The 62,515-nt window shown below is 42.3% G+C and overlaps 1 protein-coding gene across 6 annotated transcripts; it reads right to left on the bottom strand.

Annotated features, from left to right (window-relative positions):
• Positions 1-5,409: 5,409 nt before the first annotated feature.
• On the bottom strand, positions 5,410-45,804 carry LOC127636708 (protein transport protein Sec31A-like). 6 transcript variants are annotated; one of them, XM_052117386.1, is made up of 29 exons: positions 45,635-45,804; positions 45,017-45,096; positions 39,480-39,603; positions 37,736-37,934; positions 37,526-37,621; positions 37,181-37,321; positions 34,931-35,073; positions 34,743-34,842; positions 34,429-34,590; positions 34,192-34,344; positions 33,868-34,098; positions 33,708-33,782; positions 33,560-33,607; positions 29,766-31,277; positions 27,570-27,768; positions 27,180-27,358; positions 26,229-26,355; positions 25,725-25,870; positions 17,727-17,900; positions 17,292-17,486; positions 16,524-16,619; positions 13,843-13,936; positions 13,183-13,491; positions 12,203-12,238; positions 11,128-11,186; positions 10,791-11,042; positions 7,066-7,185; positions 6,656-6,727; positions 5,410-5,669 (listed from the first exon to the last, which is right to left on the bottom strand). In XM_052117386.1, exons 2-29 carry the CDS (start codon positions 45,093-45,095, stop codon positions 5,490-5,492), a joined length of 5,301 nt encoding a protein of 1,766 aa, XP_051973346.1. In that variant the 5' UTR covers position 45,096; positions 45,635-45,804; the 3' UTR covers positions 5,410-5,489. The 6 variants fall into 6 exon arrangements, with proteins under 6 accessions (XP_051973346.1, XP_051973348.1, XP_051973347.1 ...); XM_052117388.1 differs by having other exon boundaries at positions 13,228-13,491; XM_052117387.1 differs by lacking the exon at positions 12,203-12,238.
• Between the last annotated feature and the right edge of the window lie 16,711 nt (positions 45,805-62,515).

Here is a 62,515-nt window from a genome sequence, read left to right as displayed (position 1 = left end):
TTTACTGTAATTTCTAGTGACTATTCCTATGGGATAGTAATCTTAAAGGAGCGTTCATACTAAAATCATCTTAACACACATATTGTTTATGTCTTGTGGCTATACTTTTGAAATAGTAAGTATTTTAACGTTTATGGATTGGCCACATTCACTTTCATTATAAATGCCTCACTGGAACCTAGATGTTTGCTTTTTTCTCCCCTTTATCTCCCAATTTAGAATACCCAATTCCCAGTACTTAGTAGGTCCTCATGTTGGCGCGGTTACTCACCTCAATCCAGGTGGTGGATTGTATAGCCGTCATTCCTCAAAACAATGATTGACCAAGTTGTTTCTAGCAAAAGCTGATTCCTTTTTGCCATTTTTGACCTAATATTGACCTGAAGACATGCTAGTTTATTGCATACAGTGGCAACTCAAAAACGAAGACAATGTTAAGCTTCATTTAATGAAACAAATAGCTTTCAACTGTGTTTGATATAATGGCAAGTGATTTTCTAGTACTGAATTAACAATTTAGCATGATTACTCAAGGATAAGTTGTTGGAGTGATGCCTGCTGGAAATGGGGCCTGTCAAGATTTGAGAAAAATGACTTTTTTCAAATTGTGATGATGCTGTTTTTACATGAGTAATTTCCTGACTTTGTGATCAGTTGAATGCTACTTTGGTGAAAAAGTACCTATTGTGAGGTACAGCAAAATCTGCAAAATCTGTACATTATTCCAAACATTTTGTTGCCATGTATGTACAACACAATTAGATTATACAGTGCCCTCCACTAATATTGGCACCCTTGGTAAAATGAGTAAAGGAGGCTGTGGAAAAAGGTCTTTATTTTTTAAACTTTTGATCTTCATTAAAAATATTCACTAAAATCTAAACTTTAATTTAAGTAAAATAATTGAAACGGGCTTCACAAAATGGGAAGTGGCTATAAGAAAATAGCTTAAGCATTGAAAATACCCATTTCTACCATCAGGGCAATAAGTTCCAATCAACTGGAGATGTTAAGAATCAGCCTGGAAGAGGACATGTGTCTATTGTCTCCATGTACAGTGAGGATGGTTCGAGTGGCCAAATATTCTCCAAGGATCATAGCTGAAGAATTACAGTTGGGTCGAAAGTCTCCAAAATTACAATCAGACGTTACCTACATCACCAAAAGTTTTTTGGGAGGGTAAAAAAAAGAAAAAAGCCTCTGCTCTCATCCAACAACAAACTCAATCATCTTCAGTTTGCCAGACACTACTGGAACTTCAAATGGGACCGGGTTCTATGGAAGATAAAACAAAAATCACGGCTTTTGGCAGCAAACACCAGAGATGGTGCACACAGAGGTAGCCATATGGAAAAGTACTGATGCAATGGCCATCCCAGTCCCCTGACCCCAACCCCATAGAAAACCTGTGAGGCGAACTGCAGAGGAGATTCCACCAATATGGACCTCTGAATTTGAAGAAGGTATGGAGGAATGGTCTCAGATACCTTACCATGTGTTCTTCAACCTCGTTAGGCATTATAGGAGAAGACTCACAGCTGTTATCTTGGTTGCACAAGGGAGGTAGCACAAAGTATTGAATAAAAGGGTGGCAATAATTGTGCCACACATATGTTTGACTAAAACATTATTATTTTTATATAAAACTTGTGTTTTGATTGCAATTCTTTGAAATCCATTAGATGATAGATTTTTGTGAATATTGTTGAAAGATCAAAAGGATAAACAATACAGAAATTTTCACAACCTTCTTGCTCATGTTAACTAAGGATGCCAGTATTAGATGACACTGTATAACAGAAAATTATCTTTTGTACAATTAGTTGAATTTCATGAAACTGATTTAACTAGATTATCTTGTACTATATTTTAATGTAAAACAAACCAAAAAAAGTAAACAAAAGTAGCACTGTGTCAAAGCATTCCAAATTCCGGACAAGCCCCCAGTTTTGTCTCCAACATAAGAATCAGCCCAACTATCTGAGAGTCAGCAGCTTCAAGAGGAACTCACATGGTCCATCCACATTGAGGCCGTTGTGAAGAAGGCTCACCAGTGCCTCTTCTTCCTGAGACAGCTGAAGAAGTTTGGAATGAACCACCACGTCCTCATACGGTTCTAAAGCAGCACTGTAGAGAGCATCCTGACTGGCTGCATCACCGGCCACAACTTGCAAAGGGTGGTGCGAACTGCCAATCACATCATCAGAGGTGAGCTTCCCTCTCTCCAGGACATATATAACAGGCGGTGTGTGAAAAAAAGCTCGGAGGATCTTTAGAGACTCCAGCCACCCGAGCCATGGGCTGCTCTCACTGCTACCATCAGGCAGGCGGCATCGCAGCATCAGGATCCGCACCAGCTGACTACCGGTACATGACAGCTTCTTCCCCCAAGCAATCAGACTTTTCAACACTTGATCTCTCACGATCAATATACATCAGCACTGCACTTTATTAATTTTATATCTCACACTGGACTGTCATAATTATATTCTCCACAATACAACTACAGTATATATTTATTTTTTTATTTTATTGTATGTGTATTCTATATTGTGTGTATTGTTTACTGTACACTGTATATAATTATTGTGTTGTGTAAATATGTTGTTTATTGTAAATTGGTATATGTCTCGTCACTGTCATGACTGCTATGTTGCTCGGAACTGCACAAGACTTTCACCTACTGTTGCACTTGTGTACATGGTAGTGTGACAATAAAGTGATTTGATTTGAGCTATCTGAAAACATCCACTGGTCTGTTAAGCATTACAGGTTTGTAAATTAATTATTAGTGGCAAGAGTTTAATAACTGATTAGCTATCCAGCTAATCCAGTGTTATCACTCAATTTCAATATATAACACCAACCCAGATAGGGCTGAAATGATTAGACAACGTTATCGACAACGTCGACAATAAAAAATTGTAGACAATTTTCATTGTCGAATAGTCTTTTGCTGAAGCAAAACTTGCATGTCGAACGTCTTTAAAATAAACACCCTGACATTACATCTTAAATGCATTTATATTTAATGCTTTATTAAAATTAAAATAACATGGAAGCAGTTCATGTAAATAACCACAAGCTCCGAAATTGGCATTTTTCTGTGCGGTCAGCACCTCTTCTATGAGTTGCGCGAATGTCACGATCTGAGGAGACTGAAACTGCATCGGGCTGATGCACACTGTGTCGCAGGGACGCATGTCCCTCAATCGTAAAAACGCGATGGCTTGTGACTTATTGAATCATAATATGTCACTGTGCATTTCTTATCATGAAGAAAATTGGCAATACACAGCTTTGTTAATAAGCGGGAGTTTGTTTTTTGTGAGGTCTTCACCCCCATTATAAACTGCAACAAAATATTTTTCTGATTTGTTTTTGTTTTGGCTTGATTTCCAATAAAAATATGTAAAACTCAACATACATCTTTTTAGCAACTATACTGCAGAAGAAATTTTTTTTATCTGAGAATGTTGAACATAATATTAAAAACACAAATATTTTAAAATATCAAAAAATCCACCTGAGAAGCAGCATAATGAGATTGTGGAGCGGAGGGGGGCGGGTCCGGTCGGAATATCACGCACCCGGTCCCCAATCGGCCTGATGAGGCGCGCGAGGGATAAAGGCGGCCGGTGACGATGGATCTATTCTAGAGAGAGAGAATTACGGACATGTCCGTCATGTGTTTATGTTTGTGCTTTTAAGTTTACATTAAAATATTATTTATGTTGACAAGCCGGTTCTCGCCGCCTCCTTGCCCATCCTTTAACTGTTTTACAGAGATATTTAGACTTGCTTTTAGAGAATAGATCTTGAATACAAGTACATTTTGTCTTTACTGCATTTTCAGAAGTATAACAAAGTGAAAAAATACACGAATATACAAAACACACTTATATTTAAGATACATTCTCTTAAAGCAAGTCTAAATATCTTATGTCATTCTCAACTAAAATGTCTTATTTTAAGAATTTTTAAAAATGGAAAACAAGACAAAAACACTTGATAACAATATTATTTTTTTTTGTAATGAATTTCTTTACTGAATTAAACTTATAAAAAAGTATTTTCCCCCCTTTAATTCAGTGAATGTCATTTAGAGGTATTTTTAAAAGATGATTTTGTACTCTTTATTGTTATCAAGCATGTTTAACACAACCTTTTAAGTCGAGACACAAGCAGAATAATCGTTTAAGAGCTAATGATCAATCATTGCAATAAATGGCAGAATCATTCTAATAATCGTTAGATTAATCAAATATCAAAATAATCATTAGTCTCTAAACCCAGATGAGCATTTCTGAAATTTAAAATAAAACAAACATCTATTCAAAGAAACATGTAACAGTAGCCACAAATTGTTTTTTAATAAAACGGATCAAACTGCAAAACAGTCATCAGATGTACAGTACAACCTCAATTACTGAGACAGTACAGAGGGCGCAAGCCTCAAAACTTTTGTACAGCCATATGCGAAACATCTCGCTCAAAACAGACTTAATGACTGGCTGTGATTGTGTAGAGAAATAAAACAAAAATTAATAGCGATTATAAAAATAGCATTCCCTTTTTTGTAGCCTGGCTTAAGTTGTATCCTTTGGAAAAAGTATTATAAAATAATTCTGCACATCAGATCTGGTTTGTTTAGCCACTTAAAATGAGAATTAGGGTATTGTTACCATTATCAGACTAAGGAAAAAATGGTGCATGTCTTTAAGACTCTAAATTAGACATTTAGTGACATACAATAAAGACAGGCAGCATTATTATCATCATACAAACATAAGATATGTATGATATAATTCTATATGTCAAGATATATTTCTAAATTCCCAATTGTATGAGCGCCAAACTGTTCAAACAAATAGAATTTATTGCAAATGTTTTTTGCTTGTTACCACGTTGTCATATTAAACCTGCTTCTGCGGAGGCCATGCCATTCAATAATCAAAAATGTATCCAGAAATTAAAAAACTGAAATGATCATGACTGAAATTACATGATTTCATAACTGTAAACACCAGTTTTTCTAAAAATCAAACATGAAAGATAAAACAAACTTCTACAGAATAATGCACAGTGTATTTAATGCAACTATGATCTCACTCAGACTACTCTTCACTTAAAAGCATAAAACATGCATTTTGTTTTACTATATTCATTTTTTCATTAAAAGACACTTATTTTATACAGAAATAAAATTGAAGGAAGGCCCTATTGCACTCAGCTCTGTCATGATTTCAAATATATACTAACAACATAAAATTACATGATGAAGAATCTAAAGACCAAAAAACTAAAAATGGCCCTATCATTGCCATATCACAGACATGTAAAGACTGGCAAAATATATGCACAACTGGTCCTTCCTTAATGATGGCTTGAGGATTTGTGAGAATACTGGTTTGTGTGTGTGTGTGTGTGTGTGTGTGTGTGTGTGTGTGTGTGTGTGTGTGTGTGTGCATTTGAGGCTTTTCTGGATATCAAACCCCCAGTTTGCTGGCCTGCGTTAGCACCACTTTCAGGACTGGCATGAAGGCTGAGGTCTCGCTGAAGTTGCTGTTGCTAACGATGTGCGTGTGGATGTTGAGTCCGTCGGTGTAGGAGCGGCACTCAATGCTGTGGGCCATATTATGAAGACCACCTACAATAGCTGGAGAAAGCTGGAGAAAAGAAACAAAGAACATTTTTTTTATGCATTTACATTTATGCATTTGGCAGACGCTTTTATCCAAAGCGACTTACAGTGCACTTATTACAGGGACAATCCCTCCAGAGCAACCTGGAGTTAAGTGCCTTGCTCAAGGACACAATGGTGGTGGCTGTGGGGCTCGAACCAGCATCCTTCTGATTACCAGATTACCAGTTATGTGCTTAGACCACTACGCCATCACTCCCAAATGAAGATTTTTAAGTTTGTGTCTTAAAGCGACAGTTCACCCAAAAATGAAAATTCTCATCATTTACTCACCCTCATGCCATCCCAGATTACTTTTTTCTGCTGAACCCAAATGAAGATTTTTTTAGAAGAATATTTCAGCTCTGTAGATGAATGGGTACCAAACTTTGAAGCTCCAAAAAAACACATAAAAGCAGCATAAAAGTAATCCATACAACACCAGTGGTTAAATCCATATCTTCAGAAGCGATATGAAAGGTGTGGGTGAGAAACAGATAAAATATTTATTTATTTATATAAAAAAAAAATGTTTTACTATAAATTATCCTCCCTGGCCAGTAGGCGGTGATGTGCATGAAGAATGTGAATCAGCAAAAATAAAAGAATAATCATTTGAAAGTGGCGATAGCAAAAAATTACTAACATATTGATCCGTTTCTCACCCACACTTATCATATTGCTTACAAAGATGTAGATTTAACCATTGGAGTCGTATGGATTACTTTTAAGCTGCTTTTATATGCTTTTTGGAACTTCAAATTTCTGGCCACCATTCACTTGCATACTTCTAAAAATCTTTGTGTTCTGCAGAAGAAAGAAAGTCCTTCAAATCTGGGATGGCATGAGGTTGAGAAAATGATGAGAATTTTTATTTTTAGGTGAACTGTCGCTTTAAGGTGCCACATGGTTTTGTAATAGTGTACATTGGGTGAAATGAAAATGTGCGTTAGTTAACAGTAAAATACTCACAGTTTGTTCTCTTAGCTTATCATAGAGGAACTCAAGCCTCTTATGTGCATCATCCAACTTCCTCTTTGTTTGCTGTTAGGACGATGGGAAAAATAAATCAATGTGGTCATTTGAAATGCAGGTGAATTTTAAATCAATTCTAAAATACTCTAGACTGAATTTTTTAAACATTTATCAACAAACAAACACTGCATAGAGATACATTTAGTCGTATGAAAACGAAAACTAGGATTGCACAAATTTGCACATTTTGGTCAACAGCAATGAAATTAACTTTTTTTACTTGAATGCTTTTCACACAAAGTTCAAATCTAGAATTAAATGTGCTTCAAGTATAACAGGACTCAAATCATTATAATACACAGTAGAAAAGGTTAATAGTAGCGATTCATTGGCTAGCATGTACACACCGGGTCTGAGGCTGCAGCCAAACACTTCTGGATCAGTCCCTCAAATGTGGTCTTCAGAACCATGTGCTCCTCAGGGATTGGCTTCTTAGTGATCTTCTCAGTGGGTATGGACTGAAGTGGCTGAGAGACAAAATAAAGTTTAGTATGCGTAAAACACAAAATAAAAGACCACTGATGGGACAAAAATTGTTGGTATGTATTTTATATAATACAATGATGTGAAAAAGTATTTGCACCTTCCTGATTTTTTCTATTCGTGTGTATTTTTCATACTAAATAGATTTAGATCTTCAAAACGAGATATGACATAAAAGGTAACACGAGTAAACAGAACTATTTTTCAAATCTGTAGTAAATAATTTTTATTTCAGCAAAACAAAAGTTATCCAACACCTATATCACCTAGGGTTGGGCGATGTCCCCTAAATTGGCAGTTGACGATGTTGACAGTAAAACATCGCGATGGACGATGATATCGTCGGTGGGGTGGGGGGGGGATTATATAATTTCATATAATTTTCAAAAATTATATGAAAAATTATTATTTCGTTATTTTACTAACCCAACTAATGACTCGTCGGCGCTTTATCAGTAGGTTGCACGACACGTGAAGCATTTTTTTTTTAGCTTTCACTTAAGAGTTGTGCACTTTTTATTTTAATATATCTCTTTACACAAATACTATTTTCCACTTAAAAACTATAAATTTCGTTATTTTACTCACTGATGAGCAAAAGGTCGAGGCAGAAATGACCATGTACCTGCAGGAAATGGCCATTGATGGGGAAGAGGACCCGCTGACTTGGTGGAAAACGAACGACAAAAGGTTTCCGTTCATGGCAAGATTAGCACGGCAATATCTGTGCATATGTGCTACCAGTACTCCATCAGAGCGGGTCTTCAGCACAGCGGGTAGTGTAGTTACTCCAATCCGCAGCTTATTAAAACCAGATAAAGTGAATATGTTGGTATTTCTGGCCAGAAACATCGAAATTTAAACATGGTCTATGGTGAAAGATATTAGACTTCTTTACGCATTTTTAGCCATCCGTTCTGGAGCTATTCGATTTTGCATATTATTTTTTAAGCGTTCATTTGTGTAGTTCATATGACCACTTTACAATATTTCAATAACATAATTTATTTTGTAGCCTGTGCTGAAGTTAATTGTGCTGCTAATTATAAGTGAAATGTTAATGCCGAGTTTCGGTCTGAGTGTTGTTCCCGTTTTCCTGTTCTTTATTTGTTGTTCTTCTATGTTTTAATAAATGTGTGTTATTCATATTCACCTTGTTTCTTTCATTTGATTTGACATTATGGATTTATGGCCAAGGAAATTTTTCTTTAAAAGTATTAACCAGACAAAAGTTATCTGACGTTCGCTGGTCTGGGTTTATCTTAAACTGCCGCTTCAGTGTATACAAGAGCTATGTGACAATGAGCAAGATTTTCTGAGACACTACAACTACTAATACAGGACCTTCTCAAAAAATTAGCATATTGTGATAAAGTTCATTATTTTCCATAATGTAATGATAAAAATTAAACTTTCATATATTTTAGATTCATTGCACACCAACTGAAATATTTCAGGTCTTTTATTGTTTTAATACTGATGATTTTGGCATACAGCTCATGAAAACCCAAAATTCCTATCTCAAAAAATTAGCATATTTCATCCGACCAATAAAAGAAGTGCTTTTAATACAAAAAAGTCAACCTTCAAATAATTATGTTCAGTTATGCACTCAATACTTGGTCGGGAATCCTTTTGCAGAAATGACTGCTTCAATGCGGCTTGGCATGGAGGCAATCAGCCTGTGGCACTGCTGAGGTGTTATGGAGGCCCAGGATGCTTCGATAGCGGCCTTAAGCTCATCCAGAGTGTTGGGTCTTGCATCTCTCAACTTTCTCTTCACAATATCCCACAGATTCTCTATGGGGTTCAGGTCAGGAGAGTTGGCAGGCCAATTGAGCACAGTAATACCATGGTCAGTAAACCATTTACCAGTGGTTTTGGCACTGTGAGCAGCTGCCAGGTCGTGCTGAAAAATGAAATCTTCATCTCCATAAAGCTTTTCAGCAGATGGAAGCATGAAGTGCTCCAAAATCTCCTGATAGCTAGCTGCATTGACCCTGCCCTTGATAAAACACAGTGGACCAACACCAGCAGCTGACATGGCACCCCAGACCATCACTGACTGTGGGTACTTGACACTGGACTTCAGGCATTTTGGCATTTCCTTCTCCCCAGTCTTCCTCCAGACTCTGGCACCTTGATTTCGAATGACATGCAAAATTTGCTTTCATCCGAAAAAAGTACTTTGGACCACTGAGCAACAGTCCAGTGCTGCTTCTCTGTAGCCCAGGTCAGGCGCTTCTGCCGCTGTTTCTGGTGCCTGTGCACAGTGGCTCTGGATGTTTCTACTACAGACTCAGTCCACTGCTTCCGCAGGTCCCCAAGGTCTGGAATCGGTCGCTTCTCCACAATCTTCCTCAGGGTCCGGTCACCTCTTCTCGTTGTGCAGCGTTTTTTGCCACACTTTTTCCTTCCCACAGACTTCCCACTGAGGTGCCTTGATACAGCACTCTGGGAACAGCCTATTTGTTCAGAAATTTCTTTGTGTCTTACCCTCTTGCTTGAGGGTGTCAATGATGGCCTTCTGGACAGCAGTCAGGTCGGCAGTCTTACCCATGATTGCGGTTTTGAGTAATGAAACAGGCTGGGAGTTTTTAAAAGCCTCAGGAATCTTTTGCAGGTGTTTAGAGTTAATTAGTTGATTCAGATGATTAGGTTAATAGCTCGTTTAGAGACCCTTTTCATGATATGCTAATTTTTTGAGATAGGAATTTTGGGTTTTCATGAGCTGTATGCCAAAATCATCAGTATTAAAACAATAAAAGACCTGAAATATTTCAGTTGGTGTGCAATGAATCTAAAATATAGGAAAGTTTAATTTTTATCATTACATTATGGAAAATAATGAACTTTATCACAATATGCTAATTTTTTGAGAAGCACCTGTAATTAATTAATAAAGGCTATTTTCTTGTAGCCTACAACATAACATATTTTAATCTAAATGTACAGTGTAAGACATGTAAAAAAAAGACAAGAAGCTAACAATGTCAAGATCAATATTTCACGGTATTTTCACAGACTAACACGTCACGTCTCTGGCATATACTACAGTATTTAAAATAGCATATATGCATTAGTTATATTCTCAATTTAATTTACAGAGCAATCCCTGCAAAGTTTTTAGGTTAACTACAGAAGAGACTAGGATTAGTGAGTCACACTAGCAAGACTCGCAAAAGGGGGCGTGGCATCACGATGGTGGCTCTACATCGTGATGTTGGTCAGCCATCACGATGGACGATGATATCGTCCATCGGCACAACCCTAATATCACCCATGTTAAAAACCAACTGCCCCCTTAAACGTATAAATTAGCTGGTTGTGCCACCTTTAGCAGCAACAACTGCAACCAAACGCTTCAGTTAACTTGAGAGCAACCTTTCACAACAATGTGGTGGAATTTTGGCCCACTCTTCAGTTCAGCCACACTGGAGGGTTTGAACATGAACATGGATAAATACTTTTCCAAAGCAAAATATTAACATTTATGAAAATATTAGGGCTGGGAATCGATTAAATTGCACAGTTTTCTTAAACCCCTCCTTTATAGAAAAAGTGATAAATCTGTTATGTAAATTGATACCTTAATGAAGTCTCCAATCGGTGCTCCAGGCGCACCTTCCATATGCACCTGAGGCAGGTGGGGATTTTGGGTTGGTGGCCCCAGTGACTGCTGATGGCTGGGATTAAAGTGGGTGGGGGCCACAGACTGATCTGGGACCTGATGTTGAGGGTGATGGGTCTGTGTACCAGGGGCCGCCAGGGACTGAGGGTCCCCTAGAGGTGTCATTATGGGTGCTGTGATGGGGGCTGGCGGAGTGTAGTTTTCTGGAATCTGGATCCCAAAACAGACACAGTTTTCTTGAAATCAGCGTAACTTCATGTACATATTAAGCAAGATGAATTTAAATGAAACTCACCTTCTTCTTCTTGTGTACTCTGTTAAGACTGGGGGGGTCATTCCATCCGTTTTGGGGTCCTGAAGCAGAACATGGAACACATCATCTCATTTATCTCTATAGAGGACACAGCACAGCCAAACCTACCTCTTATAGGCCAATACCAGATGGATATTAAAGGAATAGTTAACAAAAATGAATTCTGTCATCATTTACTTGTCCACATGTCTTTTTCCAACCAAAAGGGGCTTTTTTTTTCTTCTTCCACAGAACACGGGGAAATGTTCACGAATATTCACACTGCTCTTTTCCATACAATACAAGTGGATTGGGACTGAGGTTGTCGAAAATCTCATTTCTGTTGTTGTTCTTTCAAATATGCCATGTCAGGATGTGTTACACAAGGTTTGAAGTCAAAGACAAGAGAATCATTACCGAGATGCCTCTTGATGTGACATGATTCAATATATGCAGGCACAAATGAGATTTGAGAACTAGGGAGAAAGGGAAGATTTCAGAGAATAACAACATACATTTTGGTCTGTTTCTCACAAAAAAACAATGATATAGCTTCAAAAGACTTGTAATACAGTGCACAAGTCGCATGGACTGCTTTTATGGTGCTTTTTTGTACATTTTGGAGCTTAATTGCCTCGGTCACCATTCCCTTTTATTGTATGGAAAAGAGCAGCTTGAAGATTCTGTTTTGGAAGGTTTGGAATGACATGTTGGTGAGTAAATGATTCCAAAATCATTGCATTTATGGGTAAACTGACCACTTAACCATTTCACTCTGAAAATAAGTTGTTTACACTTGTCCTGGTGCATTACATCATACTGATTACCACAGCTAATACATCTGATGATTGCAGCGCTCTCAATCAAAAGTACTTTAGTACTTTTAGTAATTCTTAGAGATGAACATTTGTAAATATGAACATTTATGAAATGTTTTAATCATTGCGCAAAATCACTTCTAGTAAATGCTAGACTTAAATTGGTGCCTGATTGATTTTGGCAATTATTTATTAATAATTAAAGCGGGACAATTATGGTCCACAATATTAGATTGTTGTATCTCTTTGTATGAATTCACCTTCCAAAGACCAGGCTGTGTCTTGGTTTAATCCTCCTGTGAATAAATAATAGCAAGTTCTAGACAATTTCTGGTATGCATAATGACTACAGAACCAGACTGAACAATAAAAGCACCGAGAATATTAATATATATATAAATATACACACACTAATCATGATATCTTCATTTCTTTCTATTGATGAGATTATAATTTTTGCAGGGAAAAGTTTAGGAGTTATCATGTACACTTAATTATGGGTGGGCAATTTAAGTAAAAATGTGGTTGATTATGATATATATCACAATACACACGCTTTTATAGAAAGGTGTAAATTGCAACAAAACATTTTTATATATATTTTAATAACAAATATTATTTTCCTGCCCTACATTCTTTTTTTTTTTTTAAACAAAAACAATAAATTAGGATTGTCTCTTTTTAGTTGACCAGGTTAAGCGGTGTTCACAATAAATTAAATTAAAATATTTGTGTTTTTATGTAAAATTGACCAATACTAAATATTGCTGTTTATGTACTGTAATAAATTATTGTTAAATTGATACATAAATGTTATTAATATTGATGCAGACAAACTAGGTTTTTGCTATATTTTACTTCTTGCTTTTAATAATTTGAATCAACGGCTTTTTCGTTGCAATTATAGTTTCCCTGAAGTGAAACAAAAACAGGGTAGAAAAAAAAGGGTTTTTGGTTAAAATGATAGTTTCTCTGTTAGAAACAAAAAACAAAACAAACAAACAAAAAAAAACCCTTTCATGCCATTTCAGAGCAAATATATAAATACTGAGAATATTATTCTGAATATCATCTAAAAGGCTGAAAAATATCTACATCAAGCTTTACTGCCCGGCCCACATATTTATCAGCCTGTATGTTTACAGACGAAGGTTTTTATTCGAAAGCTTTGTTTTTGCTCTGGATTAATCGATGGATCAGTCATGGCTTTATGTTTATGAGCTCGTACTGTGGTGCAGACCTGTTCTCTGTGAGGCTGGGATCAGGGCAGGATCAATCTCAGTACCTGAAGCTCTGCGCACTGCAGGAGGAAGATAGGCTGTGGGCGAGCCCGGCCCACCATGCTGGAAAGACACTCCAGAGGGAGGAGGAGGAGAGAAAGGCTGACCTCCCTGAGGAGGAGGCTGAGAGACAGCAGGGTGCATGAACTGTGGAGGATAGACGGAAGCGGCAGAGGAGGAAGGTGGAGGAGGAAGACAAGAAGCCGCAGAGGAAGAGTACTGGACAGGTTGATAGAGAGCTGGTGTGAACTGCTGAACAGGAGGGTAGTCTAGAATTTGTGTGGACACAGAACAGGCAGTTAGTCATGTATAAAGTAATTTCACATTACGGGAGCAAGTTATGAGAGTGTAAAAATGAATCCAACTAAAACAGCTCCAGTGAAAGGATCATATATTTACGTCATACTTGAGATCTTGCAGAGGGTTCATGCAAAGATTTTAAAGCAGCCATCATTTGTACCAAGAATTCATGCTTTGCTTAAGTTTTCATTTTGCTATGATCTTTAATGGTAAAATGTGTATGTCAAAGAAAGTTTAAGGTCTTATAGTTACAGAACACAAAAACGAGAAAAACTACTGTCAAGAAATGTATATAGACACTATAGGGTCTCTATACTTACTCTGGTACTGCTGGGAGTACATGAATGGAGTAGAGGAAGGTACACTCGCATTCACTGTAGACTGAAGACCAAAGGCTGGAGGTGTTGGTTCGGCCTGAGAACAGCAGACATGAGAGATATTCATTCATTCACGGTCAACAACGTCTGTCCAGTGCATGTTTACATTGGAAAGCAACTGAAAAACAGCGCAAATGGACACAACCACACGTTCATTGTAAATGGCCCCATTAGGCACATCTGGACGCCAGCCCTGATGTCTACGAGCCTAATGTAGATTATTCCGTAGGTTCCATGACATTTATGGATACAACCTCCAAGATTGTTAACAGATATGGTGGATTTTTCAATTACCAAATCATGAAACAAACAGCAATTGAGGAGGTCTGGAGCTGCAGCTCTACTGCACTGTATGACTCAGGACAGAAGACAAACATGCAGGACACAATCAGGAATGTAAAGGTTGAGTGGGGTGTGCTTCATGCTGTAATCCTCAGCCGACTGGACTTCATTAGGGGAATGGAAGAGATTTAATTAATGGTGACACTAGGAATTAATAACATAGTACTGTATATTACCACTACGGTAAAATCATGCCACAGTAGCAAGAGACAAGTGAGATTATCTGCAGGTTAAAAAAGCAGTAATGCATTTACAATGAGCTTTCCACTATTGGGCCAAAAGAGGGCATCCTAGTTCTGCCAGGGCCAGCTGTGTTCCCACTGTCACTTCCGGGGCTTCATTCTGCCTCCTCTGGGCCAAAGGCCTTTGACCTGCCGATTACCCTTAGGCTAAACAAGGCCAACTGTGGATTGAGGTAAGGTCAATGTCAAAAGGCGGAGTATCACACCAAGAACGCTGGTGTGGGAGAAAACAGATTTGAAAATAAAAAAAAAAAAAAATGCGGGCACAGTACAAATTGGTTAAAATGAACAAAGGACAAAGCGGTGCCCAAAGGAAGAACTTTCCATGGTTCGAGATCACGGACAGAGTGCTAGGACATCGTCCCGCTGTTATGGCACTTTTCCATTGCACGTTACGGTTCGACTCTGCTCGCTTTACTTTTCTGAGCTTGCTTTTCCACTGCAGTTTAGTGCCGCCTCAACGTGGGTGGGATTATAGGCTGATTGGCATAGTTGCACAGTCTCTACTGCCGTGACATCATCTTAAATGCGACACAAAACAATAAACAATAACACGACCGCTAGCTGTTAGCTACTAGCTCATTGTGCCGCATAAAGCAGTTGCTGCATGGTGATTTTACACAAGCGTAACAGTTAAATTGGCCTGGTTGTTTTAGAAGCAAGCTTTTCAGTAGCTGGTCAACTAAATAAAGTGAAGCTTTCAAGCAGAATATAGGACTTAAATGTAACAAATTGTACCATCCTCCACAGTGGCCGAGTCCAGGCCACTCTCCCTCCTCCCATTGCTCGCCGATCTATTGCCATAGATAGCGTCCATTTGAGCGAATCACTTTCACTTTCTTCTGTTTGAACCACTCCAGCTGTTGTGGTCTTGATTGTTCTGTAGTCACTTTTTTGTTTTTTTCTCTCCATTTTTCCCTCCACTGGTAGGTCCGGTGGTAGCAACAGGGGAGACACTTCCTGAAATACTTTTTCGTTCGTCGCTAACGAGAGGAACGTCTGCACCTCGTTTATTGACCACGCCGTGGTTTTGCACACAGTAATTTCTTTTTACAATTTGAAAGTCACTTGAACAAATGATACTGCTATCGCTGTTGCTAACTTTAAAATTAGCGGGTTGATGTCCCATGTCGCTAATCCAGTGACGCTGGTAGTGACGATTCTCTCTGACCAATCAGTGATCTGCAGGGTTTTGACGTCACATTTAGTATCGGCTCGGCTCGCTTGGAACCTTGACCGAGGTGGTACTAAAAAAGTATCAGCTACTATGTACTATCCACAGAGGAAATCCCCCCCAAAGATATGCAGAGTCGAGCTCTACCATGCAGTGGAAAAGCCACATTAGTGGAGAGACCAATCAGGACACCACGACAGTTACAGTTGAGGCTAGGCTGTGGGACTGCAGATCGGCTTTGGTCTCGCAGCTCGAGGTCCAAGGATATTGGCCATGGCTGGCCAGTTGATAGCCCTGGCTCGCACTGGCTCAATAATGGAAAAGTGGCTAGTGATGCAATGGTGTTGATGGGTGCCAATTATGTGAAGTAGAAAAGTGTGAATTCTGTAAATAATATCATTAAAACCGATGATTACTCCAAGAGTAATCATGTTTCATCCACCTAGAAAAGTAATCCAATTACTAAATTGACCATTTCAACAACAAGTCCAATAACACAAATTTTTGTATGGAAAAATGTATATAATCTGCACAATTGTACATTAAAAACCTCCGGTACACTTGTCCCATAGATGTCTAATGTAAGTGCATTTCCATATAGTGGGGTTTTGATTGTTTTTACAAACTGAGGGACTTCTGTGGTAAGCTTAACTTATATTGAACCCAGAAAATGTTATGCTGCAGTGCATAAAATTTCCTCAAATGATATTCTCTGGAGAGGTGCCATGTTTTTAAAGATGAACACAACAGATGTGTGAAAAGAAAATGTAATGTAAGAATATGAGAGGCTTCAATATTCAGCAGCGGTACAGTGTTGCATGTGACTGTAAGTTTGAGTAGCACAGGTCTGACTGTTTGTACTGTACCTGTGGGTCAGCAGTGGGCACAAATGGGTGAGGAACACTGGGCAGAGCTGTTGGGGTTTGGTTACTCCAGGACGTGACAGTAGTGGCAGATCTACCCTGAACACAACAAACACACACACACACACACACACACACACACACACACACACACACACACACACACACAGGTATTGGCCCATAAAGAATTAAGGCAATCTTATTGGTAGCTGGTGCTTGGCGCTCTGCCCAGTCGTGCGTGCGTGCGTCATTGCTGGCATAAATAAACTGGAGCATAGCACAATTTAGTCAAGATTTTTCAACTGAAGGGAGGAACAATTAACAACGAGGCTTAAGTAGTGCGGCAAGCTATGCAGCATCTCTTTTCAGGCGGTTTCGGTCCGCTTGTTTGGTGTGCACCAAGGTTCGTGTGACAGCGTTCACACTTGTTCAAATGAACCGCACTAACAGAGCAATTGCACCAGAATTCGTTTTAATCGAACCAAACCTGCCAAATGTGAACACACCCTAAGAGACATTTCCTTTCGGTCACTTCAACGTTGTGTGAGCTGCTGACGCTCTGGGAATCGTATACCGTAAAGCAAAAGTGAATTATTTTTTTTACTTGTTCTATTGCAGAACATGCCCACATTGTATCGGCAAAAGTTGCTGGAAATTGGCAACTCATTAAAAATTAATGACTATTAGCCGCATTTTTTGCTGCAGATCTCTGTATGTGTGAACGCCCCATAAGACTGTGTTTAATCAGCCGTTTGTGCATGTGTGTTTTACCTGTTGGTAATACTGAGGGGGTACAGCAGGAGTAGTGGACTGTGTGGGGACCTGTGGAGGTTGAGGTTGGACCGGTGTGTATGTTTGCACTGATGCTGCAGCTGGAATCGCTGGTTGTGTGTTCTGTATTACAGCTGTAGACAGCTCCTGACCCAAAGCTCTGCGCAGACGATCTCGCAACTGCTGCACAGCAACCTACAACAAATGTTAAAATGGAGAGAAATTAGACTGAACCAAATAGGACACCACAGAAACCAGTTTATCGAATTCAGACCTTGTCACAAATCTGAGTTTTATTGGAAATAAACACATGTACAGTATTATTTGCATTGACTGGAAATAATAGTTCACTATCTGGAAAACGACTTCCTCTTGTATGACTCTCAATGGAACATATGGAAAGAATATCCATAGACATAGAACATAAACTCTTACCTGTTCAGTGTTGCTGGGCAGGTAAGATATGGCAGTCTGTAAGTTGCCCTGTGATGCCAGAAGACTGGCATATTGATTCATCTTCTCTGCCAGCAGTGTGCCCACATCAGGAGAAACACCACACTGAGCCTTCTGGACAGCTCTCTGCAGGACCACTACCTTCTCCACCAGCTCCTACACACACACACACACACACACACACACACAAATGACAACAATACAATGAAATCAATTAAAAAAATAGGTGTGAGGTTGTGTCATGTACTAATGTCAATGCTGAACTGTCGAAAAACACTGAACTACTCATTGTTCTGACCTACAGCACAGAATGCAGGAACATCCATCATCCCTACTAGAGGTAGACCAATATATAGGTTTTACAGATTAATCTGTGCCGATAGCTCTATAAAGTACCTATCGGTTATCAGCAAAAATCTATGCCGAATGTTGCATAAATGTTATTTTATTTTTTTCTATTCCTCATCAATAAACCTCATCTGGTGAAATATATAGGCAATAAAAACCTTAATTTGGTAAATACTTGCATATCGAGCTTTGTAACAGAGCCAAGTCTCTGTCATTTGAAAATGAGAGTCTCTTGTGTGTTTCAGGCACATTTATATAGTTAAAAGTCCTGCATTATTAGCCAATTCTGAATTTTTCTGGTTATTATTTGGATTCTGGTTGCACAATCAACTGCTTTTGGGATTGTGTTTATTTTGGATACTTGTTGCCACTATGTCTATCCCTATTTTAAAAACCTATCGGCGATTAATCGGTTCCCTCTCGAGAGGTCTCTCCTATTGCGTAAGTAGCTTACGCTATGGGAAAACTCCGTTTCACGAGAAATATTGAAGTCTGTATGTAAAACGCATTGCAGCTGCACAGCAGACAGCAATGAGCGAGGCAGCTCGGTCATTGGCTGTGCTGCAGCAACTTGCTCGAACCAATGACGGGGAGACTCTGAACGCGCGACCAATGCTTCACGCCCGTGCGCTCAGAGCCCGCCAAGATTAGCGTGGCTAAGGCTATATATTAGGCGCCCCGTCATGAGAGTTCTTTAGATTTAATCTCCTTCAGCAAAGACCTTCTCTTCGCTGGATCCTCTGGATTATTGGAGTCTTTTCGCCCGCCGTCGACAAGCCTACAGCAGGACTGCTACGAGGATGCCGGCGCCTTCAGCCGCCTTCAAAGCCTTCTGCTACGCCATCCGGCGCGCATCACCTTATATCCTTTACTAAGCAATAACTTTTCAAGTGTTCGCCTCTGCGACGCTTTTTTGTCCTTAGTAAAGAGCAAATTCGAGGTGTTGTTTAAAATGCCTTCGACCTGCGCCTCGTGCAGAGGCCCTCTTCCTGACGGGGAACGTCACATTATCTGCGCTCGCTGCCTGGGACCTGACCACGCAGAAGCTGCTCTCACTCGAGGCGGATGCCCCGAATGTGACTCCCTGGGCCTCACCGAGCTGCGCGCTCGCTTTGCCGCCGTCGCCGTGAACGAGCCTGCTACCACCGTGCTGCCATCCCCTCTGTTCGAGCCGCGCAAGAAAAAGCGCCGCTCACGGAGTCCGCTTCACCACCACCCGAGGACTCCCTGCTGCCAGTTCTATTCACGCAGGCCGACCAGCACCCCTCCGGAGCGCTGGGTCTCGTCTCGTTCGGCGCGTCAGGGGACGACGGTGAAAAGGATGACAGCCTTTCCATTGACGCTGCATCCGACGACTGGCCGGGCTCGGACTTCGACCCCGCACCGTCGACACTAGCGGACACGAGCAGGGGCACCAGCATGGACTCAGAAATCGTCTGCATACTGTCCAAAGCCGTGGAAGACCTCGGGCTCGACTGGTCTTCTCCGGAAGAACCCGCCTGCACCTGGCTGGATGAGTGGTTCCTGCAAGGGCGCCGGCAGGCCCCTCGACAGAGACCCTCCCCTTTCTTCCCCGAAGTTCACGACGAACTCAAAGTCGTAGAAAGCCCCGCACTCTGCTCGCCTGAAGCCTTCTTTCTCTTCCTCGCTCTCCTCGGTGGACGGCGCGAGAGAAAGAGGCTACGAGGGAACCCCGCCCCTCGAGGAGGCTATGGCCAACCATCTGTGCCCACCCTCCACCGCTGGATGGAAAGCCAAAGCTTCTCATCCCTCGAAGCCCTGCAGATCTACCTCAGCTCTCGTCGGTCGCGCATATGTCGCCGCCGGCCAAGCTGCGTCAGCGCTTCATTCCATGGCTGTTCTGCAGGTCTATCAGGCCAAACTTCTCCGCACCATGGACGAATCTGGACCTGAACCTGAGGCTTTCAAGGACCTGCGCAGATGCGGCGCGCGAGCCAAGAAACTCCCCGCTAAGAACGGGAAGCTTTATGAAAGTGGCACAATCACAATGTATGCACCCCCACCCGTAAACACTGTCTATACAGTTTCAAACATTTCTCCAGCTCATGCTGCGAGCATTACGGAGATAGCGTGCGTGCCTGTAATCTCACACGCACCCCTGCACTCGGCACTCAACAAAGCTGCTCAGCGCACTCCCGCGCCTCTGAGAGCTGTAAGCTCAGTGTTAGCACAAGGCAATTCGCCGGCAGGGTCCATACGTCACTGCGACACGCCCCCAGCCAGCATTCAGCCCATATCTGTGCGAGCAAAAGCCGGGGAAAAAAATCCCCGACATGCCGAAATGGGTTTTGAACATAAGACACGGTTACTCGCTTCAATTCGCTCGCAGACCACCCCGCTTTTCAGCTGTGGTCGAGACGAAAGTGAGGAAAGATGTTTCACATGTTCTACGCACCGAGGTGCTCAAACTGATAGAGAAGAGCGCTATAGAAACTGTTCCTCCCTCTATGAGCGAGGCGGGTTTTTACAGCCGCTACATTCTCATCCCGAAAAAGGACGGTGGCCTCCGCCCCATCCTAGATCTCAGACATCTGAACAAAGCTTTAATGATTCGCTCGTTCAGAATGTTAACGACCAAACATATCCTCGCGCAAGTTCGCCCCGGGGATTGGTTTCAATCAGTGGATTTGAAAGATGCTTACTTTCACATTCCGATAGCGCCTCATCACAGGCCATTTCTGAGATTCAGCTTCGAGGGACAGTCATACCAGTACACAGTACTACCATTCGGCCTATCATTGGCCCCCCGTACATTCACGAAATGTATGGACGCAGCACTTTCCCCCCTGAGACAGCGGGGAGTGCGAATACTGAATTACCCCGACGATTGGCTAATCCTAGCACAATCAGAGAGTCAGTTAATGATGCACAGATCTTGGATTATCAGTCATCTAGAATGTCTGTGTCTGAGAATCAATTCTGCAAAGAGCGTGCTATCCCCCAACCAGAATATCTCTTTTCTGGGAATAGTGCCAGTCTCAGTGCAGATGACGGCGCGCCTCTCATCAGAGCGCGCGCTCGCTATTCGGCGCCTTGCAACATCATTCAGAGCGGGCGCGCACGCCCCCGTCAAACGATTTCAAATGATGCTCGGTCTCATGGCCTCGGCATCAGCTGTACTCCAGCTAGGATTGTTGCACATGCGTCCTCTCCAACGCTGGCTCAAGAGCCGTGTCCCCACTCACGCGTGGCGCTCGGGACACTTTTTAATCAGAGCGAATCACGGCTGTATAAAAGCCCTGACGCCCTGGAAGGCCGTCGACTGGTATCAAACCGGCGTGAGTCTGGGCGTGAACACGCGGAGAAAAATGATCACGACAGATGCCTCCAAAATAGGATGGGGGGGCCCTTTACGAGGGCAGGCCTGTCTCCGGTTTTTGGTCAAACCCGGAAAAGCGCCTACATATAAACTGTCTGGAAATGAAAGCGGTCGCCTCGGCTCTCAGAGCCCTGCTTCCGTACCTGAAAAACGAACACGTCCTGTCCGAACGGACAACATGACGGTAGTGTCGTATATAAATCGCCAGGGTGGACTCAGGTCGAGCTCCCTGCACTCTATGGCCAGGGAGCTCATCTTATGGTCACAGCACAACCTGCGCTCGCTGAGAGCAGCGCATGTGCCAGGCATCCTGAACCAGGGAGCGGACATGCTGTCCAGAGACAAGGTTCTCCCAGGAGAATGGTCTCTCCACCCCCCTGACGGTCCAGTGGTTATGGCAAACCTTGGGCGAAGCAGAGGTCGACCTCTTCGCCTCCAGGGAAAATGCGCACTGCCCTCTTTTCTTCTCAAAGAGCACGGACGCGCTCGCCCAAGTCTGGCCGAGCCGCCCCTTGTATGCTTTTCCCCCGATCGCGATGCTACCTCAGGTCATCAGTCGGTTCAGGGAGGTGAAATGTGCAGTGCTCCTGGTAGCCCCACTCTGGAAGAACCAGACGTGTTTACCAGAACTGATGCAGATGATGCAATCTGCCCCATGGCCGATTCCGTTGAGGCTGGACCTCCTCAGGCAGGCCAACGGGATTATTCTTCATCCCCGTCCCGATCTGTGGGCCCTTCATGCATGGCCTCTCAACGGGTTCCAGAGAACCTCCCCAGCGGAGTATTGAGAACCATCACTGAGGCGCGAGCGCCCTCTACGAAGCGCTTATATGCCCAAAAGTGGAAAGTGTTCAGTGACTGGTGTGATACCAAGAGCTTGAATCCCAAATCGTGCGAGATACCAAGTGTACTCGCCTTTTTGCAGGAGCTGCTGGAGGCGGGCCGCACACCCTCCACGCTCAAAGTCTATGTGGCTGCCATAGCGGCATCACACAATCCTGATAAAGGACGCTCATTAGGGAAAAACGACCTAATCATTCGTTTCCTAAGAGGCGCTAGGAGGATGAACCCTCCTCGCCCCCCCTCGGTACCGATCTGGGACCTGGCCATGGTCCTGGACGCACTCAAGAGTGCCCCGTTCGAACCTCTCCGAACCGTGCACCTTAAACAGCTCTCGCTCAAAACTGCGCTCTTGCTGGCACTCGCCTCAGTCAAGAGAGTGGGCGACCTGCACGCGCTGTCATCAAGCGCTGCTTGCCTGGAATTTGGACCTAACGACTGCAGAGTTGTCCTTAGGCCAAAGCACGGGTATATTCCTAAAGTGCTCTCCACACCCTTCAGAGTACAGGTTATATCTCTGGCAGCGCTATCGTCTTCAGCAGACGAAAGCGACGCTAATTTACTCTGCCTGGTCAGAGCGCTCAGAGTATACTTGGAACGTTCTGCCCCGTTCAGACAGACGGAACAATTATTCGTATGCTTTGGCGGCCGCACTAAAGGTCACGCAGTTTCAAAACAAAGAATATCGCGTTGGATAAAAGATGCTATAGCGCTGGCTTATGAAGCCAAGGACCTTCAATGCCCCTTAGGCGTCAGAGCTCACTCTACGAGGAGCATGGCCTCCTTGTGGGCGTGGTCGAGTGGGATACCCATTGAGGATATTTGTGCGGCGGCAGGCTGGGCCTGGCCTTCGACATTTATCAGGTTTTATAACCTACAGGTCCCCTCATTGCATTCCAACATTCTATCAGCCTGACTGTAGTATGGACTGGAGTACATATATGCTGAGCATTATCTCCTCCCTTATAAGGTCCGTCTCTGACTGACTTAGGGAGTTTTTTATGCATATCAGTAAAAAGAAAAATCAGTACATAAGATATGTGCGTGTGTTTTTACAATGAGCGCCCCACCATGGGCCACCTTGGGGCAAAGGCGCTCTGTATTATCCCATTATATAGCTCGCCGTTGGCCGGCTCGTTGAATAATCACTTTGCTTTAAGGCTCAGGCATCTGCCTTTGGCTTTATAGAGCGAAGTCAGCACGCACGGCGTTTTGCATGGTGTTCCCATAGCGTAAGCTACTTACGCAATAGGAGAGACCTCTCGAGAGGGAACGAGTATTGCGTAAGCTGCCGTGCTTGTGCTTGGTCAGTCGCTTCAGTCGATTGAACCTAAAGAACTCTCATGACGCTCATTGGTTGCGCGTTCAGAGTCGCCCCGTCATTGGTTCGAGCAAGTTGCCGCAGCACAGCCAATGACTGAGCTGCCTCGCTCATTGCTGTCTGCTGTGCAGCTGCAATGCGTTTTACATAAAGACTTCAATATTTCTCGAGAAACGGAGTTTTCCCATAGCGTAAGCTACTTACGCAATACTCGTTCCCTCCTCTCAGGGAACCGAGGTTACGTTAGTAACCGAGTCGTTATCTACCTTTGGCAAAACCTTAGTTATCAGTATCTGCAAAATCTACTATCGGTCAACCTCTAACACCTACAGTCAGGATCATACATTATTGCTGTCCTAAATGTATTAAAACGAACAGATGAGATGGTTTGTGGAATTTTTAGTTGATTTTACAGTATAGATGCACTGATACTATTTTTTCTCTCCCGAGCCTATACCTGAACTCGCAGTATCGTCCGATGCCGAAAGTCTTCAGTAGAACAGTTCTATTTACATGGATTTAGACCTCTTTTTTTGTTCACTTTAGTTGTAAAAGGGTTAGTGGTCGACCGATTTTTTTTGGATAATACCGATATCCAGAGATAACAAACATACAATTGCTAAGAATAATAATAATAATTACTCTTATTTAGCACTATATTTAGTCAATTTTACTCAAAAATTGAACTTAAAAAAAAAAAATTATGTTACAAAAATAATAATATTTGTATTATAAATGGTAGATAGCAGTTTGTCCTGATTTTTTTTAGTCATAAAATTTTAGTAATTTATTTGCACATGAAGAAACAGTAAAGGTAATAACAGTACACACAGTAGTTAAGCAACCATGGATGGCATGTGTCCATTTGCAATCACATTCTCACAAAAGGCTGAAATCAAACTCATTGTACATACACTCACATCGCAAGAGAAGCACTTTTACTTTCAGCTTACACTCATGTGACCGTTTAAATGGGCTGAATCACTTGCTTGGATTGTCATGAACTGGACATCATGATATGTGAATTAGAGGAACTTTTGATCCTGAACCTTAAGTTTTGAGCTACTTTTAGCATTAAAATGCTTCATAAATTGCTCTTAGATGAAAAAGTATGAGTGACATCCCCCTAATTTAAGAGTTGCTCTTAAATTTCCACGTTAGGAGCTACTTTTAGCATTAAGATTTTTGTAAATACGGGCCCTGGTGAATTGCTCCACCGGTTCCGTACTCAATGCATGTTATAAGCAAATCGAACTAACGAGCATCTACATATGAGATGGTTCATGTGGAGCGCTCACATTTTGCGTGCCGCTCTGAGAGCTGAAAACAGCAGCACACTATCAGCCCGCGCATGCTGTGTCTGTTTGACTACAGAGCAGCGCTCATTTCCTGAAGCACAATGCACATGCAGACTATACATTTATTTATAAACCCAGACTTTTGAGATTCACAAAGCTATCGTATGTCTTCAAGAGGCTTTAAATTAAATGCTAGAGTCACATGGACAACTTTAATGGAGCTTGAGCATAATGAACATGACTAACACACACAGTATCACATTTGGATGGGGCTCGTCTGAACTATACTAGATCCAGATCTATACTAGTTAAAAATGTCAGTATCGGAGATGATAATGATCCAGGTATTGGATTGGAGCATCTATTTAACAGGCAAACATTGCAGTCAAAATGAAATCAAAATTGACCTAATTAAGTTTCTTAATACACATTTGGGGGGTAATGACATTACAATTCCCTGATATTTCCAGATTTTCCATGACAGTTGGAACCCTAAATAACTAGCTCAGAAACAACTTTCTTTTCAACCAGCATCATGCAGCCTCTTATTTTTTTTTAACCCCTTCCCTCCAACCACATGACCCCATTTTGGTATACAGTCTAATGGCCACTTATCATCCAATCAATTCCCAATGGATGAAATCAAGTCCCACCCACGTTTATTTTTAAATGAAACACATTGCGGAAGTAACTAGCGAATCTGCATTTCATGTTGACTTGGTTATAAGTAGTCAAATCAGCACTGACTGCAACCCACACTGCAGGGTTTGCGGTGAAACTTTGATGAATGATTGTTTTGGTTTCATCATTGGTTTTGTGTAGTGTCATTTTACCTGCAGTAAAAGTGGGCTGTTAGAGTCCTGAGCTTTAGCCCAATATGCGACCAGCTGCTCTACTGCGCCTGCGCAGATGTAACAGAGACATGCCTGCGCCTGCAGTTCAGTATCTTCAGCAGATTCCAGCCTGGAGCCCAGCAGACCTGCAAAAGCAAGAATCAGACATTCCTGCTTAAAAGGTATGAAATCAAATGTGCAGAACTGTAGAATTCAAATTTCAGTTGAAAATATCTTTGGATATAGTAAAAAATATTTAATTCTATCTAGTTTTAAGATACATTAATAGCTTTACTGGCAAGACATTTATGTTAGTTGGCTAGTTCAAATTCTTACCAAGGTGCACATATCCCACTGGCCCATTGGTTTTGCTTGATGTTACATTTGTTTGCCATATTTAAGTGTGTTTTGTTAGTTTCAATAGGGACATTTACTGTAGTGTAATAAAGATGTAAATGTGACCTCTCTGTCCAGAAGAGACGCTGTAAAAGATGCTAGACTCACCGCAGAGAGAGGAGAACTCCTCTGGTTTGGCATAGGTCATGACTGCAGCTAAAGCTTCCTTCCAATTCTGAAGGTCACACGTCTCCAAAATTTCCAACCAGTCTTTCGTTAACACTGCACAAATGAGCTAAAATACATGGAGATCCTACGTTACTTTTGTAGAAAACATGGTCGGGTCTTAAAAACACAGCGTATATGCTAGTGTTCTCCAAAAGTAAACAAAATAAACAATTAAAATGTACAGCCTTTCTCCACAAAATATTGATGACATCATCTTGCATTCACAGGGCTATCCAAATTGCATCAAATCAAATGCTCTCTAGAATGAGAACGTCCCTCACCATAATTCCACCCATCTCTGACTAGCAACAGCTAGCAGTAAATCATTGCTAATTACGGTGATGAAAAAAGTACAACTTAAAAAAGGGAATTAAACGATCTTTATTATGCCCATTTCATTCAGCTGTTAGTATTAGAGCACATCTGAGAGATTGACAGGAAAATAAACATTACATTCAATTACACCATTACTTTCTATATGTTTTGTAAGAAAATATGCAGAAAAACTAAAATCATTAACTACAAAAAAGAAAATAAAATAGTTCCTTGTAATTAGAAGTCAACAAATAGTGGATTTTGCCAATACCGATAACTAAATTGGTGGAAAAGGCCGATAAAAGATTAACCGTCCAATAGATTTGATTTTTTAAAATCTTTTTTAATAGACAAAATAGTCACCAGATGAAGAGTTTTTTGCCTTTAACCAATAGTTAAAAAAAGCAACTATCGGCACCGATTAATCAGCAAATAAACTTGTAATCTGGTGCAAAATAATAACAATAAAAATGTCAAGTACAAGATTCACTTCTAATCACTCCTTTAACAAAGTGAAGTACTGAATAGTTGTGGTGGCAACATATCAGCAGTAGGTCAGTTTTATTGTGGCCTCACCTTGGATATTTTACTCTGCGTTGTGGTGAAGTATTTCTTCTGAGTCTTCGCCAGAAGCTCTGGACCACCTGCAATAGCCAGAATGATGCCATCCGCCATTCGGTTGTCATGGAGGCAGAGATTGACAGCAGCTTCATAATCCCCAGTGAGCAGTGCTTGAGTGATCAGTCCATCAATATCTGATCCAAAAGAAAACATAATATTCATTATAAATATAAAATGTATTTCGAACTCTTAATATAATGGGCCAAATGCTAAAAAAAAAAAAAATTACTAGAATTTGTACAATAGTTACGTAACATTCAGGTAATTTATGTGTGAATGCCTGCCAAAAATAGCCATAACATTTAAGAAGAACATACAATAGTAATAGCATAAGGAGAAACTTGCCCTGGCTGACTTTAAGGTTAACAACATCCAAGGCTGGGGCAGTAACATGGTCTGAGGAAGGAGATGGAGAATCTTCAGTGATGGACGTCTCCTCAACAACAGGTTCGTCGTCGTCATCATCAACAGGAATCTCATCTAGGTCAGACATCTCTGCTGCTGACAGTTCTGCTTGTTCATCTGCAGGGCTATTCTCCTCAACCTGGATGAGAAAATTGTGTTACTGACAGTAAGCAGCAGCATAACTTCCTTACGTGATATCTGGTTAATTTTGTAATATTCAATATCTGGTGAATTTTGGATCTTTCACAATTTACTGCATGCCTTTCCAAACATCCCATAGAGAATGTTTGGCAAGAACCCACAAGAACCTAAATTAGGAAGGAAACCTAAATCAAGGAATAGTTATGACCCTAGATTATCAATACAGTTTTTAAAACAGCAATCAAGAACGCTAGCCTTACCAAAGAAAACTTTGAGAAAAAAATAAAAAATAAAATAACTGAATATACGATTAGAATTAAAAAATAAACCAAATAAACCCAAGCAATGTCAAGCATTTGAAAACCCATTGAACAAATACTTTGCTATTGTAAAAGATCCATTACTTGAATCATCTAACTTAAATCACAAAAGATGTTAATCAACTGCTGACAACCTGAGGGGTTGTGTGTATTAAATTGAAGTGTGTAATTTCTGCACCACTAGCGGTAAACTTTATTGCAAAAATAAACGTTTTCAAACTGCTTTCCCAAACACCCCCACCAGATTCATTTTATTAAAAATAACGCGTTGAAAAAATGTATGAGAAATGCAAGCTTGTAGTACCACCTGTTTACTCCAGAGGGCAGTGAGTGAAACTTCAGCTGTATGGGCAACGTGCAGTTTATACAGTGAAGAAAACAACCCTTCAGCAGACAAAACACCACAAACATGCGTTACGTTCAAAACACTTGGAGTGCAAATCCAAACTAAGGGATCTCAAGATGTGTTCTAAGTATTAAACCATATTTAACTTGACACAGTGACCTAAAACTTTGTTTATGACGCAACGCACCCGAGATGCTACTCAAGCATGTCTGAAGGGTCCTTAAACAAGCCCTCATAATAAATCTCGAACTGATTGACAAATTCACTTGTGTAATGGATTGCTGTGAAATGTATGCCAATGATTGGCTTTATGTTCAATAATATGGTAGTAAACAATACATGTATTCTAAAGCCACTTTTTGTGGTGGTGGCGTAGTGGTCTAAGCACATAACTGGTAATCTGGTAATCAGAAGGACGCTGGTTCGAGCCCCACAGCCACCACCATTGTGTCCTTGAGCAAGGCACTTAACTCCAGGTTGCTCCGGGGGGATTGTCCCTGTAATAAGTGCACTGTAAGTCGCTTTGGATAAAAGCGTCTGCCAAATGCATAAATGTAAAATTTATTGTCTTATCAATGATTAACTCTTCTGCCACAAGAATGTAATTTTAATTATCTGATTGTTCTGGTATTTTGAACGCAAGCACATAATGCATGTCGGTGTTGTTCTGTCTGCTGGATGGTTGTTTTCTTCACTGTATAAACTGCGTGTTGCCACACAGCTGAAATGTCAACTACTGCCCTCTGGAGTAAACATGTGGTACTACCAGCTTGCATTTCTCAGGAATCTTCCTTATTGTGGCCCGGGTCATTAAGATTAATTGCATACATTTTTGTAACGCGTTATTTAAAAAAAAAAATATTAAATCGCACTGAATTAACGTGTTAAAACAGCCCTAATTTAACATAAAAAATTACACACTTCAGATTTAACAAGAACAAAAGTTACAACAAGGCTCATATTGCTATACTTGTTAGCAAACTACCACCAAGTGCAATAAAATCATGCATGATATACATACGTTCTCAATGTCCAAATATAGCATTAAAAACAATTACAGTACCATTGGAAGAACAATTATACCACAAGACTATGGTCTACTGTATTTTAAGGCTTGGTTAAGGTTAGTCAAATTTACTACTTTGCCAGCATTCCTGTGTGAGACTCAAAGTTTCAGAAGGAGTAGAGCTTAACATTGTTCCTTACATTTTCAGAAAGTTTTAATTTTTTTTTTGTTTTACCAAAAACAATGCATGTTTTGAGGTCATTTTCACACAGGGATGCAGCAGAACACACTAGCAGGTCTATTGCTGGGCCGGGTGTAGGTACCTCCTCCAATGCAGTCTCCATTTTAACCCTGGTTTCTTTTGGGACAGCATCACCAGAAAACTCTTGGATCTGTTGTCTTGGCTGACAATCACCGGCATTCACACGATCAGTCTCAGAAACATGGTGTGGTACCATCAGGTCAGATTCTTGTGCAGGTTGTTGGGGGTAAATTGGGGAAGCTTTCATAGACATGGCCTCTTGAAGTACGATGTCTGGTGAAGGGACAAGAGCAGCCCTTGATACTGGTTGAGGGTCAAATGGTTGCACTGCATTAGGTGCTGGTTGTTGTAGATCAACAAAAGATGTTTGTACTGATACAGGATACTGCAAATCAGCAGGTGAAGTTAGAAATGGAACTGATTCTTCCAATTCAAGTAGAGGAGCTAAAACAGACAGATGAGTTTCAAATTGTGGAGTCAATGCTGTTCCAGATGGTTGATGATCTGCTAGCACAGAAGATTGAAGGAGAACTGGTGGTGCAAATGATGGAAGAGACTCTGTTGTCACCATTGCAGTGGGAGGTAATTGTAAGTTTGAATTTTCCAGATCATACACTGACTGTTGGTGATCAGTTGGAGGCACAGGCTGATGTCCAGAAGGCAGATCAACCTGTAGTGTCATGTTAAAAGAGGAAACAAAGTCAATTGAAGGTGTCTGTTCAAAGGAGGAGGTGAGATCAGCCGGAGGTGTCTGGTCAAAGGAGGTGGTGGGATCAACCAGAGGTGTCTGGTCAAAGGAGGTGGTGGGATCAACCAGAGGTGTCTGGTCAAAGGAGGTGGTGGGATCTACCAGAGGTGTCTGGTCAAAGGAGGTGGTGGGATCTACCAGAGGTGTCTGGTCAAAGGAGGTGGTGGGATCTACCAGAGGTGTCTGGTCAAAGGAGGTGGTGGGATCTACCAGAGGTGTCTGGTCAAAGGAGGTGGTGGGATCTACCAGAGGTGTCTGGTCAAAGGAGGTGGTGGGATCAACCGGAGGTGTCTGGTCAAAGGAGGTGGTGGGATCAACAGGAGGTGTCTGGTCAAAGGAAGTGGTGGGATCTTCCAGAGGTGTCTGGTCAAAGGAGGTGGTGGGATCTACCAGAGGTGTCTGGTCATTGGAGGTTGTGGGTTCAACCTGAGATGTCTGGTCCAAGGAGGAGTCTAGATCAAATGGAGAGGTCTTATCCAAGGAGGAGGTGAGATCAACTAGAGGTGTCAGGTCAAAGGAGGTGGTGAGATCAATTGGTGAGATAAAGTCAACTAAGGGTTCTGACTCAGGTTTCACCTCAAGCTTAGGTTCTGCACTAGGGGCAAGTGTGGGCTTAAACAAAGATTTGTTCAAAGACTGAAGCTCGAAGGTTGGAGGACGTTCAGGTTCAAAACCAAGTTCAGACTGAGTGGCAGCCACCACAGCAATAGGTTTAGGTTGAACTTCAGGTACCATTTCAGGTTTAACAATAGGATTAGTGTCTGACCCAAGGACAGGGGCTGGTGTGAGGTGATGCTTGGTTACCAGAGTAGAGTTTGAGGAATACTTCACACACCACAGTTAGGATGAGATGGAATGCAAGCCGTGAAATATTAATCAAACAAAATGATTACAATGAAGAAATGGTGATGTGAGATAAGCCAACGAAACAATATGTTTTTTTAGCAGATGTAAAAAATCCAGTTTCTCCAATACTAGTCAATTGGTTACAAATAATAGGTCAGAAAATAAATGAACTGAAGATATATTCTTTGTAATTTTCACTGATGGCCAGCTTTGCTGTCATTTTTACACATTTGTAAGTAAATGTATTAAACTACCCAATAAAATAATGACCAAATCCTTTTTTACAATGTTATCATCCACTGACCACGTTAACAAAAGTAATCAGTGTTTGTAATCAAATAAAATAACTCCGCTTCTTCTTTGGCTCTATTACAATGTCAAACATACAGATGTGGCCTTTAAAAACACGTGAAAGAGAAACAGATTTCACATGGTATCATGTACCGTCACGCGGCGCAGAAAATACATTATCAGTAGGGGGAAGTCATGTCTCATTCTATGAACAAACATTGATTTCTAATGGTTTAGTCAGCCCATAATTGTTTGGGGTTTGGAATTAATGAAAACGTAAAATATATGGCTGGCAAAGTTAAAGTGTTAATGCATGTGAAATGATTTAAATATGTTTAATGCCATTAAGGCATTTACTTTCTATTAGACTTCTAAGAACTAGGAGGAACATCAGGGTGTTGAGTACACACATGCAACAGTCAGACGTGCTTCCAGATCAGTAAAGTTAAAAGTCCATCAGAGGACACAGCAGCAAAACATCGGTTACAAATGTAAGAACAGCGTACTAGGGGGGTTTGGGTAGCTCAGTGGTAAAAGATGCTGGTTCGAATTCCAGGGCATGTTGAGTGACTCCAACCAGGTCTCCTAGGCAACCAAATTGGCCCGGTTGCTAGTCACGTGGGGTAACCTTCTCGGTCACTTTAATGTGGTTAGTTCTCTGTGGGGCACATGGCGAGTTGAGCGTGGATGCTGCGGATGGCGTGATGCCTCCACATGCGCCATGTCTCCGTGGAAACGCGCTTAACAAGCCACGTGATAAGATGCACGGGTTGACCGTCTCAGACACGGAGGCAACTGGGATTCGTCCTCCGCCACTGGATTGAGGTGAATCACTACGAGACCACGAGGACTTTAAAGCACATTGGGAATTCCAAATTGGGAGAAAAAGGGGAAAAATCCCCCCCAAAAAACAGCCTAATGTACATCCAAGTGAATTTGTTATATTATTTAAAAGCAGTTGTGCATTTCTGTGTTGTGATGCAGTTTAAGAAATAAAGAATCTGTGTTTTTGTGCAAATGAGATGAGTAAAGAGCATCATTTCTGAAATCTACATCTAGCTGTCTTTATAAAAATTTATATTTCACTTAACTCCAGGTTGCTCCGGGGGATTGTCCCTGTAATAAGGGCACTGTAAGTCACTTTGGATAAAAGCATCGGCCAAATGCATAACTATAAATCTGCTCTGAACATCATGTTTGCACTTAAATTAAAAGTATAATTAGGAGAAACGGGGTGCCTGTTTTTAGAATTTCCTTTTTCCTTCTTTTACTTTTAGAAGCTCAGTTAGTACATGTATTCCACCAAGTAACTCCGAATCCTGCCAAGCTATCCAAATGTTTTTGTTCATTGAATAAGACAATATCACTCTTTGGTTACCAATCATCAAATAGAAGTGCAAATGGTGGCTGTGTTCCCATCTATAGTAAGAGTAGGCTTTCAGAAGTATCAGTTTATTACAATGTTTACTGAGACTATAGAATGAAAACAATAGTGTTGTTATGCTATTTAGGCATATTATAAATGTTCATAGCAATGAAATTAAAACTAATTGATTTTTGATTCCAGTGAATCCTCCAAAGCTTAAGTTGTAGGAAAGAACCCCCTATGAATAAAATGTAATAGTATCAATAAAAATACAACTTCCCCCTATATTTACATTATTATGTTATTTTTAAATGCTAATAATTTATCATGATAAATGATTTCAGGCAATTGCATGTTGTTAGTTTGGTTTAAAATGAAAATTTTCATCTTTCTGTATGTTGTTCATGCTGTTTTATTTTGAGTGTGAATTATTCCATGCATATTTTAAGCGCTGACAGCCAGAGAAGACCGCCAGACCAATCTTGCGCAAGATTGTGTGAAACCGTCTGAAAAAGCGCACGTTTTTAAAAGGACACCTTTGTACCGAAATGAACTCCAGTACAGTTGACAACTTCAGCATTAGCATCACTGCCAGTGCACTTACCACATTGGCCTCATCAGATTTGCAGTCTCCTTCTAATGCTGATGCAATCTGAAAAACACAAACAGAACTGGTTAAAATCTGCAATCTTAGAAAGTACACAAATAATGCTGATTCCCACTACACCTTGTGAGAAAAGTATAAAACACACCTTTATGGCCAATTCCTCCTCCTTGTACCCCAACAGTTCCAAATATTTCCCTCGTGCATCATCTTCAAAGTTGACCTAGAATAGAAATATCTATTGATTCCATGAAACTTGCAAGTGTTACAAGAACAGGATGATTTAGGAAGTGTGAGTTTTTTTTCACCTTCAGAAAAGACCACACAGTTTTCTCAAACTCATTCTGAGCAGCTTCAACCTTTGTCTGGCAGTACTCCAGAAAGTTTCCTGCAGTGAGGGTAGTCTGAAGTTGGTTTGAGCGATCCAGGAAATCCGTTTCAGTCACAACCTGACTAATGTGAACAACATGGGCGGCGGTTTGCTGGGGCTGCTGGGCCGTTGACTTGATGTTGTCCAAAGTGACTAGTTTTCCGCCAAACTGTATGAAATTATTTTGGAACAAGAACAATATGTTTAGTGTGTCTAAAATGTCAAGAAGCGAAGGTAGACTTATTGCAAACTTGCCACTTACAGCAAAAGATGCTCCGACTGGTCTACGAATCCATTTGGGGGGTTTCTTCAGAGGTGTGATGGTACTTTGGGTGGTAGTGTGTTGAGGCAGTTGCAATGGAGGTAGTGTCTTCCCCATGCCAAAAGGATCCATATTTCCAAATGAGCTACTTAACTGGACACCCAAGGAACATCATGAGTAATTGTGAAACGACCAGACTAACGAGTCAATGTGCTTACGTTCAGAGTTCAGTTGTACCTGATCAGCCTGGGCATTAATTGCGTTATCATTGCTTCCTCCCATAATGGAATAGATACTGATGTGTCCATCAAAGGCCGCAGCAGAAAGCACAGCTGGATTTCTTGGGCACCACTGGATATCGAAACACCACTGAGCACTGGTGGGCAGCTCATACAGGACCTGAAATGTACCATGTTTGAAATGAAAGAAGCAAAGGTTTTTATTAGAGAATTTAATTCATTCAAATATTGATTGGAATTGCTACATTTTTGTGTGTACATATAAAACGTCCGTATTACTTAACAGCCATCACAGTTTTCATAAACTCTCACCTCAGCTGTGTTTGGGTTCCAGCACAGTATTCTGTTATCTTTCCCACAGCTCAAGAGCAGCTCTGGATCTGCTACACTCCACGCTATGGCCAGCACACCTCTGATAACACATATGCACACATGAGGATACAGAAATACTCATGGCCAGTGAGGATTTCTGTTGATATACTGATGAAATGTCTGTCTACCTTGTGTGGTTCTCCAGCACTTTGAGAGGAGAGGTGGCAAAGCGCAGGTCCCACATTTGGATGACGGGCATTCGGTCATCTTCAGAAGCCAGAACCAACTGAGTGGCCACCTCTGGGTTCCAGGCCAGACCAGAACAATGCATCTAAACCACAACGCAAACACTCCCATTAAACATCACAAACATCTTTTTGAGCATATAAAATCTTATCTAAATCAATCAGGTAGTCCTGAAAAATCACATGCGCTGTCCCTTTGACATCACATCTCAGATACTACATAAGCAAAGTTATGGTTAGAATTAGGTTTTGGGTTAAGAGTATATTAATGAAATTACTAAAGTGTTTCCGAAAATTGGACACTATTTGCCTTAATTTGCATCTGTAGTTCCAGCTATGGACACTTGGAGGTGCAGTTTGGTGATTCGGAAAGCATACACCAATTTTGGCTGAAAGCATTCAACCTCTTTTTTTTGTGAGATCAGTCTGGATAGTAGCAGATGGTAATATGATACTTTGATATATGACTAATTGACACCCTAACCCTAATTGAAATCAACATCGAGATTTTATGTTCAAATGTATATTAATGTATAAGGGAATGTGTATATTTTAGGTCCTGTGCTTGATTACCATTTCTTTAAATTTTTTCACCATTTCTAATCATCTTTTTGCATTCATTAGTGTGACAAATACATTTTAGTACTAGAAAATATTCCAAATAGTCTCAATTAATAGGTAAAAAAAAACTGAATGCATAATAATTATAAAAGAATGAACAAAAAATATATTTTTTATATCTCCCTTTTCTCCCCAATTTTTTAATGCCCAATTCCCACTAGTTAGTTGGTTCTTGTGGTGGTGTGGTTAGTCACCTCAATCCAGGTGGTGGAGGACAGGTCTCAGTTGCCTCCGCTTCTTAGAAAGTCAATCTGCACATCTTATCACGTGGCTCAATGTGCATGACACCGAGGAGACTCACAGCACGTGGAGGTTCATGCTACTCTCTCTACGATCCACGCACAACTTACCACGCACAATTGAGAGCGAGAACCACTAATCGTGACCACGAGGAGGTTACCCCATGTGACTCTACCCTCCCTAGCAACCGGGCCAATTTGGTTGCTTAGGAGACCTGGTTGGAGTCACTCAGCACATGCCAATTCTATTGAAAACAGTTTTAGATTGCATGTCACACTGTAGGAAAACTTCACAAAAGTATTCCCAAAAGTCAACTTGTGGTGGACCGATATGAGATTTTAATGGCTGATGCCGGTGGTGATATCCAGACAGCAAATTACACGCATACAGTAAACTAATGGGACTAATTTTACAGAAAAGCCCCCAACTAAAAAGAAAAAAAATGCCTTCATTCCACTAGATGGCAGCAAGCACTAGGAAAATGTTTTGCTCTATTACTTTCCATCACAATATACAGAAAGGTAGGTGCTCTAACACAGAAAAGCACTCAGACCATAGACATCCAGTCAATTTTGGATGGCATGCATATTTCCCACTGTTTCATTGAATATCTCGGCCTCTGAATGGACTAGAAGTTCAATCTAGGGGTCACTGAAAAGCTGAGATACTGATTTATAAAATGTCATCATTAATAGTTGGTAACATATTTTGCCATTGATTTTCTTATCATACATTTTCTGATGGACTGTAGTTTTTTTCTGGACATCTGAGATTTAACATTGGATTATTTAAACAAGCAAGCTCACAGACAAGAAAGCAAAGGCTCATTTTAAAGAAAAGCAAAGGCTCATTTTAAAGAATACTGTGGTATTAGGGCAACTAAATTATCGATACAGCCACATTCCTAAGAGATCTTTCATTTGATAGATGACTTGCATTTTTAAGTGCTATGTGAAAAACATTTATATTCATACTTCTACATCACCTCTAGGTGGCGCTCATTTGTGATGCCAAGTTTTTCAGGCTTTATTTTGTTATTTTATGTAACAAATGCAGAAGTAATGGCACTCTATGAAAAGTTACGATTCTAAGCTTTAAAACGGTTCTACATGAGGGACTTCGGTACCCGGGGACTTTTTCAATTCAAGCGTAAACATATTGCTTGCTTCTGGCCACGCCCACAGAGTAGCCCATAGATTTTAAGGGGTTAGAAAAAATGACTTTGTGTTAGTGAAAAATTAGACCAAGGTATTACTTGAGTATTATTTCAAGTTATCAGTTATTTTTCAAAGTTTAATCAAGGCTGTTCAAAAGCAGAATTCTTCCACAAACCCTGTTGCTATGATCGCTGACTTTGATGATTAGGTCGTTTTTTCTCAGATCCCACACTGAGGCTTTTCCGCTGGGACTGGCCGAGGCCAAGATGTGCTGCACCTGTCTGTTCCATGCAACACAGCTGATGTCCTCTAGAGGCTAAAACAACAACAAATACAGTCAACACCAGAAACGGAAAGTTCATTAAGTGAAACTTTGAATGTTTAATACTGTTCATTCAAATCATAGTGATAGCAATTACCACCAATGACATTCAGAAAAACAGATTAAGACATAAGCACCATGCATATACACAATCTGTATCAAAACAACTTTTTTTTGAGTGGTGTATAAGACCTGTACCTGTGTTTTGGGTCCTGGTGTCATCGGGGAGCTGAAGCTGTTCAAATCCCAAATGTAAATTTCTGACTCATTTCCTCCAGATGCCACAAGGTTTGTCTAAAAAGGAAAAGTCTGGTCATTTAAATTTTTCATAACTACTATGATGGAAAAATCATAATTCTTGTACACAGTGACAGAAGTCAAGGATGAAAGCATGGTTTGTGTGATTACCTGAAATGAGTTCAAGTCAAGAGCTCTGACTGGCCCTGTGTGTTTCTCGCTCTGTGAAATGATCACTTCACTGTCACCAGCGATGATTTTAGAGGCATCATAGAGGATGATGTTTCCATTCTCCCCTCCAGCAATGAGAACTCCTGATGGCAAACCCTCGGATTCAATGCCATGAGCGCCCCACACAAGCTTGTGGTATCTGGCGACAGAAGGGTTACAGCATCAGTTTATGTTAAAGGAATAGCTCACCTAAAAATCGAATTTCTATCATTATTTACTAATCCATCCTCAAGTCGTTTCTAACCCAGGCAGTATGACTTTTTTCGTGGAACACAAAAGGAGAAGTTTAGAAGAATCTCATAGCTGCTCTTTTCCATACAAAGAAAGTGAATGGTGACAGACACTGTCAAGCTCCAAAAATGACAAAAAAGCACCATAAGTGTAGTTCATACGATTTATGTACTATATTCCAAGCATTCTGAAGTCATATGATAACTATGTGTGAGAAACAGACCAAAATGTAAGTTACTAATTTCCAAAAAATGTTGTTCTTGCTCAAATAAAAAGAAAAAAAGGGCGTCGATATAAGGGGTGGGTAAAAATATTGTCCCAAGATCGAACTTTTACTCTATGCACAACCCTCCACTAAAATGAGAGTAAGACCCTCACATATACAATTAATTTCATTCTATGTGACTAATAAATTAAATATTTGGTAACTGGCTGGTAATTGTTTAGATTTCACTCGCCAGTGAATGAATTGTGTAGTATTGTGGTGTAGAATTCTGCAGTGAGGTCCTTTTACTGTGTGCAGAGTGTAAAAGTTGTCCCGTGTAATGTTTGTCCAATGACAAGATCCACGCAACCGATTTGTCACTGAATAAGATCTATTATACACTTTGTTCTTTACAGTCGGTTTCAGCCTGTTAAGGGGCCTGGGCATCTCAGCGAGTATTGATGCTGACTACCACCCCTGGAGTCGTGAGTTTGAATCCAGGATGTGCTGAGTGACTCCAGCCAGGTCTCCTAAGCAACCAAATTGGCCTGGTTGCTAGGGAGGGTAGAGTCACATGGGGTAACCTCCTTGTGGTCACGATTAGTGGTTCTTGCTCTCAATGAGGTGCGTGGTAATTTGTGCGTGGATCATGGAGTAGCATGAACCTCCACATGCGTCAACGTGGTGTCATGCACAATGAGCGACGTGATAAGAAGTGTGGATTGACTGTCTCAGAAACAACGGAGACTTGTCCTCCACCACCTGGATTGAGGCGAGTAACCGCGCCACCATGAGGACCTACTAAGTAGTGGGATTTGGGCATAAAATAAAAATGTCAGCCTGTTCCTCTCACGGAGCTATTGAAAGGCTTCAAATAACGAACATGAGCAGTTATACAGACTACTTTTATGATAGTTTTATAATGTTTTTATCTTTTCTGGAGCTTGACAGACCTGGTTGTAATAAACTGTCTTTGTATGGAAAAGATTTGCATTAAAATTGTTCACAACTGTGAAGTGACAAGAGATGAATGAATTACAAATAAATCAATGTTTTCAAATTGCTGTATGTCACACTAAAAGATCCAATAAATAAATACATAAAGCCACAAAGATTCAAGTTGTAGGTCCATATATTTTCTAAAATACAAACCTCTGTACAACGGTACAGGGTAACATTTGTTTGGGTGTCATTTGCATGAGATGCCAGTATAAACTGTTACCATACAGTGAGATCTGATGTCAGTACCTGTGCGGAGAGGAGAAAGAACCACATGATTTCATGGCCAACGTGGGCTCAGCCAGATCCAATTCAAAGATCTCCAGTGATGCATTGGTGCTGAAAGTCGCATCGAGCTGTTGAGCCGAGGTACCTGAACACAGAAACATCCATCAATAAGTTGAATACAAAGATATTAAACCTGGTTTTCCAACTTTTTGACCAATACATTTCAATGACTTTTACATTAACTTTCCAGTCATTTGTGATTGCTGGATAAGCGTTTTTAAAATCATTTTGATACAGATCCATTTGCTTATGAACCATAATAAACTTGTTTGATAAATTCATTGAAAAGAACCAATTCAATAGAATGATTCATTTCAAGTAAAACAAATTGGACATCACTATTATTTTCAAGCTAGTTGCACTCGTATAACATTAAAAAAACATTACATAATGATTAATAGATTGTTATTAGCACATTCGAAGAGGTTGAAATGTTGAGGAAATGTTTAAATTTTTTTACATTCAAATTTGAAAGTACATGAACTATATACAATGGCAAGAATATGAATCCTTTGGAATTAGCTGGTTTTCAACATTAATTGGTCATAAAATGTGATATATTTATCAGTCACAAGTATAGACAAACACAATGTTTTTAAGCTAACAACACACAAACAATTATAATCTTTCATGTCTTTATTGAACACATCCCAATAAACGTTCACAGTGCTGTGGAAAAAGTAAGTGAACCTTTGGATTTAATAACTGGCCATTCCTCCTCTGGTAGCAATAACCTCAACCAAGCATTTCCAGTTGCTGCATATTAGACCTGCACAACGTTCAGAAGGAATTTTGGACCATTCTTCCTTATAGAACCACTTCAGATCAATCATTATTAGGATGTCTGGTGCGAACAGCTTTCTTGAGGTCATTCCACAGCATCTCTATTGGGTTAAGGTCTGGGCCCTGACTGGGCCACTCCAAAAGGTGGATTTTCTTTTTTTAAGACATTCTGTAGTGGATTAATGTTTAGGGTCATTGTCCTGCTGTATCAGCCAACTTTTACTGAGCTTCAGCTGGCACATAGCCACCCTGACAATATCCTGTAGGAGATCCTGTTAAACTTGGGAATTCATATTTCCATCGGTGATGGCAAGCGGTCCAGTCCCCGAGGCAGCAAATTATGATGCACCCTCCACTGTACTTCATCGCTGAGATGATGCTTTCATGTTGGTATGCAGGGCCCTTTTTATGGCATAAGTAATGATCAAGTTCTTCCCAAACAATAAGATTTGAAACAAATTCAAACCTTAGTTTTAGCAGACGACAAAACATTTTCCCAATAACGTTGAGGAGTGTCAAGTTGTTCTTTGGCAAACTTTTGGCACACAGCAATGTTTTTTTTGGCAAGCAGTTGCTTCATTCGTGGTGTCCTGCCATGGACACAATGGTAGTTTAATGTTTTCCGTATAGTAGATCCATGAACAGAGATGTTACCAGTTCCAATGAGTCCTACAAATCATTAGCGGTCACTCAATGGTTCTTTTTTACCTCACTGAGCATTCTGTGGTGTGCCCTTTGAGTCATCTTGGCAGGACGGCCACTTCTAGGGAGAGTAGCCACAGTACATATAAGTCTCCACATATAGACAATATGGCTGAAATGATTAGCTGACGTTATAGACAATGTTGACAAAAAACAATTGTTGACAATTTTCATTGTTGAATAGTTGTTTGATCTCATTTAAAGTAACATGAGATCACATTAAACACCAATGATCACACGCAAGAGCAGCACTGCAGTTCGCACCTGACAGGTGTGGAAGAATACAGCTCACTGTCCAGATGCACTCTGAAAGTTTAGTGATGTAGATCACAAAGTATGAGGGAATTATAATGCAAAAATACAAAATAAGTAAATACAGAAGCACTCTCGTTGTGGAATAAGTGGAGCTGCCGTTCCGCAGAAACAAAACTTCTGCTTTGAACGCCTTTAAAGGAAGTACTCCGGCGTTACATCTTTACTACGAACTCCAAAACTGGCATTTCTCTGTGTAATCAGCACCTCTTCTATGAGTTGCAAGAATTTCCTAATCTAAGGGGGAGAGATTGAAACTGCACCTGTCTGAGGCACAATTTATCGCAGCCCCAATCACCAAGACCAAGGAGATGGTGGTTGATTTTAGGAGGAAAAGGATGAGTGGGTTGAAACTGTTGAGCAATACAAGTACTTGGGTGTTTACTTGAACAACAGACTGGACTGGAGGACCAACACTGATGCGGTGTACAAGAAGGGGATGAGCAGACTCTATTTTTTGCGGAGGCTCAAATCATTCAATGTGTGTACCAAGATGTAGGAGATCTTCTACCAGTCTGTCATTGTGAGTGCCATCTACTGGGCTGTGGTATGTTTTGGGTATAGCATCAGTGCCAGAGATGCCAGCAGGATTAATAAACTCATTCGCAAGGCCGGATCTATCAATGGTCAAAAACTGGAGGTGTTTGAATCAGCAAGGAGCAGAAGGTCACTGAGCAAACCGCTTTTTATCATGGAAAATCCATCCCATCCCCTCTATGAAACACTACTAAGACAGCGTAGCTCATTTTCTAACAGACTTATTCAGCTCCGCTGTCATAATAAACATTAGAGGAAAACGTTCTTAATTTTCACCATAACACTTTATAATAGCTCACCTTTGTGTGACAGGTGAATACACTATTTTACTACCTTCTGTACATACTGTTTTTATTATTATTGGTTTTAAATGTATATATTGCACATATCTTTTATTTGATATTCAGTGTTTGTAATGTGGATCTGCAATCTGCTTTTCTTATTAATGTTATTCTTAATTTTTTCTCCCAATTTGGAATGCCCAATTCCCACTACTTTGTAGGTCCTCGCGGTGGTGCGGTTACCTCAATCCAGGCGGTTTAGGAAAAGTCTCAGTTGCCTCCGATTCGGAGACTGTCAATCCATGCATCCCATCATGTGGTTCGCTGTGCATGACACCATGAAACTCACAGTATGTGGAGGCTCATGCTATTCTCCATGACTGAGAGCAAGATCCCCTAATTACGACCACGAGGTGGTTACCCCATGTGACTCAATTTGGTTGCTTAGGAGACCTGGTATTATTGTTATTCTTAATCTGTTGGATAAGCTACTGTAACATAACAATTTCCCACATGGGATCAATAAAGTATATTAAATCTAATTGCGGGGGTGCTCGTCCCTCAAGTGTGCATGCTGAATGCAGCTAGATTATAACATGATGGCTCACGACTTATTGAATCTTAATATATGTGTCACTGTGTGTTTCTTATAGTAAAGAAATGTGTCAATATAAGAGAGAGCTTGTTTTTTGTGAGTTAAAGATGGATTGTGAACAGAAAGGTGAGAGAGGGTAGTCTTCGCCCCATTTTACACTGCAAAAAAATATGTATTTGTTTGGCCTGCTTTCCAATATAAATATCTAAAACTCCTTTAAAACAACATACATTTTCTTTAGCAGCTATACTGCAGTTTGTTATCTGAGAAAGTTGAATATAATATTAAAATATCATAAAATCCTTAAAAAATATGACATTCACCTGAGAAGCAGCATATAAGATATTTAGACTTGCTTTAGAGAATAGATCTTGAATACAATATATTATATTTTGTCTTTACTGCATTCACAGAAGTATAACCAAGTGAAAAAATACACTTATATACAAAATACACTTATATTTAAGATACATTCTCTTAAAGATCTTGTGTCACTTCTCAAGTCAATGTATCTTGTTTTAAGGATTTTTAGACAATTTTAAATGGAAAACAAGACAAAAACATTTGATAACATTAGGATTTTTTGCAGTTAATTTCTTTAATGAATGAAACTTATACAACAAAAGCTTTTTGCCCTTTAATTCAGTGAATGTCATTTAGATGTATTTTTAAAAGATGAGTTTGTACTCTATATTGTTTGTAAGCACATTTGATACAACATTTTAAGTCAGGACACAAGCTGAATAATTGGTTAAGAGCTAATGATTAATCCTTGTAACAATCGCCAAATAGTCGAATAATTGTTAGATTATCAAAATAATAGTTAGATGGTCAACTTGTCTATCTGTGGACAGATGAATATCTAAGCTCTTCAAGATAACTTTGTAACCCTTTCCATCATTATGCAAAGCAACAATTCTTTTGAAATCTCTTTTGCGAGGCATGTTCCAAGTCAGCAGATGCTTCTTAAGAATAGCAAACTCAAAATGTTTGGGTGCTTTTTATAAGTCAAAGTAGCTCTATCCCACACCTCCATTCCAGTTTCATTAATTGAATGCCAGGTTTGCAAACTCCTGACTCTAATGACTCAGTTTTTGGGGTCAGTGTTCACTTACTTTATTCCATAGTACTGTGAATGTTTAATGGTATGTGTTCAATAAAAACATGACTAATTAAATATTTTTGTGTGCTGTTGGCTTAAGCACCTTGTGTTTGTCTATTCTTGTGAATTTAATGAAGATATATTATATTAATATTAATGCAGAAAACCAGCCAATTCCAAAGGCTTTACACTGCCACTGTATATATAGTTCATGTTATATTTAAGGAATGGCCGTGTTCAACACAAGTGAAGCTGAATCAACAGAATTTGTGGGATATTCTTGATTACCATGAAAAACAATTGTAGTTACAGTAAGGCACTTACAACAGAGGTGAATGGGGCCATTACATTAACATTAATATATACACGATTTCAAAAGTATAGCCACAAGATGTACATTTTATACATGTTAACATGATAAAGTCACAAACTAACCTTATCAGTACAAAGTTATAGCCAATATCAGGATTACAGGGGTTTGTTTTCATGACTACAGTGTTGTTATTCGACACACCTTTACACCGATAAGTTATTTTGTCACACTAAATTCATGTTAACATGTATAATGTTTACATCTTGTGGCTACACTTTTAAAACAATGTGTATTTTTATGTTTATCGACTGGCCCCATTCACTTCTAGGGAGGGTAGTGTCACATGAGGTAACCTCCTCGTGGTCGTGATTAGTGGTTCTCACTCTCAATGGGGCGTGTGGTGAGTTGTGCATGGATCACAGAGAATAGCATGAGCCTCCACATGCTGTGAGTCTCCGCGGTATCATGTACAGCGAGCCACGTCATATAATGTGCGGATCGACTATCTCAGAAGCAACTGAGACTTGTCCTCCACAACCCGGATTGAGGTGAGTAACCGCACCACCACGAGGACCTAGTAAGTAGTGGGAATTGGGCATTCCAAATTGGGGATAAAAGAGGATAAAAATTAAAAGAGAAAAAAATGCTGTTAATTGAGCTTAACTTGTACTGAATCCGGAACATTCCTTTAAGCATTAGTTATACAATGTTTATTAATGACTTAATATTGTACTAAAACATAGAAACAAACATGTTTATCTCTTGACTTGATGGGTTGATACAAGTCACATTTCTCAATTCTACTGGACCAGATGATTGGAATACTTGTGCAATGTCTGGAGGCATTAGTGCAGCAAATAACCAGTTAGTTACCTGCTGCTAGATATACAGGGTGTTGCTGCACTGGACTCCATGCTTGAATGGCTGTTCGGTTGATTTCTTTTAGCTTCATCCTATGACACAAAAACACCACAGAGTTATTATTGACTCCATACATGTGTTATGAGCTATGATTACATGAACAGCTTCAAATATGTATTTGAAGACAATTAAAAATGCAGTTATATAGAGATTAACTGAGAGAACCTCCTTAAGATAAAGGCATTAATAACTCATAACCCTAATCAAACATTTTATTATGTCATTGCAGCACAGTAACCAAGTGACTCTGACATATTCAGGAAGCAGCGAGCTTGGAAAGCCAATAAATTCAATAATATCCTCATGATAAATCATTTAAGACATCATATAATACAATCACAATCTAGTTTCAGGCTGTTCTGCAGTTACTTAACAGGCAATCGATTCATTTCTTATTATAATACATTGCAATGCATTAGAAGAAACAGCGGGTAACAATCAATTTATTGAACTAAATGCGCATTTGTGATATCTATATACTTACTTTGCATTTAAAACAGATAATACTGTAGCAGAGTGGCTAATGCAGCAATCCAAAAAGGGATTTTCATAGTTTTTAAAAGTGTTTACCTTAACTTTTCGTGCTTCCACCACTCAAGCAATGTCTCGTCCACGCATAAACTCGTGTGTTAAGTGAATTAACGATATAACTTTATAAAATCCGTGTTTGTGTTGGAGGTTTGTCCCGGCTGCGGATAGACTGATTCCACGTCTCCACTGATGTACATCAACGTGGCACAGTCAAGTCCGCCCACCGCCGTGACGACTTCCGTCAACACCTCCCTCCCCCTCAGGCGACGAATTCCGGCGGAAAAACTAGACGTTTAAGTGTTTAGTTGCTATGGTGTTTGCGTGTGTCTGTGTTTGTGCTGGTCAAATCGCAATTAGTGATGCTAAGAGCAGCTTCAGAATGTTTATTTGTGGGTTGTAATGTAATTTTTTTACTTGTACGTGTGTTTTCATTTATGAAATCCTTTTGACATACATGTGGACATATTAGTACATTAACTAACATTACTGTACATTAATATCAGTGTACACTCCCTAACAAAAAAATAATGGTATAGTCAGATGGCAATGCCCCGGTACTTTGATATACAGTATATTATGGTAAATAATGAACTGAATAATAACCATATTCAGAAACCATATTTTTTCCATTGTACTTCAGGTGACCTCATAGAACACCATGCTATTCACATGGTACATGTCCCAAAACAAGGTAGAACAATAGTGCATGTTCATAGAGCATTTCATAACACCATAATTCCATAAATATGCCAACCTCACATTCACTAACATTAATGACAATGTGGTAGCGGGTGGCAACATAGCTCAACAAAGTGAAAATAAGAAGTGGAAATTGACGTCAGTTTGTAGGCAAATCCACAAGGCTAATTCGCTATTGGCTCCCTCAGGAATTTCCTATAGGTCTTTATAATGGCAGTTTTATATATATATATATATATAAAATTTATTTTAGCCCCCTTTCTCCCTAATTTTGCATGTCCAATTTCCACTATTTACTAGGTTCTCGTGGTGGCGCGGTTACTCGCCTCAATCCGGGTGGTGGAGGACAAGTCTTAGTCACTTCCGCTTCAATCCACGCATCTTATCACATCGCACGCTGTGCACGACACCGTGAACTCACAGCATATGGAGGCTCATCCTATTCTCTGCGATCCACGTACAATTTACCACGCACCCCATTGAGAGTGAGAACCATTAATCACGACCACAAGGAGCTTACCCCAAGTGACTCTACCCTCCCTAGCAACCGGGCCAATTTGGTTGCTTAGGAGACCTGGCTGGAGTCACTCAGCACACCCTGGATTGGAACTTGCGACTCTAGGGGTGGTAGTCAGCATCAATACTCGCTGAGCTACCCAGGTCCCTATTAATGGCAGTTTTAGATTTATTCTTAAAATGATGTCTGTGGTTAACTCTTGAAGATACTATGATGTTTTTTTTTTTTCTATGATTTGCTCTTGCATTAGCAAATTCAAAAAAACTAGTTTGACAGAACTGCTAAGTGCTCCATTGACTAAATTAAAACTAAATTAAACTAAGTTAGCTATTTGAGATTTCTTGTTGTAGGTATGTACCATTTCTGTGTCAAGTTACTCTGCCTACACCTTTAGAAGCTTCAACAATATTATTTCTTCTCTCAGAGTACATCTGGACTAGAGACTGTCAGCCTGCATTGCTCTATTCATTGCTAAAATAGAAAATAGAAATATAAAGTTGAACACAGGGGTTGAGACACCCCTGTATCTAGGCAACTGTGCAATGTTTTTGTCATGTGACATTATTTAAGGAAGTGCTGATCATAGCTGTCTGCAATTGAGAGGAGCGCAAAGGAAAAGTGGTGAGCGGTTTATACTTGGTGGCACTTACCACAAAATGTGTACACTTTAGTGTCTCATTACTTTTTTTAAAGCATTACAGAGGCACAAATCCAATGTTTTTAGATTTGTGAGAACTATTAGATATGTTAAAGCTACACAATGTAACTTTTGTTTGTTAAAAAATAACAAAAACCTTTTAATGAGTGAGTGCAACAAAAATCCATCTCCAAAACAATGTCTTTACCCAGATACACTTTGATAAACCTGTAATAATGATTTTTTTATTTTAATTCGCTCGTGCGTGCTGACGTCGTACACAGAGAAAATAATTACGGCTACTGTAGTGCGTGTATGGTGTGGGATTAGCGTGAAGGTGAATGTTTGTTATCACAACGAACAAGAAAAATTGACCATGGATCATTCAAAATGGCAAACCTCTGGGGAATCACTGGTTGTAAAAACAAAGAAACCCAGAATAAAGCAGAGTCTACAAGCAAAAAGGGAAAGCAACAAAGTCCGTAATAAGTCAAGTCAAGTCAAGTAAAGTCAAGTTTATTTGTGTAGCACCTTTCACAACACACATCGTTTCAAAGCAGCTTTACAGAAGATCAGCATTAATAGACGATAAAAATGTTATGTCTATAAAGTCGATGAATCATCATTGTGCAATTTAGATAAAATACGATTCTTAATCGTGTTTAAAAATAATTAAATAATAATTGTATTAATAACCCCAGTGAGCAAGCTGTAGGCGACTGTGGCAAGGAACACAAAACTCCATAAGATGTAGATTAATGGAGAAAAATAACCTTGGGAGAAACCAGACTCACTGTGGGGGCCAGTTCCCCTCTGGCTAACATTATGAATGTAATGTAAATATTACTTGTGTATAGTTAAAATCATGGTTTAAAATTATTAAACTAAGGGTTAAGGGTCAGTGTTTAAACATCGATTGTGTTTGAACTGTAAGATTAATGACCACAGTCTTTGAAGTCCATCTTGATTAATTGCAGGAGTTCACATAGATGCAATTGTCCTTGTTAATTGGCTGATGAATGCTTTTGTTGGCAATCCATCAATAGACCGAGGGTATGCAGGTTGGAGTTGGCATCAGTTCATCCTCTGAAGTCCATCATAATAGGCTGAAGTGATATATGGCTGGCACCGGCTGAATTTAGTCATCATCATTCAGCAACATGTAGCAGTGGAGTCCAACGCGAAGCAGGAATGGAGCTGGATCCAGCCAGTTCTGGTGACCTCAGGATAGGAGTCCCGAGGTTGAGACAGGGAAACAAATAAAAGATGTAATCATGGATGCCATTAAATTTATTGCAGAGTTAGAGATCATGATCACTGTTTCTGGTTTCTGGTTCCGGCAGACCCAACTAAAGCAGCCTAATTGTGGGTTGGAGGATAAATTAGATGTATGCCTGGCTAAATAGATGAGTCTTTAGTCTAGACTTAAACTGAGAGAGTGTGTCTGCATCTCGAACAGTGTTTGGGAGACTATTCCATAGTTTAGGAGCCAAATATGAAAAGGATCTACCACCTTTTGTGGATTTTGATATTCTAGGAACTAATAACAGGCCAGAATTTTGCGATCTTAATGAACGTGTTGGAATATAGCGTGGTAGAAGATCACTTAATTACTGCGGAGCTAGGCCATTCAAAGCTTTGTACGTAATTAAGAGAATTTTAAAATTAATACGGAATTTAACAGGCAGCCAATATAACGATGATAAAATGGGGCTAATATTATCATATTTCTTGGTTCTTGTTAGCACTCTGGCTGCTGCATTTTGAACCAATTGAAGTTTATTTATTGATCTTGCTGGACATCCGCCTAGTAATGCATTACAATAATCTAGTCTTGAGGTCATGAACGCATTCATTAGTTTTTCGGCATCAGCAACAGAGAGCATATGCCTTAATTTAGCAATATTTCTTAGGTGTAAGAATGCTGTTCTACAATCATTTGTAATTTGATTATCAAAGGACAGATTGGTATCAAATATAACACCTAAGTTCTTCGCTGTTGAAGATGATGTAACAGAACATCCATCTAGAGTCAAATTATATTTTAGCGGCTTGTTTTTAGAGTTTTTTGGTCCAATAATTAGAACCTCTGTTTTGTCAGAATTGAGTAGAAGGAAATTTCTGTCCATTCAATCTTTTATTTCATTGATACACTCTGCTAATTTTGAGAATTGTGAAATCTCATCAGGTTTTGAAGAAATATAAAGTTGTGTATCGTCAGCATAGCAGTGGAAACTTATTCCACGATTCCTGATAATATCTCCCAGGGGAAGCATATACATGGAGAAGAGCAGAGGCCCTAAAACTGATCCCTGTGGCAATCCATATTTTACTTTTGTTTGGTTTGACAATTCCTCATTTACATAGACAAAGTGGTAGCGGTCTGCTAAATATGACCTAAACCATGCTAATGCATCTCCACAAATTCCAACATAATTCTCCAGCCTATTCGTGATCTATCGTGTCGAATGCAGTACTTAGATCTAAAAGAACTAGAAGAGAAATGCAGCCACGATCAGATGATAAGAGCAAGTCATTTGTAACTGTACTGTGATGAGGCCTAAATCCTGATTGAAATTCTTCATATATACTATTTCTCTGTAGAAATGAACATATTTGGGAGGATACTACCTTTTCTAGTATTTTTGACATAAACGGGAGATTTGAAATCGGTCTATAATTAGCAAGTTCTCCAGGATCAAGTTGTGGCTTCTTAATAAGCGGTTTGATAACTGCCATTTTTAAGTTTATTGGGACATGTCCTAAGCATAGCGAGGAGTTAATGATATTAAGAAGAGGTTCTGAGATTACAGGAGATACCTCTTTTAAGAGCTTAGTTGGTATAGGATCTAACAAACAAGTTGTGGCTTTTGATGTTTCAATAAGTTTTGTTAGCTCTTCATGACCTATGATAGCGAAGGATTGGAGTTGCACATGAGGAAAATTATCAGACACTGTTTTCTGAGGTGCTATGACAGATGATTGCATAATTCCAATTTTATTTCTGATTATTTCAATTTTATCTGTAAAGAAATTCAAAGTGCTCTTGTGCTGCGATGTAATATCCGGTTCTGTTGAGGATTTATTCCTAACCAATTTAGCCACAATACTGAATAAACATCTAGGATTGTTGTGGTTATTTTCTATGAGTTTACTCAAATATGCTGACCTGGCAGCTTTGAGTGCGTGTTTGTAGCTACAGACACTATCCTTCCACGCACCATTAAATACTTCTAAGTTTGTATTTTTCCACATGCGCTCCATTTTCCGAGCTGCTCTCTTGAGAGCATGAGTGTGATCAGTGTACCATGGTGCAGGGCTTATTTCTTTCATTTTCTTTAATCGAAGTGGGGCGACAATATCAAGGGTGCTAGAGAAGACTGCATTTAAATTGTTTGTTATTTCATCAAGTTCTTCTGGGCTTTGGGGTTTATTGAGTGTATGAGATAGATCTGGAAGAGTATTAGTGAAGCTATCTTTAGTGGTCGAAAGAATAGTTCTACCTGAACGATAGCGTGGTGTAAATTGAGTAACATTAGTTGATTGCAGCATACAAGAGACAAGGTAATGATCCGAGATGTCATCGCTCTGCTGCAGAATTTCTATATTATCAACGTCAACTCCATATGAAAGAATTAAATCTAGCGTATGATTATGGCGATGAGTTGATCCTGTTACATTTTGTCTGACTCCAAGAGAGTTGAGGATATCGATAAATGCTAATCCCAATGTATCATTTTCATTATCTATGTGAATGTTGAAGTCACCAACAATTAAGGCTCTATCTACAGTAACTACAAGATCTGATAAAAAATGTGCAAATTCACTAAGGAAATCAGAATAAGGCCCAGGTGATCTATACACTGTAGCAACGGTAAAAAAGACAGAGATTTTTTATTTATATTTGACGGTGTAACATTAAGCATTATTAGTTCAAAAGACTTACATTTATATCCTGTCCTCTGAGTAACACCAAAAACTTCACTGTAAATTGTAGCAACACCTCCTCCTCGACCCTTCAGACGAGGCTCATGTTTATAACAATAACCTGGGGGAGTAGATTCATTTAAACTAATATATTCATCCGGTTTAAGCCAGGTTTCAGTCAAACAAAGCGCATCCAATCTATGATCTGTAATCATTTCATTGACAATTAGTGCTTTGGTAGAAAGAGATCTAATGTTTAGTAGTCCTATTATTATATGATGTACATTTTTAATTTGTTTGTTTTGTTCAAGTTTGACCTTAATCAAATTTTTTCTAAATGATTTAGTGAGGGTATTGTGTTTCGTAGTTCATGGAACAGACACAGTCTCTATGAGATATCTAGGTGATACAGTCTCTATGTGTTGTAGTTTATGTGACCTGTGTGACGTCTCAAGGCAGCTAGCAGACGTTCGGATTAACCAGTTTGTCTGCTTCCTGACCTGGGCCCCATTTAGTCAATTAATATCATTATTAAGTCTATGAGCCAAATTACTAGAGAGGAGAGCGGCACCTTCACTGGAGGGATGAGTCCGTCTCTCTTTAGCAGGTCAGGTCAACCCCAAAAACTTTTCCAATTGTCTATAAATCCTATTTTATTCTGCAGACACCACTCAGACATCCAGCCATTCAGTGACACTAATCTACTATAAACCTCGTCACCACGACGAGCAGGGAGGGGACCAGAGCATATTACAGTGTCTGACATCGTTTTTGTGTTTGTAGACATAAGACTACAAACACAGAATACTCATAACTTGAGAAATTGAAACATTTTCATCACTTCCTCTTTTTGACTTTGGACATTTAACATATTCATACTCTTGAATAGAGCTTGATTAATCTCTTTATATCAGTGCAGTAATTCAATGCGGTGATGTGCTCCTGGAACCTTGTTTAGTTTTCCACATGTTTTTAGATGCAAAAAAGTCAGACAAATTATAACATAAACTGGTATCAGGATTACTTGTCAATCCACAACAGAGATTTTAGTGATTAAAGTTTGAAATTACTTGCCTTCTGGCGGAGAATATCCTGGACGAAACAGTTTTGTTGACATTTATTATTTGTGCTTGATGAAATAAATGTCATAAAGTCAAAAGTAACAAGTTAGGTCAAAATAAATATAAATAACATAACATTAATCAACAAATTCATTTATTTCTCTTACTTGCCAGAGTAACGGCGCACTAAAGCTTTTAGCTCGACTTTGACCGTTAAAATGTTAAATAAACTCAGCAAAAAAAGAAACTTCCCTTTTTCAGGTCACTGTATTTTAAATATATATATTTTTTAAATCTACAGTAAATAACTTTACAGATCTTTATTGTAAAAGGTTTAAACAATGTTTTTCATGCTTGTTCAATGAACCATAAACAATTAATAAACATGCACCTGTGGAATGGTCGTTAAGACACTAACAGCTTACAAACTTTAGGTAATTAATTTCACAGTTATAAAAACATAGGACACTAAAGAGATCTTTCTGCTGACTCTGAAAAACACCTGTAACGATTGAGGACTGAGGCTGACAAAAGTTGAGGATCCAAGTGCAGTTAAGTTTATTTAAACGAATGGAAACAAACAGAGATGAACAAACAAAACTACCACGATGGGCAAAAATGAAAACAAAACACGAAAACACTGGAACTGGGAACACAGGCAACAAAACACAAAAACACTGGAACTGGGAACACAGGCAACAAAACACAAAAACACTGGAACTGGGAACACAGGCAACAAAACACAAAAACACTGGAACTGGGAACGAACGAACGAACGAACGAACGAACGAACGAACGAACGAACGAACGAACGAACGAACGAACGAACGAACGAACATCACCTACATTCACAAACAATCAACGAAAGACAGGGACTAAACCAAAAACCAGGATATATATACACATGAACATAGAACTAAGGGGCCAATGAACAAACAGAACACCAAACAAGATAACGAGGGAAGCAAATGGCAAACTTAACGAGGGCAGGTGAAAACAATGAACAGTGAACACGAGGGCTGACAGGAAGACTATGGAGGTACAAGGGTGACAAAAGTGAAAACTAAGGAATAACAAAAGTGACAAAATTACAAACAAAGGGCAACAGTGAGACAAGACAGGGTAACCGTTACATAGCCCCCCCTCAAGGATCGGATACCAGACGATCAACAAAAACAAAAACGGGAAGAACAAATGACCAATGACTGGGGGCACAAAGGGCAGACAGACAGTCCGGGGGGCAACGAGGGGCAGACAGGCAGTCCAGGGGGCAACGAGGGGCAGACAGGCAGTCCAGGGGGCAACGAGGGGCAGACAGGCAGTCCACGGGGGGCATGAGGGACACGGAGACAGACCAAGGAGGGTGAGAGGGCAGATAAGCAGTCTCTGGGGGTGTGTGCTGGGAACCAGGTCGGGTGGCCTGGGGAGCTTCCACCGGGTAGGGGCGGGTTGAGGTGGACTGAGAGATGGCCGCAGAGCAGGGGCCGGTTCAGGGCACCTGGGAGGTGGCCACAGGACAGAGGCCGGTTTAGATGGCCCGGGAGCTGGCCACTTGGCAAGGACAGGGACCGGGTCAGGGGGCCTGGGAGGAGGCCACTGGACAGGGACTGGGTCAGGGGGCCTGGGAAGAGGCCACAGTACTGGGACCGGGTCAGGGGCCCTGGGAGAAGGCCACACTAAGGGGACAGGTTTGAGTGGCCCAGGAGCTGGCCACAAGGCAAGGGCCGGTTCAGGGAACCTGGGAGGTGGCCACGGGACAGGGACAGGTCTAGGAGGCCTGGGAGGCAGCCTCAGGACAGGGACAGGTCCCGGAGGCGGAGCTGAGAGGGGCTCTGGAGACGGAGCTGAGAGGGGCTCTGGAGGCTCAGGAGGCGGAGCTGAGGGGGGCTCTGGAGGCTCAGCTGTAGGAGGCTCAGGAGACGGAGCTGAGGAAGGCTCAGGAGACAGAGCAGAGGAAGGCCTAGGAGGTGGAGCCGAGGATGGCTCAGGAGGTGGAGCCGAGGGCGGTGGCGCCGTAGGCAGTTCTAGAGGTGGAGGCCTGGAAGGCTCCGGGGACGGAGCAGAGGAAGGCTCAGGAGACGGAGCCGAGGAAGGCTCTGGAGGCGGAGCCGCAGGAGGCCCTGGAGGCGGAGCCGCTGGAGGCTCTGGAGGAGGAGCCGTAGAAGGCTCGTGAGGTGGAGCCGTAGGAGGCTCTGGAGGCTGAGCCGTAGGAGGCTCTGGAGGCTGAGCCGTAGGAGGCTCTGGAGGAGGCTCGGAAGGCAGAGCCGTAGGAGGCTCTGGAGGAGGCTCGGAAGGCAGAGCCGTGGATGGTTCGAGAGACTTGAGGGGTGGAGCCCTGGGAGGCTCGAGAGGCTTGAGGGGCGGAGCCCTGGAAGGCTCGAGAGGCTTGAGGGGCAGAGCCCTGGAAGGCTCGAGAGGCGAAGCCCTGGAAGAACTGAGAGGCTTGAGGAGCGGAGCCCTGGTAGGCTCGAGAGGCTTGAGAGGCGGAGCCCTGGAAGGATCGAGAGGCTTGAGAGGCGGAGCTCTGGGAAGCTCGGAGGGCGGAGCTCTGGAAAGCTCGGGAGGTGGAGCTCTGGAAGGCGGGGCTCTGGAAAGCTCGGAAGGCGGAGCTCTGGAAAGCCCGGAAGGCGGGGCTCTGGAAAGCCCGGAAGGCGGGGCTCTGGAAAGCTCGGGAAACTCGGAAGGCGGAGCTCTGGAAAGCTCGGGAAACTCGGGAGGAGGAGCCCTGGAAGACTCGAGAGACTTGAGAGACTTGGGAGGCGCTGGCTCTAAGACGGGCTCGACCACTGGCGCTGGCTCTGGGATGGTCCTGACTACTGGCGCTGGCTCTTGGACGGTCGAGGCTACTGGCGCTGGCTCAGGGACGGTCGAGGCTACAGGCGCTGGCTCAGGGACGGTCGAGGCTACAGGCGCTGGCTCAGGGACGGTCGAGGCTACAGGCGCTGGCTCAGGGACGGTCGAGGCTACAGGCGCTGGCTCAGGGACGGTCGAGGCTACAGGTGCTGGCTCAGGGACGGTCAAGGCTACAGGCGCTGGCTCAGGGACAGTCGAGGCTATCGGTGCTGGCTCACTGACGTCTGAGGCTACTGGCACTGGCTCGGAAAGCTCTGGAAACTTGGAAGGCGGAGCTCTGGAAAGCGCGGGAGGAGGAGCCCTGGAAGACTCGAGAGACTTGAGAGACTTGGGAGGCGCTGGCTCTAAGACGGGCTCGACCACTGGCGCTGGCTCTGGGACGGTCCTGACTACTGGCGCTGGCTCTTGGACGGTCGAGGCTACTGGCGCTGGCTCAGGGACGGTCGAGGCTACAGGCGCTGGCTCAGGGACGGTCGAGGCTACAGGCGCTGGCTCAGGGACGGTCGAGGCTACAGGCGCTGGCTCAGGGACGGTCGAGGCTACAGGCGCTGGCTCAGGGACGGTCGAGGCTACAGGCGCTGGCTCAGGGACGTTTGAGGCTACAGGCGCTGGCTCACTGACGTCTGAGGCTACTGGCACTGCCTCGGGGACGGTCAAGGGCTCAGGTTCGCTCACCGTGGCTGACGAGGACTCAGGCTCGCTCACAGTGACATGCGTGGGCTCTAGCTCGCTCACCGTGACATGCGTGGGCTCTAGCTCGCAGACCGGGGCAGGCGCGGGCCGGGAGGCGGAAGCCCGTCTTCTCTCCCTCCTCCAGGCAGACGAAGCGGGCCGCGCTGGCTCATGGAAGGCGACTGGTGACGCTGGAACGCTGTTCCTGGTCGCCGTGACTTCAGGCTTGCCGGCCAGGGCAGGCGTAGGCTCTGGCTCGCAGACCGGGGCAGGCGTGAACGGGGAGCCTCACAACAGCACGGTTAACTGCAGGAAGTTGCGGAGAGTCCAGCCGCGTGATGCCGGCGGCAGCCGCTCCTTCAGCCAGCCACTCAGGTTTTCCCTGAAGAAGACCACCAGGGAGGAGTCTGAGAAGTCCGCAACAGCCGCCAGTTAAAGGAAGTCGCGGATGTGGGCCTCAATAGGACGGTCCTCTTGCCTCAGGCAGAGCAGGTGGTATCTGGCGCGTAATACTGCTGGATCCATGGTGTGGTCTTTCGTTCTGTAACGATTGAGGACTGAGGCTGACAAAGGTTGAGGATCCAAGTGCAGTTAACTTTATTTAAACGAATGGAAACAAATAGAGATGAACAAATAAAACTACCACGATGGGCAAAAATGAAAACAAAACACGAAAACACTGGAACTGGGAACACAGGCAACAAAACACAAAAACACTGGAACTGGGAAAACGAACATCACCTACATACAACCACGTTCACAAACAATCAACGAAAGACAGGGACTAAACCAAAAACCAGGATATATATACACATGGACATAGAACTAAGGGGCCAATGAACAAACAGAACACCAAACAAGATAACGAGGGAAGCAAATGGCAAACTTAACGAGGGCAGGTGAAAACAATGAACAGTGAACACGAGGGCTGACAGGAAGACTATGGAGGTACAAGGGTGACAAAAGTGAAAACTAAGGAATAACAAAAGTGACAAAATTACAAACAAAGGGCAACAGTGAGACAAAACAGGGTAACCGTTACAACACCAAAATTAAGATGCCCAGGGTCCCTGCTCATCTGCATGGAGGCATGAGGATTGCAGATGTGGCCAGGGCAATAAATTGCAATGCCCGTACTGTGAGACCCCTAAGACAGCGCTAAAGGGAGAAAGGAAGGACAGACCATGTGTAACAACACCTGTATAGGATCGGTACATCTGCATATATTATAATATATTATAGGATGGAAACAACAACTGCCTGAGTTACACCAGGAATGCACAATCCCTCCATCAGTGCTCAGACTGTCTGCAATAGACTGAGACCTAGTAGGCCTGCTGTATGGCAGGTCCTTACCAGACATCACAGGCAACAACGTCGCCTATGGGCACAAACCCACCTTCGCTGGACCAGACAGGACTGGCAAAAAGTGCTCTTCACTGATTTTGTCTCACCAGGGGTGATGGTCGGTGTGGCAGCGGGGGCGTGGTCAAGCGCCCGTCCGGGAGAGAAAAGTGGTAAGGGCGCTCACACCTGAGCTAAATTATGTCTAACACCTGTCTCTAATTGCAGTAGAGCGAGGAGAGCGGATAAAAAGCCGGCAGCCACAGAGCATGGGGAGAGGGAGTCTCACACAAAGAAGCCTACTGTGTTCTTTATATGAAAAGATTATATGTCTGTAGAAGTGATAATAAACATCACCTGTGATTTTGAAGCCCTGTTCCCTGTGTCCTCCTTCGAGAGTTGTATTACACTGGTACCAAAACCCGGGATAATTATGGAGCAAAGTCGCCCCATAGAGTCCTCCCAGCTGGCAGAAGTCCTCCAGTCCCTCGCGACGCTGCATCAAGGCCACCAGCAAGCCCTGGTTGAGCTCCGGCAGGACCAAGACCGCCGGTTTTTTGAGATCATGCGGGCTCAGGCAGAGGACCGGCTCGCCATCCGGAGCCTCCTCAGCCAGGAGACGGAGCCGCGACCCCGGACAGCCGCGCTACGCTACCCCCGCCCACGTTACAGAAGATAGGGGCAGCAGATGATCCTGAGGCCTTCCTCGACTTGTTTGAGCGGACGGCCGAAATCTGGGGCTGGCCGCCCGAACAGTGGGCAGCCCGTCTAATTCCTCTCCTGTCCGGGGAAGCTCAACTCGCGGCACAACAACTGCCGGCGACGAATCTCCTGGCTTACACTGACCTGAAGAGGGCCATTCTGCAGCGAGTCGGTCGGAGCCCGGAAGAGAATCGCCAGCTCTTCCGGAGCATGAAGTTGGAGAAGTCCGATCGCCCGTTCGCGTTTGCCCAACGGCTCCGGGACGCCTGTCGGCGCTGGCTGCTCGCGGGGGACCACGACGCCGAGGGGTAATCGACCAGGTGGTACTGGAACAGTTCGCTCAACGGCTGCCTCGGAAGACGGCGGGGTGGGTCCAGTGCCATCGCCCGGCGTCGCTGGAGGAAGCTGTTCGACTAGCGGAGGACCACTTGGCGGCGATCCCGAGGGCGGACAAGCCCTCTTCTCTCTCTCTCTCCCCTTCCCTTGTTTCTGCTAATGCCCTCGCCCCCTCCCCTGTGTTTTCTCCTTCTGTTCTCTCCCCAGGGCCCGTTACTGCCCTGCGCAGGCGTGGAGGGTTCCAGAGACCTGTCCCCCGGCCGTGGGAGAATGCGCCCTCCCATTCCCCGTCTTTCAGCCGCTCTCCTCCTCAGGTGGGGGCGCCCGCCAGCACGAGTGCGGCCGCAACGCCTGAGCCGGCCTGTTGGACTTGCGGAGACCCGGGCCACTTCCGGGATCAGTGTCCGCTGATGGAGGTGGGGACGGTGGTGCGGGTCTCCGACGTCCCGCAGGCTGCCCCTATCGGGCTGGAGCATACCGGATTCGGTAAGGATCAGGGGTATTTACCAAGCTTTGCTGGATACCGGCTGCAATCAGACCACCATCCACCAACGCTTGGTTCAACCCGGGCTTTGGGTTTATCTAAACTGGTGAGGGTGAGGTGTGTGCATGGGGATGTTCACAAATATCCCATGGTGACTTTGGTGATTAAATTTAGGGGAAAAAACATAGTGTGGAGGCAGCGGTTAGTTCCGCCTCACCCATCCGCTAATCTTGGGTACTGATTGGCCGAATTTTAAAGATATATTAGAGGGTATTTGTGCGGATGGGTCCTGCATAAAGAGGTGTGCGGTGTGCGATGCTTTGGCAGGGAGGCGGAGCCGGGCCGCCCTCGGCTGCTCGGAATGACGAGGGACGGGTGAGGTGGCCGCCCTCCTCTCAGGGAATTCCCTGAAGGGGACTTTCCTCTAGAGCAGTCACGGGACGAAACCCTTAAACATGCTCTTGACCAAGTGAGAGTGATTGATGGTCAACAGCTCCGGCCGGGCGTCGCCATTGCATACCCATACTTTGCTTTGATTAAAGATCGGTTATATAGAGTGACGCAGGATGCTCAAACAAAGGAGGAAGTAACACAATTATTGATTCCACGGAGCCGTCGGGAAATGGTTTTCCAGGCGGCCCACTACAATCCTATGGCCGGTCACCTAGGGGAATGGAAAACACTTCTCCGTCTAATAGCCCGTTTCTATTGGCCGGGCATTGGCGGCGACGTCCGCAGGTGGTGTGCGGCGTGCCGTGAATGTCAGCTGGTAAACCCACCGGCCACCCCAAAAGCGCCATTGCGCCCTCTACCATTAATCGAGGTCCCCTTCGAGAGAATTGGGATGGACCTCGTCGGGCCATTAGAATGGTCAGCACGCGGACATCGCTTTGTGTTAGTCCTAGTGGATTACACAACGCGATATCCGGAAGCAGTGCCTCTGAGCAACATCTCAGCACGTAGTGTTGCAGGGGCACTCTTCAAGATAATCTCCCGGGTGGGGATTCCGAAAGAAATCCTCACCGATCAAGGCACGACTTTTATGTCACGAACACTTCACAAACTTTACGAGCTCTTGGGCATTAAATCGATTCGCACTAGCGTTTACCACCCGCAGACAGATGGCCTAGTGGAACGATTTAATAAAACGCTCAAGAACATGATTCGTAAATTCGTACACGATGACACTAGAAATTGGGATAAGTGGCTAGACCCCCTGTTGTTTGCAGTACGAGAGGTCCCACAAGCCTCCACAGGGTTCTCCCCGTTTGAGCTACTGTACGGGCGACGCCCCCGCGGTGTCCTTGACGTTATCCGCGAATCGTGGGAGGAGGGACCTTCTAATAGTAAAAATGAAATTCAGTTCGTTCTTGATCTTAGAGCAAAACTCCACACACTGGGGCGATTAACACAGGAGAATTTGCTCCAAGCTCAAGAACGCCAACGCCGGCTGTATGACAGGGGTGCTCGGCTACGGAATTTGCACCGGGAGATAAGGTACTCAGTATTACTCCCAACATCGAAGCTCTAAATTACTCGCCAAGTGGCAAGGACCCTTTGAGGTCACACGACGAGTTGGGGATCTCGATTATGAAGTTAAATGTACCGATAGAGGGGGCGCACGTCAAATTTATCACCTCAACCTCCTGAAATTATGGAGGGAGGAGGCGGCCTCTGTGACGCTGGCCACAGTAGTTCCGGAGAGGGCGGAGCTCGGACCGGAGGTAAACAAAAACTACAATCCTAACACTCCGGTTACTTGTGGAGACCAACTCTCACCACGGCAACTCACAGAGGTTTCCGAAGTTACAAAGGGAGTTTGCAGACGTGTTTTCCCTCTACCGGGCCGTACAGACATCATACAGCACCACATCGAGACCGAGCCGGGCGCGGTGGTGCGTTGTCGCTCTATCGCTACCCGAACATAAAAAGAAAATAGTACGGGAAGAATTAGATGCGATGCTTGATATGGGCGTAATAGAGGAATCCCACAGTGATTGGTCCAGCCCGGTTGTTCTTGTTCCCAAGAGTGATGGGTCTGTTCGATTCTGTGTGGATTACAGAAAAGTTAACGCGGTGTCTAAATTTGACGCGTACCCAATGCCCCGTGTTGATGAACTGCTCGATCGGTTAGGTACTGCTCGTTTTTATTCGACCTTGGATTTAACAAAGGGTTATTGGCAGATCCCCTTGACACCAATGTCCCGTGAAAAAACAGCCTTCACTACGCCGTTTGGATTACACCAATTTGTGACGCTTCCTTTCGGTTTGTTTGGAGCACCAGCCACGTTTCAGCGACTCATGGATCGGATCCTCAGACCGCGACGCCGCATACGCCGCTGCCTATTTAGATGATATTATCATTTATAGCAATGATTGGCAGCGGCACATGCAACATCTGAGGGCCGTCCTGAGATCGCTGCGCCGGGCGGGGCTCACGGCAAACCCTAAGAAGTGTGCGATTGGGCGGGTGGAGGTACGGTATCTGGGGTTCCACTTGGGTCATGGCCAGGTGCGTCCCCAAATTGATAAAACCGCGGCGATTGCGACTTGCCCTAGACCTAAGACCAAAAAGGGGTGAGGCAGTTCCTGGGGCTGGCTGGCTATTATAGAAGGTTCGTGCCTAATTATTCGGACGCCACCAGCCCGCTGACTGACCTCACTAAAAGGGGGCTCCAGATCCGGTCCAATGGTCAGAGCACTGCCAACAGGCGTTTATGCAGATTAAAGCCGCACTTTGTGGGGGCCGCTTCTTCATGCACCTGATTTCTCTCTCCTTTTATTTTGCAGACGGACGCTTCAGACAGAGGGCTGGGGGCCGTACTCTCGCAGGTGGTGGAGGGGAGGAGCCTCAGTGCTGTACATTAGCCGGAAGCTCTCTTTGAGGGAGACTAAGTACAGCACCGTGGAGAAGGAGTGTTTGGCCATCAAGTGGGCGGTCCTCACCCTCCGGTATTACCTGCTGAGGCGGGCCTTCACCCTCTGCTCGGATCATGCCCCACTGCAGTGGCTCCACCGCATGAAAGATACTAACGCCCGGATCACCCGTTGGTATCTGGCCCTGCAGCCTTTTAAGTTCAAGGTGGTCCACAGACCGGGGGTGCAGATGGCTGCCGCTGACTTCCTCTCCAGAAATGGGGGGGAGTGGTAGGCAGGCCGGATGACGCCCCGGCCTGAGTCGGGCGGTGGGGGTATGTGGCAGCGGGGGCGTGGTCAAGCGCCCGTCCGGGAGAGAAAAGCAGTAAGGGCGCTCACACCTGAGCTAAATTATGTCTAACACCTGTCTCTAATTGCAGTAGAGTGAGGAGAGCGGATAAAAAGCCGGCAGCCACAGAGCATGGGGAGAGGGAGTCTCACACAAAGAAGCCTACTGTGTTCTTTATATGAAAAGATTATATGTCTGTAGAAGTGATAAATTAAACATCACCTGTGATTTTGAAGCCCTGTTCCCTGTGTCCTCCTTCGAGAGTTGTATTACAGTCGGACTCATGATTATCATCGAAGGAATGAGCGTTACACCGAGGCCTGTACTCTGGAGCGAGTGGGGTAACAGGAGTGGGGTAACATCTCACAGCAATAACTGGCAAATCTGGTGCAGTCCATGAGGAGGAGGTTACTTTTGATTTTGACCCCTACTTTGTTCATGGACACAGTATTCCATTTCTATTTCTCACATGTCTGTGAAACT

This window comes from Xyrauchen texanus, chromosome 44, assembly GCF_025860055.1.
Source record: "Xyrauchen texanus isolate HMW12.3.18 chromosome 44, RBS_HiC_50CHRs, whole genome shotgun sequence".
NCBI classification, from domain to species: domain Eukaryota; kingdom Metazoa; phylum Chordata; class Actinopteri; order Cypriniformes; family Catostomidae; genus Xyrauchen; species Xyrauchen texanus.
Note: the sequence above shows the minus strand (reverse complement) of the source record. Positions and strands in the feature narration are given on the sequence as shown.

What these genes read in the sequence shown, in the direction of transcription:
- LOC127636708 (XM_052117386.1), bottom strand. Translation starts at nt 45,095, where the DNA reads ATGAAGCTAAAAGAAATCAACCGAACAGCCATTCAAGCATGGAGTCCA. An exon ending in GTGCTGGAGAACCACACAAG is followed by an intron (nt 34,843 to 34,930) that starts GTAGACAGACAT and finishes ATGTGTTATCAG; the next exon opens with AGGTGTGCTGGCCATAGCGT. An exon ending in AATCTGATGAGGCCAATGTG is followed by an intron (nt 31,278 to 33,559) that starts GTAAGTGCACTG and finishes TGGTGTGTGAAG; the next exon opens with TATTCCTCAAACTCTACTCT.